The following is a 72,089-nucleotide window of genomic DNA, read 5'->3' on the forward strand; positions in this document are numbered from 1 at the left end:
TTCAACGCCAATGCAAGATATAGCTTGGCGATGATTGGCGAAGCTTGGCGATGATTGGCGAACCTTGGCGAACCTTTGCGAACCTTGGCAAACCTTGGCGAACCTTGGCGAACCTTGGCGAACCTTGGCGAACCTTGGCGAACCTTGGCGAACCTTGGCGAACCTTGGCGAACCTTGGCGAACCTTGGCGAACCTTGGCGAACCTTGGCGAACCATGGCGAACCTTGGCGAACCTTGGCGAACCTTGGCGAACCTTGGCGAAGCTTTGCGAACGATTGAAGCCTGATTCTGAGCCTGAGCCTGAGCCTGAGCCTGAAGCTTGGCGAAGCTTGGCGAGCAGTGCTGTGCTGTGCTGTGCTGGCCAGTGGTGTTTCCCAGCTCGCCAAAGCAGTATTTTTGATTTTTCTTCAACGCCAATGCAACTTATAAGGAGTTATCTTGTGATTTTATTGTAGAATAGCATATTCCACACTTATTTAGAATGATAATTACCTTTATAAATGATAGAAAAGCATGCTGTGACTGTGCTGTGCATTTTTCTAAAACTTTTTCTTCTTGAATTGCTCTATGAATTTATTGATTCAATAGACTTGAAATGGTGTATTGGACATTGATTTACACATCCTGTAATAAAAAAATGGTTTTAACAAGTGATATAAATATTATAGCAACTTCAAGTGCTGTGCTGTGCCTGGAAGAATTTCTTCTTGTTTCTATTTCATAAACATCATGGATGTTTTTATGAATTCTTTGATTCAATTAACTTTAAATGATGTATTGGACAGTGATTTACACATCCTGTAAGAATAAATCGCTTTGAATAAGCGAAAATATATCAAATTCAAATTCATTGAAGTGGTGTTTCCCAGCTCGCCAAAGCAGTATTTTTGATTTTTCTTCAACGCCAATGCAAGATATAGCTTGGCGATGATTGGCGAAGCTTGTTGATGATTGGCGAACCTTGGCGAACCTTTGCGAACCTTGGCAAACCTTGGCGAAGCTTGGCGAACCTTGGCGAAGCTTGGCGAACCTTGGCGAACCTTGGCGAACCTTGGGGAACCTTGGCGAACCTTGGCGAACCTTGGCAAACCTTGGCAAACCTTGGCGAACCTTGGCGAACCTTGGCGAACCTTGGCGAACCTTGGCGAACCTTGGCGAACCTTGGCGAACCTTGGCGAACCTTGGCGAACCTTGGCGAACCTTGGCGAACCTCGGCGAACCTTGGCGAACCTTGGCGAACCTTGGCGAACCTTGGCGAACCTTGGCGAACCTTGGCGAACCTTGGCGAACCTTGGCGAACCTTGGCGAACCTTGGCGAACCTTGGCGAACCTTGGCTTAACCTTGGCGAACCTTGGCGAACCTTGGCGAACCTTGGCGAACCTTGGCGAACCTTGGCGAACCTTGGCGAACCTTGGCGAACCTTGGCGAACCTTGGCGAACCTTGGCGAACCTTGGCGAACCTTGGCGAACCTTGGCGAACCTTGGCGAACCTTGGCGAACCTTGGCGAACCTTGGCGAACCTTGGCGAAGCTTTGCGAACGATTGAAGCCTGATTCTGAGCCTGAGCCTGAAGCTTGGCGAAGCTTGGCGAGCAGTGCTGTGCTGTGCTGTGCTGGCCAGTGGTGTTTCCCAGCTCGCCAAAGCAGTATTTTTTGATTTTTCTTTAACGCCAATGCAACTTATAAGGAGTTATCTTGTGATTTTATTGTAGAATAGCATATTCCACACTTATCCAGAATGATAATTACCTTTATAAATGATATAAAGCATGCTGTGACTGTGCTGTGCATTTTTCTAAAACTTTTTCTTCTTGAATTTCTCTATGAATTTATTGATTCAATAGACTTGAAATGGTGTATTGGACATTGATTTACACATCCTGTAATTAAAAAAATGGTTTTAACAAGTGATATAAATATTATAGCAACTTCAAGTGCTGTGCTGTGCCTGGAAGAATTTCTTCTTGTTTCTATTTCATAAACATCATGGATGTTTTTATGAATTCTTTGATTCAATTAACTTTAAATGATGTATTGGACAGTGATTTACACATCCTGTAAGAATAAATCGCTTTGAATAAGCGAAAATATATCAAATTCAAATTCATTGAAGTGGTGTTTCCCAGCTCGCCAAAGCAGTATTTTTGATTTTTCTTCAACGCCAATGCAAGATATAGCTTGGCGATGATTTGCGAAGCTTGGCGATGATTGGCGAACCTTGGCGAACCTTGGCAAACCTTGGCGAACCTTGGCGAACCTTGGCGAACCTTGGCGAACCTTGGCGAACCTTGGCGAACCATGGCGAACCTTGGCGAACCTTGGCGAACCTTGGCGAACCTTGGCGAAGCTTGGCGAAGCTTGGCGAACCTTGGCGAACCTTGGCGAACCTTGGCGAACCTTGGCGAACCTTGGCGAACCTTGGCGAACCTTGGCGAACCTTGGCGAACCTTGGCGAACCTTGGCGAACCTTGGCGAACCTTGGCGAACCTTGGCGAACCTTGGCGAACCTTGGCGAACCTTGGCGAACCTTGGCGAACCTTGGCGAACCTTGGCGAACCTTGGCGAACCTTGGCGAACCTTGGCGAAGCTTTGCGAACGATTGAAGCCTTATTCTGAGCCTGAGCCTGAGCCTGAGCCTGAGCCTGAAGCTTGGTGAAGCTTGGCGAGCAGTGCTGTGCTTTGCTCTGCTGGCCAGTGGTGTTTCCCAGCTCGCCAAAGCAGTATTTTTGATTTTTCTTAAACGCCAATGCAACTTATAAGGAGTTATCTTGTGATTTTATTGTAGAATAGCATATTCCACACTTATTCAGAATGATAATTACCTTTATAAATGATAGAAAAGCATGCTGTGACTGTGCTGTGCATTTTTCTAAAACTTTTTCTTCTTGAATTGCTCTATGAATTTATTGATTCAATAGACTTGAAATGGTGTATTGGACATTGATTTACACATCCTGTAATAAAAAAAATGGTTTTAACAAGTGATATAAATATTATAGCAACTTCAAGTGCTGTGCTGTGCCTGGAAGAATTTCTTCTTGTTTCTATTTCATAAACATCATGGATGTTTTTATGAATTCTTTGATTCAATTAACTTTAAATGATGTATTGGACAGTGATTTACACATCCTGTAAGAATAAATCGCTTTGAATAAGCGAAAATATATCAAATTCAAATTCATTGAAGTGGTGTTTCCCAGCTCGCCAAAGCAGTATTTTTGATTTTTCTTCAACGCCAATGCAACTTATAAGGAGTTATCTTGTGATTTTATTGTAGAATAGCATATTCCACACTTATTCAGAATGATAATTACCTTTATAAATGATAGAAAAGCATGCTGTGACTGTGCTGTGAATTTTTCTAAAACTTTTTCTTCTTGAATTGCTCTATGAATTAATTGATTCAATAGACTTGAAATGGTGTATTGGACATTGATTTACACATCCTGTAATAAAAAAATGGTTTTAACAAGTGATATAAATATTATAGCAACTTCAAGTGCTGTGCTGTGCCTGGAAGAATTTCTTCTTGTTTCTATTTCATCAACATCATGAATGTTTTTATGAATTCTTTGATTCAATTAACTTTAAATGATGTATTGGACAGTGATTTACACATCCTCTAAGAATAAATCGCTTTGAATAAGCGAAAATATATCAAATTCAAATTCATTGAAGAAGTGTTTCCCAGCTCGCCAAAGCAGTATTTTTTATTTTTCTTCAACGCCAATGCAAGATATAGCTTGGCGATGATTGGCGAAGCTTGGCGAACCTTTGCGAACCTTGGCAAACCTTGGCGAACCTTGGCGAACCTTGGCGAACCTTGGCGAACCTTGGCGAACCTTGGCGAACCTTGGCGAACCTTGGCGAACCTTGGCGAACCTTGGCGAACCTTGGCGAACCTTGGCGAACCTTGGCGAACCTTGGCGAACCTTGGCGAACCTTGGCGAACCTTGGCGAACCTTGGCGAACCTTGGCGAACCTTGGCGAACCTTGGCGAACCTTGGCGAACCTTGGCGAACCTTGGCGAACCTTGGCGAACCTTGGCGAACCTTGGCGAACCTTGGCGAACCTTGGCGAACCTTGGCGAACCTTGGCGAACCTTGGCGAACCTTGGCGAACCTTGGCGAACCTTGGCGAACCTTGGCGAACCTTGGCGAACCTTTGCGAACCTTGGCGAACCTTGGCGAAGCTTTGCGAACGATTGAAGCCTGATTCTGAGCCTGAGCCTGAGCCTGAGCCTGATCCTGAAGCTTGGTGAAGCTTGGCGAGCAGTCCTGTGCTGTGCTGTGCTGGCCAGTGGTGTTTCCCAGCTCGCCAAAGCAGTATTTTTGATTTTTCTTCAACGCCAATGCAACTTATAAGGAGTTATCTTGTGATTTTATTGTAGAATAGCATATTCCACACTTATTCAGAATGATAATTACCTTTATAAATGATAGAAAAGCATGCTGTGACTGTGCTGTGCATTTTTCTAAAACTTTTTCTTCTTGAATTGCTCTATGAATTTATTGATTCAATAGACTTGAAATGGTGTATTGGACATTGATTTACACATCCTGTAATAAAAAAAATGGTTTTAACAAGTGATATAAATATTATAGCAACTTCAAGTGCTGTGCTGTGCCTGGAAGAATTTCTTCTTGTTTCTATTTCATAAACATCATGGATGTTTTTATGAATTCTTTGATTCAATTAACTTTAAATGATGTATTGGACAGTGATTTACACATCCTGTAAGAATAAATCGCTTTGAATAAGCGAAAATATATCAAATTCAAATTCATTGAAGTGGTGCTTCCCAGCTCGCCAAAGCAGTATTTTTGATTTTTCTTCAACGCCAATGCAAGATATAGCTTAGCGATGATTGGCGAAGCTTGGCGATGATTGGCGAACCTTGGCGAACCTTTGCGAACCTTGGCAAACCTTGGCGAACCTTGGCGAACCTTGGCGAACCTTGGCGAACCTTGGCGAACCTTGGCGAACCTTGGCGAACCATGGCGAACCTTGGCGAACCTTGGCGAACCTTGGCGAACCTTGGCGAACCTTGGCGAACCTTGGCGAACCTTGGCGAACCTTGGCGAACCTTGGCGAACCTTGGCGAACCTTGGCGAACCTTGGCGAACCTTGGCGAACCTTGGCGAACCTCGGCGAACCTTGGCGAACCTTGGCGAACCTTGGCGAACCTTGGCGAACCTTGGCGAAGCTTTGCGAACGATTGAAGCCTGATTCTGAGCCTGAGCCTGAGCCTGAGCCTGAGCCTGAAGCTTGGTGAAGCTTGGCGAGCAGTGCTGTGCTGTGCTGTGCTGGCCAGTGGTGTTTCCCAGCTCGCCAAAGCAGTATTTTTGATTTTTCTTCAACGCCAATGCAACTTATAAGGAGTTATCTTGTGATTTTATTGTAGAATAGCATATTCCACACTTATTCAGAATGATAATTACCTTTATAAATGATAGAAAAGCATGCTGTGACTGTGCTGTGCATTTTTCTAAAACTTTTTCTTCTTGAATTGCTCTATGAATTTATTGATTCAATAGACTTGAAATGGTGTATTGGACATTGATTTACACATCCTGTAATAAAAAAAATGGTTTTAACAAGTGATATAAATATTATAGCAACTTCAAGTGCTGTGCTGTGCCTGGAAGAATTTCTTCTTGTTTCTATTTCATAAACATCATGGATGTTTTTATGAATTCTTTGATTCAATTAACTTTAAATGATGTATTGGACAGTGATTTACACATCCTGTAAGAATAAATCGCTTTGAATAAGCGAAAATATATCAAATTCAAATTCATTGAAGTGGTGCTTCCCAGCTCGCCAAAGCAGTATTTTTGATTTTTCTTCAACGCCAATGCAAGATATAGCTTAGCGATGATTGGCGAAGCTTGGCGATGATTGGCGAACCTTGGCGAACCTTTGCGAACCTTGGCAAACCTTGGCGAACCTTGGCGAACCTTGGCGAACCTTGGCGAACCTTGGCGAACCTTGGCGAACCTTGGCGAACCATGGCGAACCTTGGCGAACCTTGGCGAACCTTGGCGAACCTTGGCGAACCTTGGCGAACCTTGGCGAACCTTGGCGAACCTTGGCGAACCTTGGCGAACCTTGGCGAACCTTGGCGAACCTTGGCGAACCTTGGCGAACCTTGGCGAACCTTGGCGAACCTCGGCGAACCTTGGCGAACCTTGGCGAACCTTGGCGAACCTTGGCGAACCTTGGCGAAGCTTTGCGAACGATTGAAGCCTGATTCTGAGCCTGAGCCTGAGCCTGAGCCTGAGCCTGAAGCTTGGTGAAGCTTGGCGAGCAGTGCTGTGCTGTGCTGTGCTGGCCAGTGGTGTTTCCCAGCTCGCCAAAGCAGTATTTTTGATTTTTCTTCAACGCCAATGCAACTTATAAGGAGTTATCTTGTGATTTTATTGTAGAATAGCATATTCCACACTTATTCAGAATGATAATTACCTTTATAAATGATAGAAAAGCATGCTGTGACTGTGCTGTGCATTTTTCTAAAACTTTTTCTTCTTGAATTGCTCTATGAATTTATTGATTCAATAGACTTGAAATGGTGTATTGGACATTGATTTACACATCCTGTAATAAAAAAAATGGTTTTAACAAGTGATATAAATATTATAGCAACTTCAAGTGCTCTACTGTGCCTGGAAGAATTTCTTCTTGTTTCTATTTCATAAACATCATGGATGTTTTTATGAATTCTTTGATTCAATTAACTTTAAATGATGTATTGGACAGTGATTTACACATCCTGTAAGAATAAATCGCTTTGAATAAGCGAAAATATATCAAATTCAAATTCATTGAAGTGGTGTTTCCCAGCTCGACAAAGCAGTATTTTTGATTTTTCTTCAACGCCAATGCAAGATATAGCTTGGCGATGATTGGCGAAGCTTGGTGATGATTGGTGAACCTTGGCGAACCTTGGCGAACCTTGGCGAACCTTGGCGAACCTTGGCGAACCTTGGCGAACCTTGGCGAACCTTGGCGAACCTTGGCGAACCTTGGCGAATCTTGGCGAACCTTGGCGAACCTTGGCGATCCTTGGCGAACCTTGGCGAACCTTGGCGAACCTTGGCGAACCTTGGCGAACCTTGGCGAACCTTGGCGAACCTTGGCGAACCTTGGCGAACCTTGGCGAACCTTGGCGAACCTTGGCGAACCTTGGCGAACCTTGGCGAACCTTGGCGAACCTTGGCGAACCTTGGCGAACCTTGGCGAACCTTGGCGAACCTTGGCGAACCTTGGCGAACCTTGGCGAACCTTGGCGAACCTTGGCGAACCTTGGCGAACCTTGGCGAACCTTGGCGAACCTTGGCGAACCTTGGCGAACCTTGGCGAAGCTTTGCGAACGATTGAAGCCTGATTCTGAGCCTTAGCCTGAGCCTGAGCCTGATCCTGAAGCTTGGTGAAGCTTGGCGAGCAGTCCTGTGCTGTGCTGTGCTGGCCAGTGGTGTTTCCCAGCTCGCCAAAGCAGTATTTTTGATTTTTCTTCAACGCCAATGCAACTTATAAGGAGTTATCTTGTGATTTTATTGTAGAATAGCATATTCCACACTTATTCAGAATGATAATTACCTTTATAAATGATAGAAAAGCATGCTGTGACTGTGCTGTGCATTTTTCTAAAACTTTTTCTTCTTGAATTGCTCTATGAATTTATTGATTCAATAGACTTGAAATGGTGTATTGGACATTGATTTACACATCCTGTAATAAAAAAAATGGTTTTAACAAGTGATATAAATATTATAGCAACTTCAAGTGCTGTGCTGTGCCTGGAAGAATTTCTTCTTGTTTCTATTTCATAAACATCATGGATGTTTTTATGAATTCTTTGATTCAATTAACTTTAAATGATGTATTGGACAGTGATTTACACATCCTGTAAGAATAAATCGCTTTGAATAAGCGAAAATATATCAAATTCAAATTCATTGAAGTGGTGTTTCCCAGCTCGCCAAAGCAGTATTTTTGATTTTTCTTCAACGCCAATGCAAGATATAGCTTAGCGATGATTGGCGAAGCTTGGCGATGATTGGCGAACCTTGGCGAACCTTTGCGAACCTTGGCAAACCTTGGCGAACCTTGGCGAACCTTGGCGAACCTTGGCGAACCTTGGCGAACCTTGGCGAACCTTGGCGAACCATGGCGAACCTTGGCGAACCTTGGCGAACCTTGGCGAACCTTGGCGAACCTTGGCGAACCTTGGCGAAGCTTGGCGAACCTTGGCGAACCTTGGCGAACCTTGGCGAACCTTGGCGAACCTTGGCGAACCTTGGCGAACCTTGGCGAACCTTGGCGAACCTTGGCGAACCTTGGCGAACCTTGGCGAACCTTGGCGAACCTTGGCGAACCTTGGCGAACCTTGGCGAACCTTGGCGAACCTTGGCGAACCTTGGCGAACCTTGGCGAAGCTTTGCGAACGATTGAAGCCTGATTCTGAGCCTGAGCCTGAGCCTGAGCCTGAGCCTGAAGCTTGGTGAAGCTTGGCGAGCAGTGCTGTGCTGTGCTGTGCTGGCCAGTGGTGTTTCCCAGCTCGCCAAAGCAGTATTTTTGATTTTTCTTCAACGCCAATGCAACTTATAAGGAGTTATCTTGTGATTTTATTGTAGAATAGCATATTCCACACTTATTCAGAATGATAATTACCTTTATAAATGATAGAAAAGCATGCTGTGACTGTGCTGTGCATTTTTCTAAAACTTTTTCTTCTTGAATTGCTCTATGAATTTATTGATTCAATAGACTTGAAATGGTGTATTGGACATTGATTTACACATCCTGTAATAAAAAAAATGGTTTTAACAAGTGATATAAATATTATAGCAACTTCAAGTGCTGTACTGTGCCTGGAAGAATTTCTTCTTGTTTCTATTTCATAAACATCATGGATGTTTTTATGAATTCTTTGATTCAATTAACTTTAAATGATGTATTGGACAGTGATTTACACATCCTGTAAGAATAAATCGCTTTGAATAAGCGAAAATATATCAAATTCAAATTCATTGAAGTGGTGTTTCCCAGCTCGACAAAGCAGTATTTTTGATTTTTCTTCAACGCCAATGCAAGATATAGCTTGGCGATGATTGGCGAAGCTTGGTGATGATTGGCGAACCTTGGCGAACCTTTGCGAACCTTGGCAAACCTTGGCGAACCTTGGCGAAGCTTGGCGAACCTTGGCGAACCTTGGCCAACCTTGGCGAACCTTGGCGAACCTTGGCGAACCTTGGCGAACCTTGGCGAACCTTGGCGAACCTTGGCGATCCTTGGCGAACCTTGGCGAACCTTGGCGAACCTTGGCGAACCTTGGCGAACCTTGGCGAACCTTGGCGAACCTTGGCGAACCTTGGCGAACCTTGGCGAACCTTGGCGAACCTTGGCGAATCTTGGCGAACCTTGGCGAACCTTGGCGATCCTTGGCGAACCTTGGCGAACCTTGGCGAACCTTGGCGAACCTTGGCGAACCTTGGCGAACCTTGGCGAACCTTGGCGAACCTTGGCGAACCTTGGCGAACCTTGGCGAATCTTGGCGAACCTTGGCGAACCTTGGCGATCCTTGGCGAACCTTGGCGAACCTTGGCGAACCTTGGCGAACCTTGGCGAACCTTGGCGAACCTTGGCGAACCTTGGCGAACCTTGGCGAACCTTGGCGAACCTTGGCGAACCTTGGCGAACCTTGGCGAACCTTGGCGAACCTTGGCGAACCTTGGCGAACCTTGGCGAACCTTGGCGAACCTTGGCGAACCTTGGCGAACCTTGGCGAACCTTGGCGAACCTTGGCGAACGATTGAAGCCTGATTCTGAGCCTGAGCCTGAGCCTGAGCCTGAAGCTTGGCGAAGCTTGGCGAGCAGTGCTGTGCTGGCCAGTGGTGTTTCCCAGCTCGCCAAAGCAGTATTTTTGATTTTTCTTCAACGCCAATGCAAGATATAGCTTGGCGATGATTGGCGAACCTTGGGGAACCTTGGCGAACCTTGGGGAACCTTGGCGAACCTTGGCGAACCTTGGCGAACCTTGGCGAACCTTGGCGAACCTTGGCGAACCTTGGCGAACCTTGGGGAACCTTGGCGAACCTTGGCGAACCTTGGCGAACCTTGGCGAACCTTGGCGAACCTTGGCGAACCTTGGCGAACCTTGGCGAACCTTGGCGAACCTTGGCGAACTTTGGCGAACCTTGGCGAACCTTGGCGAACCTTGGCGAACCTTGGCGAACCTTGGCGAACCTTGGCGAACCTTGGCGAACCTTGGCGAACCTTGGCGAATCTTGGCGAACCTTGGCGAACCTTGGCGAACCTTGGCGAACCTTGGCGAACCTTGGCGAACCTTGGCGAACCTTGGCGAACCTTGGCGAACCTTGGCGAACCTTGGCGAACCTTGGCGAACCTTGGCGAACCTTGGCGAACCTTGGCGAACCTTGGCGAACCTTGGCGAACCTTGGCGAACCTTGGCGAACCTTGGCGAACCTTGGCGAACCTTGGCGAACCTTGGCGAACCTTGGCGAACCTTGGCGAACCTTGGCGAACCTTGGCGAACCTTGGCGAACCTTGGCGAACCTTGGCGAACCTTGGCGAACCTTGGCGAACCTTGGCGAACCTTGGCGAACCTTGGCGAACCTTGGCGAACCTTGGCGAACCTTGGCGAACCTTGGCGAACCTTGGCGAACCTTGGCGAACCTTGGCGAACCTTGGCGAACCTTGGCGAACCTTGGCGAACCTTGGCGAACCTTGGCGAACCTTGGCGAACCTTGGCGAACCTTGGCGAACCTTGGCGAACCTTGGCGAACCTTGGCGAACCTTGGCGAACCTTGGCGAACCTTGGCGAACCTTGGCGAACCTTGGCGAACCTTGGCGAACCTTGGCGAACCTTGGCGAACCTTGGCGAACCTTGGCGAACCTTGGCGAACCTTGGCGAACCTTGGCGAACCTTGGCGAACCTTGGCGAACCTTGGCGAACCTTGGCGAACCTTGGCGAACCTTGGCGAACCTTGGCGAACCTTGGCGAACCTTGGCGAACCTTGGCGAACCTTGGCGAACCTTGGCGAACCTTGGCGAACCTTGGCGAACCTTGGCGAACCTTGGCGAACCTTGGCGAACCTTGGCGAACCTTGGCGAACCTTGGCGAACCTTGGCGAACCTTGGCGAACCTTGGCGAACCTTGGCGAACCTTGGCGAACCTTGGCGAACCTTGGCGAACCTTGGCGAACCTTGGCGAACCTTGGCGAACCTTGGCGAACCTTGGCGAACCTTGGCGAACCTTGGCGAACCTTGGCGAACCTTGGCGAACCTTGGCGAACCTTGGCGAACCTTGGCGAACCTTGGCGAACCTTGGCGAACCTTGGCGAACCTTGGCGAACCTTGGCGAACCTTGGCGAACCTTGGCGAACCTTGGCGAACCTTGGCGAACCTTGGCGAACCTTGGCGAACCTTGGCGAACCTTGGCGAACCTTGGCGAACCTTGGCGAACCTTGGCGAACCTTGGCGAACCTTGGCGAACCTTGGCGAACCTTGGCGAACCTTGGCGAACCTTGGCGAACCTTGGCGAACCTTGGCGAACCTTGGCGAACCTTGGCGAACCTTGGCGAACCTTGGCGAACCTTGGCGAACCTTGGCGAACCTTGGCGAACCTTGGCGAACCTTGGCGAACCTTGGCGAACCTTGGCGAACCTTGGCGAACCTTGGCGAACGATTGAAGCCTGATTCTGAGCCTGAGCCTGAGCCTGAGCCTGAAGCTTGGCGAAGCTTGGCGAGCAGTGCTGTGCTGTGCTGTGCTGGCCAGTGGTGTTTCCCAGCTCGCCAAAGCAGTATTTTTGATTTTTCTTCAACGCCAATGCAACTTATAAGGAGTTACCTTGTGATTTTATTGTAGAATAGCATATTCCACACTTATTCAGAATGATAATTACCTTTATAAATGTTAGAAAAGCATGCTGTGACTGTGCTGTGCATTTTTCTAAAACTTTTTCTTCTTGAATTGCTCTATGAATTTATTGATTCAATAGACTTGAAATGGTGTATTGGACATTGATTTACACATCCTGTAATAAAAAAAATGGTTTTAACAAGTGATATAAATATTATAGCAACTTCAAGTGCTGTGCTGTGCCTGGAAGAATTTCTTCTTGTTTCTATTTCATCAACATCATGGATGTTTTTATGAATTCTTTGATTCAATTAACTTTAAATGATGTATTGGACAGTGATTTACACATCCTGTAAGAATAAATCGCTTTGAATAAGCGAAAATATATCAAATTCAAATTCATTGAAGTGGTGTTTCCCAGCTCGCCAAAGCAGTATTTTTGATTTTTCTTCAACGCCAATGCAAGATATAGCTTGGCGATGATTGGCGAAGCTTGGCGATGATTGGCGAACCTCGGCGAACCTTTGCGAACCTTGGCAAACCTTGGCGAACCTTGGCGAACCTTGGCGAACCTTGGCGAACCTTGGCGAACCTTGGCGAACCTTGGCGAACGATTGAAGCCTGATTCTGAGCCTGAGCCTGAGCCTGAGCCTGAAGCTTGGCGAAGCTTGGCGAGCAGTGCTATGCTGTGCTGTGCTGGCCAGTGGTGTTTCCCAGCTCGCCAAAGCAGTATTTTTGATTTTTCTTCAACGCCAATGCAACTTATAAGGAGTTACCTTGTGATTTTATTGTAGAATAGCATATTCCACACTTATTCAGAATGATAATTACCTTTATAAATGTTAGAAAAGCATGCTGTGACTGTGCTGTGCATTTTTCTAAAACTTTTTCTTCTTGAATTGCTCTATGAATTTATTGATTCAATAGACTTGAAATGGTGTATTGGACATTGATTTACACATCCTGTAATAAAAAAAATGGTTTTAACAAGTGATATAAATATTATAGCAACTTCAAGTGCTGTGCTGTGCCTGGAAGAATTTCTTCTTGGTTCTATTTCATCAACATCATGGATGTTTTAATGAATTCTTTGATTCAATTAACTTTAAATGATGTATTGGACAGTGATTTACACATCCTGTAAGAATAAATCGCTTTGAATAAGCGAAAATATATCAAATTCAAATTCATTGAAGTGGTGTTTCCCAGCTCGCCAAAGCAGTATTTTTGATTTTTCTTCAACGCCAATGCAAGATATAGCTTGGCGATGATTGGCGAAGCTTGGCGATGATTGGCGAACCTCGGCGAACCTTTGCGAACCTTGGCAAACCTTGGCGAACCTTGGCGAACCTTGGCGAACCTTGGCGAACCTTGGCGAACCTTGGCGAACCTTGGCGAACCTTGGCGAACCTTGGCGAACCTTGGCGAACCTTGGCGAACCTTGGCGAACCTTGGCGAACGATTGAAGCCTGATTCTGAGCCTGAGCCTGAGCCTGAGCCTGAAGCTTGGCGAAGCTTGGCGAGCAGTGCTATGCTGTGCTGTGCTGGCCAGTGGTGTTTCCCAGCTCGCCAAAGCAGTATTTTTGATTTTTCTTCAACGCCAATGCAACTTATAAGGAGTAATCTTGTGATTTTATTGTAGAATAGCATATTCCACACTTATTCAGAATGATAATTACCTTTATAAATGATAGAAAAGCATGCTGTGACTGTGCTGTGCATTTTTCTAAAACTTTTTCTTCTTGAATTGCTCTATGAATTTTGAATTTATTGATTCAATAGACTTGAAATGGTGTATTGGACATTGATTTACACATCCTGTAATAAAAAAAATGGTTTTAACAATTGATATAAATATTATAGCAACTTCAAGTGCTGTGCTGTGCCTGGAAGACTTTCTTCTTGTTTCTATTTCATAAACATCATGGATGTTTTTATGAATTCTTTGATTCAATTAACTTTAAATGATGTATTGGACAGTGATTTACACATCCTGTAAGAATAAATCGCTTTGAATAAGCGAAAATATATCAAATTCAAATTCATTGAATTGGTGTTTCCCAGCTCGCCAAAGCAGTATTTTTGATTTTTCTTCAACGCCAATGCAAGATATAGCTTGGCGATGATTGGCGAAGCTTGGCGATGATTGGCGAACCTTGGCGAACCTTTGCGAACCTTGGCGAACCTTGGCGAACCTTGGCGAACCTTGGCGAACCTTGGCGAACCTTGGCGAACCTTGGCGAACCTTGGCGAACCTTGGCGAACCTTGGCGATCCTTGGCGAACCTTGGCGAACCTTGGCGAACCTTGGCGAACCTTGGCGAACCTTGGCGAACCTTGGCGAACCTTGGCGAACCTTGGCGAACCTTGGCGAACCTTGGCGAACCTTGGCGAACCTTGGCGAACCTTGGCGAACCTTGGCGAACCTTGGCGAACCTTGGCGAACCTTGGCGAAGCTTTGCGAACGATTGAAGCCTGATTCTGAGCCTGAGCCTGATCCTGAGCCTGAAGCTTGGCGAAGCTTGGCGAGCAGTGCTGTGCTGTGCTGTGCTGGCCAGTGGTGTTTCCCAGCTCGCCAAAGCAGTATTTTTGATTTTTCTTCAACGCCAATGCAACTTATGAGGAGTTATCTTGTGATTTTATTGTAGAATAGCATATTCCACACTTATTCAGAATGAAAATTACCTTTATAAATGATAGAAAAGCATGCTGTGACTGTGCTGTTCATTTTTCTAAAACTTTTTCTTCTTGAATTGCTCTATGAATTTATTGATTCAATAGACTTGAAATGGTGTATTGGACATTGATTTACACATCCTGTAATAAAAAAAATGGTTTTAACAAGTGATATAAATATTATAGCAACTTCAAGTGCTGTGCAGTGCCTGGAAGAATTTCTTCTTGTTTCTATTTCATAAACATCATGGATGTTTTTATGAATTCTTTGATTCAATTAACTTTAAATGATGTATTGGACAGTGATTTACACATCCTGTAAGAATAAATCGCTTTGAATAAGCGAAAATATATCAAATTCAAATTCATTGAAGTGGTGTTTCCCAGCTCGCCAAAGCAGTATTTTTGATTTTTCTTCAACGCCAATGCAAGATATAGCTTGGCGATGATTGGCGAAGCTTGGCGAAGCTTGGCGATGATTGGCGAACCTTTGCGAACCTTGGCAAAGCTTGGCGAAGCTTGGCGAACCTTGGCGAACCTTGGCGAACCTTGGCGAACCTTGGCGAACCTTGGCGAACCTTGGCGAACCTTGGCGAACCTTGGCGAACCTTGGCGAACCTTGGCGAACCTTGGCGAACCTTGGCGAACCTTGGCGAACCTTGGCGAACCTTGGCGAACCTTGGCGAACCTTGGCGAACCTTGGCGAACCTTGGCGAACCTTGGCGAACCTTGGCGAACCTTGGCGAACCTTGGCGAACCTTGGCGAACCTTGGCGAACCTTGGCGAACCTTGGCGAACCTTGGCGAACCTTGGCGAACCTTGGCGAACCTTGGCGAACCTTGGCGAACCTTGGCGAACCTTGGCGAACCTTGGCGAACCTTGGCGAACCTTGGCGAACCTTGGCGAACCTTGGCGAACCTTGGCGAACCTTGGCGAACCTTGGCGAACCTTGGCGAACCTTGGCGAACCTTGGCGAACCTTGGCGAACCTTGGCGAACCTTGGCGAACCTTGGCGAACCTTGGCGAACCTTGGCGAACCTTGGCGAACCTTGGCGAACCTTGGCGAACCTTGGCGAACCTTGGCGAACCTTGGCGAACCTTGGCGAACCTTGGCGAACCTTGGCGAACCTTGGCGAACCTTGGCGAACCTTGGCGAACCTTGGCGAACCTTGGCGAACCTTGGCGAACCTTGGCGAACCTTGGCGAACCTTGGCGAACCTTGGCGAACCTTGGCGAACCTTGGCGAACCTTGGCGAACCTTGGCGAACCTTGGCGAACCTTGGCGAACCTTGGCGAACCTTGGCGAACCTTGGCGAACCTTGGCGAACCTTGGCGAACCTTGGCGAACCTTGGCGAACCTTGGCGAACCTTGGCGAACCTTGGCGAACCTTGGCGAACCTTGGCGAACCTTGGCGAACCTTGGCGAACCTTGGCGAACCTTGGCGAACCTTGGCGAACCTTGGCGAACCTTGGCGAACCTTGGCGAACCTTGGCGAACCTTGGCGAACCTTGGCGAACCTTGGCGAACCTTGGCGAACCTTGGCGAACCTTGGCGAACCTTGGCGAACCTTGGCGAACCTTGGCGAACCTTGGCGAACCTTGGCGAACCTTGGCGAACCTTGGCGAACCTTGGCGAACCTTGACGAACCTTGGCGAACCTTGGCGAACCTTGGCGAACCTTGGCGAACCTTGGCGAACCTTGACGAACCTTGGCGAACCTTGGCGAACCTTGGCGAACCTTGGCGAACCTTGGCGAACCTTGGCGAACCTTGGCGAACCTTGGCGAACCTTGGCGAACCTTGGCGAACCTTGGCGAACCTTGGCGAACCTTGGCGAACCTTGGCGAACCTTGGCGAACCTTGGCGAACCTTGGCGAACCTTGGCGAACCTTGGCGAACGATTGAAGCCTGATTCTGAGCCTGAGCCTGAGCCTGAGCCTGAAGCTTGGCGAAGCTTGGCGAGCAGTGCTGTGCTGTGCTGTGCTGGCCAGTGGTGTTTCCCAGCTCGCCAAAGCAGTATTTTTGATTTTTCTTCAACGCCAATGCAACTTATAAGGAGTTACCTTGTGATTTTATTGTAGAATAGCATATTCCACACTTATTCAGAATGATAATTACCTTTATAAATGTTAGAAAAGCATGCTGTGACTGTGCTGTGCATTTTTCTAAAACTTTTTCTTCTTGAATTGCTCTATGAATTTATTGATTCAATAGACTTGAAATGGTGTATTGGACATTGATTTACACATCCTGTAATAAAAAAAATGGTTTTAACAAGTGATATAAATATTATAGCAACTTCAAGTGCTGTGCTGTGCCTGGAAGAATTTCTTCTTGTTTCTATTTCATCAACATCATGGATGTTTTTATGAATTCTTTGATTCAATTAACTTTAAATGATGTATTGGACAGTGATTTACACATCCTGTAAGAATAAATCGCTTTGAATAAGCGAAAATATATCAAATTCAAATTCATTGAAGTGGTGTTTCCCAGCTCGCCAAAGCAGTATTTTTGATTTTTCTTCAACGCCAATGCAAGATATAGCTTGGCGATGATTGGCGAAGCTTGGCGATGATTGGCGAACCTCGGCGAACCTTTGCGAACCTTGGCAAACCTTGGCGAACCTTGGCGAACCTTGGCGAACCTTGGCGAACCTTGGCGAACCTTGGCGAACCTTGGCGAACCTTGGCGAACCTTGGCGAACCTTGGCGAACCTTGGCGAACCTTGGCGAACCTTGGCGAACCTTGGCGAACCTTGGCGAACGATTGAAGCCTGATTCTGAGCCTGAGCCTGAGCCTGAGCCTGAAGCTTGGCGAAGCTTGGCGAGCAGTGCTATGCTGTGCTGTGCTGGCCAGTGGTGTTTCCCAGCTCGCCAAAGCAGTATTTTTGATTTTTCTTCAACGCCAATGCAACTTATAAGGAGTAATCTTGTGATTTTATTGTAGAATAGCATATTCCACACTTATTCAGAATGATAATTACCTTTATAAATGATAGAAAAGCATGCTGTGACTGTGCTGTGCATTTTTCTAAAACTTTTTCTTCTTGAATTGCTCTATGAATTTTGAATTTATTGATTCAATAGACTTGAAATGGTGTATTGGACATTGATTTACACATCCTGTAATAAAAAAAATGGTTTTAACAATTGATATAAATATTATAGCAACTTCAAGTGCTGTGCTGTGCCTGGAAGACTTTCTTCTTGTTTCTATTTCATAAACATCATGGATGTTTTTATGAATTCTTTGATTCAATTAACTTTAAATGATGTATTGGACAGTGATTTACACATCCTGTAAGAATAAATCGCTTTGAATAAGCGAAAATATATCAAATTCAAATTCATTGAATTGGTGTTTCCCAGCTCGCCAAAGCAGTATTTTTGATTTTTCTTCAACGCCAATGCAAGATATAGCTTGGCGATGATTGGCGAAGCTTGGCGATGATTGGCGAACCTTGGCGAACCTTGGCGAACCTTGGCGAACCTTGGCGAACCTTGGCGAACCTTGGCGAACCTTGGCGAACCTTGGCGATCCTTGGCGAACCTTGGCGAACCTTGGCGAACCTTGGCGAACCTTGGCGAACCTTGGCGAACCTTGGCGAACCTTGGCGAACCTTGGCGAACCTTGGCGAACCTTGGCGAACCTTGGCGAACCTTGGCGAACCTTGGCGAACCTTGGCGAACCTTGGCGAAGCTTTGCGAACGATTGAAGCCTGATTCTGAGCCTGAGCCTGATCCTGAGCCTGAAGCTTGGCGAAGCTTGGCGAGCAGTGCTGTGCTGTGCTGTGCTGGCCAGTGGTGTTTCCCAGCTCGCCAAAGCAGTATTTTTGATTTTTCTTCAACGCCAATGCAACTTATGAGGAGTTATCTTGTGATTTTATTGTAGAATAGCATATTCCACACTTATTCAGAATGAAAATTACCTTTATAAATGATAGAAAAGCATGCTGTGACTGTGCTGTGCATTTTTCTAAAACTTTTTCTTCTTGAATTGCTCTATGAATTTATTGATTCAATAGACTTGAAATGGTGTATTGGACATTGATTTACACATCCTGTAATAAAAAAAATGGTTTTAACAAGTGATATAAATATTATAGCAACTTCAAGTGCTGTGCAGTGCCTGGAAGAATTTCTTCTTGTTTCTATTTCATAAACATCATGGATGTTTTTATGAATTCTTTGATTCAATTAACTTTAAATGATGTATTGGACAGTGATTTACACATCCTGTAAGAATAAATCGCTTTGAATAAGCGAAAATATATCAAATTCAAATTCATTGAAGTGGTGTTTCCCAGCTCGCCAAAGCAGTATTTTTGATTTTTCTTCAACGCCAATGCAAGATATAGCTTGGCGATGATTGGCGAAGCTTGGCGAAGCTTGGCGATGATTGGCGAACCTTTGCGAACCTTGGCAAAGCTTGGCGAAGCTTGGCGAACCTTGGCGAACCTTGGCGAACCTTGGCGAAGCTTGGCGAACCTTGGCGAAGCTTGGCGAACCTTGGCGAACCTTGGCGAACCTTGGCGAACCTTGGCGAACCTTGGCGAACCTTGGCGAACCTTGGCGAACCTTGGCGAACCTTGGCGAACCTTGGCGAACCTTGGCGAACCTTGGCGAACCTTGGCGAACCTTGGCGAACCTTGGCGAACCTTGGCGAACCTTGGCGAACCTTGGCGAACCTTGGCGAACCTTGGCGAACCTTGGCGAACCTTGGCGAACCTTGGCGAACCTTGGCGAACCTTGGCGAACCTTGGCGAACCTTGGCGAACCTTGGCGAACCTTGGCGAACCTTGGCGAACCTTGGCGAACCTTGGCGAACCTTGGCGAACCTTGGCGAACCTTGGCGAACCTTGGCGAACCTTGGCGAACCTTGGCGAACCTTGGCGAACCTTGGCGAACCTTGGCGAACCTTGGCGAACCTTGGCGAACCTTGGCGAACCTTGGCGAACCTTGGCGAACCTTGGCGAACCTTGGCGAACCTTGGCGAACCTTGGCGAACCTTGGCGAACCTTGGCGAACCTTGGCGAACCTTGGCGAACCTTGGCGAACCTTGGCGAACCTTGGCGAACCTTGGCGAACCTTGGCGAACCTTGGCGAACCTTGGCGAACCTTGGCGAACCTTGGCGAACCTTGGCGAACCTTGGCGAACCTTGGCGAACCTTGGCGAACCTTGGCGAACCTTGGCGAACCTTGGCGAACCTTGGCGAACCTTGGCGAACCTTGGCGAACCTTGGCGAACCTTGGCGAACCTTGGCGAACCTTGGCGAACCTTGGCGAACCTTGGCGAACCTTGGCGAACCTTGGCGAACCTTGGCGAACCTTGGCGAACCTTGGCGAACCTTGGCGAACCTTGGCGAACCTTGGCGAACCTTGGCGAACCTTGGCGAACCTTGGCGAACCTTGGCGAACCTTGGCGAACCTTGGCGAACCTTGGCGAACCTTGGCGAACCTTGGCGAACCTTGGCGAACCTTGGCGAACCTTGGCGAACCTTGGCGAACCTTGGCGAACCTTGGCGAACCTTGGCGAACCTTGGCGAACCTTGGCGAACCTTGGCGAACCTTGGCGAACCTTGGCGAACCTTGGCGAACCTTGGCGAACCTTGGCGAACCTTGGCGAACCTTGGCGAACCTTGGCGAACCTTGGCGAACCTTGGCGAACCTTGGCGAACCTTGGCGAACCTTGGCGAACCTTGGCGAACCTTGGCGAACCTTGGCGAACCTTGGCGAACCTTGGCGAACCTTGGCGAACCTTGGCGAACCTTGGCGAACCTTGGCGAACCTTGGCGAACCTTGGCGAACCTTGGCGAACCTTGGCGAACCTTGGCGAACCTTGGCGAACCTTGGCGAACCTTGGCGAACCTTGGCGAACCTTGGCGAACCTTGGCGAACCTTGGCGAACCTTGGCGAACCTTGGCGAACCTTGGCGAACCTTGGCGAACCTTGGCGAACCTTGGCGAACCTTGGCGAACCTTGGCGAACCTTGGCGAACCTTGGCGAACCTTGGCGAACCTTGGCGAACCTTGGCGAACCTTGGCGAACCTTGGCGAACCTTGGCGAACCTTGGCGAACCTTGGCGAACCTTGGCGAACCTTGGCGAACCTTGGCGAACCTTGGCGAACGATTGAAGCCTGATTCTGAGCCTGAGCCTGAGCCTGAGCCTGAAGCTTGGCGAAGCTTGGCGAGCAGTGCTGTGCTGTGCTGTGCTGGCCAGTGGTGTTTCCCAGCTCGCCAAAGCAGTATTTTTGATTTTTCTTCAACGCCAATGCAAGATATAGCTTGGCGATGATTGGCGAAGCTTGGCGAACCTTGGCGAACCTTGGCGAACCTTGGCGAACCTTGGCGAACCTTGGCGAACCTTGGCGAACCTTGGCGAACCTTGGCGAACCTTGGCGAACCTTGGCGAACCTTGGCGAACCTTGGCGAACCTTGGCGAACCTTGGCGAACCTTGGCGAACCTTGGCGAACCTTGGCGAACCTTGGCGAACCTTGGCGAACCTTGGCGAACCTTGGCGAACCTTGGCGAACCTTGGCGAACCTTGGCGAACCTTGGCGAACCTTGGCGAACCTTGGCGAACCTTGGCGAACCTTGGCGAACCTTGGCGAACCTTGGCGAACCTTGGCGAACCTTGGCGAACCTTGGCGAACCTTGGCGAACCTTGGCGAACCTTGGCGAACCTTGGCGAACCTTGGCGAACCTTGGCGAACCTTGGCGAACCTTGGCGAACCTTGGCGAACCTTGGCGAACCTTGGCGAACCTTGGCGAACCTTGGCGAACCTTGGCGAACCTTGGCGAACCTTGGCGAACCTTGGCGAACCTTGGCGAACCTTGGCGAACCTTGGCGAACCTTGGCGAACCTTGGCGAACCTTGGCGAACCTTGGCGAACCTTGGCGAACCTTGGCGAACCTTGGCGAACCTTGGCGAACCTTGGCGAACCTTGGCGAACCTTGGCGAACCTTGGCGAACCTTGGCGAACCTTGGCGAACCTTGGCGAACCTTGGCGAACGATTGAAGCCTGATTCTGAGCCTGAGCCTGAGCCTGAGCCTGAAGCTTGGCGAAGCTTGGCGAGCAGTGCTGTGCTGTGCTGTGCTGGCCAGTGGTGTTTCCCAGCTCGCCAAAGCAGTATTTTTGATTTTTCTTCAACGCCAATGCAACTTATAAGGAGTTACCTTGTGATTTTATTGTAGAATAGCATATTCCACACTTATTCAGAATGATAATTACCTTTATAAATGTTAGAAAAGCATGCTGTGACTGTGCTGTGCATTTTTCTAAAACTTTTTCTTCTTGAATTGCTCTATGAATTTATTGATTCAATAGACTTGAAATGGTGTATTGGACATTGATTTACACATCCTGTAATAAAAAAAATGGTTTTAACAAGTGATATAAATATTATAGCAACTTCAAGTGCTGTGCTGTGCCTGGAAGAATTTCTTCTTGTTTCTATTTCATCAACATCATGGATGTTTTTATGAATTCTTTGATTCAATTAACTTTAAATGATGTATTGGACAGTGATTTACACATCCTGTAAGAATAAATCGCTTTGAATAAGCGAAAATATATCAAATTCAAATTCATTGAAGTGGTGTTTCCCAGCTCGCCAAAGCAGTATTTTTGATTTTTCTTCAACGCCAATGCAAGATATAGCTTGGCGATGATTGGCGAAGCTTGGCGATGATTGGCGAACCTCGGCGAACCTTTGCGAACCTTGGCAAACCTTGGCGAACCTTGGCGAACCTTGGCGAACCTTAGCGAACCTTGGCGAACCTTGGCGAACCTTGGCGAACGATTGAAGCCTGATTCTGAGCCTGAGCCTGAGCCTGAGCCTGAAGCTTGGCGAAGCTTGGCGAGCAGTGCTATGCTGTGCTGTGCTGGCCAGTGGTGTTTCCCAGCTCGCCAAAGCAGTATTTTTGATTTTTCTTCAACGCCAATGCAACTTATAAGGAGTTACCTTGTGATTTTATTGTAGAATAGCATATTCCACACTTATTCAGAATGATAATTACCTTTATAAATGTTAGAAAAGCATGCTGTGACTGTGCTGTGCATTTTTCTAAAACTTTTTCTTCTTGAATTGCTCTATGAATTTATTGATTCAATAGACTTGAAATGGTGTATTGGACATTGATTTACACATCCTGTAATAAAAAAAATGGTTTTAACAAGTGATATAAATATTATAGCAACTTCAAGTGCTGTGCTGTGCCTGGAAGAATTTCTTCTTGGTTCTATTTCATCAACATCATGGATGTTTTAATGAATTCTTTGATTCAATTAACTTTAAATGATGTATTGGACAGTGATTTACACATCCTGTAAGAATAAATCGCTTTGAATAAGCGAAAATATATCAAATTCAAATTCATTGAAGTGGTGTTTCCCAGCTCGCCAAAGCAGTATTTTTGATTTTTCTTCAACGCCAATGCAAGATATAGCTTGGCGATGATTGGCGAAGCTTGGCGATGATTGGCGAACCTCGGCGAACCTTTGCGAACCTTGGCAAACCTTGGCGAACCTTGGCGAACCTTGGCGAACCTTGGCGAACCTTGGCGAACCTTGGCGAACCTTGGCGAACGATTGAAGCCTGATTCTGAGCCTGAGCCTGAGCCTGAGCCTGAAGCTTGGCGAAGCTTGGCGAGCAGTGCTATGCTGTGCTGTGCTGGCCAGTGGTGTTTCCCAGCTCGCCAAAGCAGTATTTTTGATTTTTCTTCAACGCCAATGCAACTTATAAGGAGTTACCTTGTGATTTTATTGTAGAATAGCATATTCCACACTTATTCAGAATGATAATTACCTTTATAAATGTTAGAAAAGCATGCTGTGACTGTGCTGTGCATTTTTCTAAAACTTTTTCTTCTTGAATTGCTCTATGAATTTATTGATTCAATAGACTTGAAATGGTGTATTGGACATTGATTTACACATCCTGTAATAAAAAAAATGGTTTTAACAAGTGATATAAATATTATAGCAACTTCAAGTGCTGTGCTGTGCCTGGAAGAATTTCTTCTTGGTTCTATTTCATCAACATCATGGATGTTTTAATGAATTCTTTGATTCAATTAACTTTAAATGATGTATTGGACAGTGATTTACACATCCTGTAAGAATAAATCGCTTTGAATAAGCGAAAATATATCAAATTCAAATTCATTGAAGTGGTGTTTCCCAGCTCGCCAAAGCAGTATTTTTGATTTTTCTTCAACGCCAATGCAAGATATAGCTTGGCGATGATTGGCGAAGCTTGGCGATGATTGGCGAACCTCGGCGAACCTTTGCGAACCTTGGCGAACCTTGGCGAACCTTGGCGAACCTTGGCGAACCTTGGCGAACCTTGGCGAACCTTGGCGAACCTTGGCGAACCTTGGCGAACCTTGGCGAACCTTGGCGAACCTTGGCGAACCTTGGCGAACCTTGGCGAACCTTGGCGAACCTTGGCGAACGATTGAAGCCTGATTCTGAGCCTGAGCCTGAGCCTGAGCCTGAAGCTTGGCGAAGCTTGGCGAGCAGTGCTATGCTGTGCTGTGCTGGCCAGTGGTGTTTCCCAGCTCGCCAAAGCAGTATTTTTGATTTTTCTTCAACGCCAATGCAACTTATAAGGAGTAATCTTGTGATTTTATTGTAGAATAGCATATTCCACACTTATTCAGAATGATAATTACCTTTATAAATGATAGAAAAGCATGCTGTGACTGTGCTGTGCATTTTTCTAAAACTTTTTCTTCTTGAATTGCTCTATGAATTTTGAATTTATTGATTCAATAGACTTGAAATGGTGTATTGGACATTGATTTACACATCCTGTAATAAAAAAAATGGTTTTAACAATTGATATAAATATTATAGCAACTTCAAGTGCTGTGCTGTGCCTGGAAGACTTTCTTCTTGTTTCTATTTCATAAACATCATGGATGTTTTTATGAATTCTTTGATTCAATTAACTTTAAATGATGTATTGGACAGTGATTTACACATCCTGTAAGAATAAATCGCTTTGAATAAGCGAAAATATATCAAATTCAAATTCATTGAATTGGTGTTTCCCAGCTCGCCAAAGCAGTATTTTTGATTTTTCTTCAACGCCAATGCAAGATATAGCTTGGCGATGATTGGCGAAGCTTGGCGATGATTGGCGAACCTTGGCGAACCTTTGCGAACCTTGGCGAACCTTGGCGAACCTTGGCGAACCTTGGCGAACCTTGGCGAACCTTGGCGAACCTTGGCGAACCTTGGCGAACCTTGGCGAACCTTGGCGATCCTTGGCGAACCTTGGCGAACCTTGGCGAACCTTGGCGAACCTTGGCGAACCTTGGCGAACCTTGGCGAACCTTGGCGAACCTTGGCGAACCTTGGCGAACCTTGGCGAACCTTGGCGAACCTTGGCGAACCTTGGCGAACCTTGGCGAACCTTGGCGAACCTTGGCGAACCTTGGCGAAGCTTTGCGAACGATTGAAGCCTGATTCTGAGCCTGAGCCTGATCCTGAGCCTGAAGCTTGGCGAAGCTTGGCGAGCAGTGCTGTGCTGTGCTGTGCTGGCCAGTGGTGTTTCCCAGCTCGCCAAAGCAGTATTTTTGATTTTTCTTCAACGCCAATGCAACTTATGAGGAGTTATCTTGTGATTTTATTGTAGAATAGCATATTCCACACTTATTCAGAATGAAAATTACCTTTATAAATGATAGAAAAGCATGCTGTGACTGTGCTGTGCATTTTTCTAAAACTTTTTCTTCTTGAATTGCTCTATGAATTTATTGATTCAATAGACTTGAAATGGTGTATTGGACATTGATTTACACATCCTGTAATAAAAAAAATGGTTTTAACAAGTGATATAAATATTATAGCAACTTCAAGTGCTGTGCAGTGCCTGGAAGAATTTCTTCTTGTTTCTATTTCATAAACATCATGGATGTTTTTATGAATTCTTTGATTCAATTAACTTTAAATGATGTATTGGACAGTGATTTACACATCCTGTAAGAATAAATCGCTTTGAATAAGCGAAAATATATCAAATTCAAATTCATTGAAGTGGTGTTTCCCAGCTCGCCAAAGCAGTATTTTTGATTTTTCTTCAACGCCAATGCAAGATATAGCTTGGCGATGATTGGCGAAGCTTGGCGAAGCTTGGCGATGATTGGCGAACCTTTGCGAACCTTGGCAAAGCTTGGCGAAGCTTGGCGAACCTTGGCGAACCTTGGCGAAGCTTGGCGAACCTTGGCGAACCTTGGCGAACCTTGGCGAACCTTGGCGAACCTTGGCGAACCTTGGCGAACCTTGGCGAACCTTGGCGAACCTTGGCGAACCTTGGCGAACCTTGGCGAACCTTGGCGAACCTTGGCGAACCTTGGCGAACCTTGGCGAACCTTGGCGAACCTTGGCGAACCTTGGCGAACCTTGGCGAACCTTGGCGAACCTTGGCGAACCTTGGCGAAGCTTTGCGAACGATTGAAGCCTGATTCTGAGCCTGAGCCTGAGCCTGAAGCTTGGCGAAGTTTGGCGAGCAGTGCTGTGCTGTGCTGTGCTGGCCAGTGGTGTTTCTCAGCTCGCCAAAGCAGTATTTTTGATTTTTCTTCAACGCCAATGCAACTTATAAGGAGTTATCTTGTGATTTTATTGTAGAATAGCATATTCCACACTTATTCAGAATGATAATTACCTTTATAAATGATAGAAAAGCATACTGTGACTGTGCTGTGCATTTTTCTAAAACTTTTTCTTCTTGAATTGCTCTATGAATTTATTGATTCAATAGACTTGAAATGGTGTATTGGACATTGATTTACACATCCTGTAATAAACAAAATGGTTTTAACAAGTGATATAAATATTATAGCAACTTCAAGTGCTGTGCTGTGCCTGGAAGAATTTCTTCTTGTTTCTATTTCATAAACATCATGGATGTTTTAATGAATTCTTTGATTCAATTAACTTTAAATGATTTATTGGACAGTGATTTACACATCCTGTAAGAATAAATCGCTTTGAATAAGCGAAAATATATCAAATTCAAATTCATTGAATTGGTGTTTCCCAGCTCGCCAAAGCAGTATTTTTGATTTTTCTTCAACGCCAATGCAAGATATAGCTTGGCGATGATTGGCGAAGCTTGGCGATGATTGGCGAACCTTAACGAACCTTTGCGAACCTTGGCGAACCTTGGCGAACCTTGGCGAACCTTGGCGATCCTTGGCGAACCTTGGCGAACCTTGGCGAACCTTGGCGAACCTTGGCGAACCTTGGCGAACCTTGGCGAACCTTGACGAACCTTGGCGAACCTTGGCGAACCTTGGCGAACCTTGGCGAACCTTGGCGAACCTTGGCGAACCTTGGCGAACCTTGGCGAACCTTGGCGAACCTTGGCGAAGCTTTGCGAACGATTGAAGCCTGATTCTGAGCCTGAGCCTGATCCTGAGCCTGAAGCTTGGCGAAGCTTGGCGAGCAGTGCTGTGCTGTGCTGTGCTGGCCAGTGGTGTTTCCCAGCTCGCCAAAGCAGTATTTTTGATTTTTCTTCAACGCCAATGCAACTTATAAGGAGTTATCTTGTGATTTTATTGTAGAATAGCATATTCCAAACTTATTCAGAATGAAAATTACCTTTATAAATGATAGAAAAGCATGCTGTGACTGTGCTGTGCATTTTTCTAAAACTTTTTCTTCTTGAATTGCTCTATGAATTTATTGATTCAATAGACTTGAAATGGTGTATTGGACATTGATTTACACATCCTGTAATAAAAAAAATGGTTTTAACAAGTGATATAAATATTATAGCAACTTCAAGTGCTGTGCTGTGCCTGGAAGAATTTCTTCTTGTTTCTATTTCATCAACATCATGGATGTTTTTATGAATTCTTTGATTCAATTAACTTTAAATGATGTATTGGACAGTGATTTACACATCCTGTAAGAATAAATCGCTTTGAATAAGCGAAAATATATCAAATTCAAATTCATTGAAGTGGTGTTTCCCAGCTCGCCAAAGCAGTATTTTTGATTTTTCTTCAACGCCAATGCAAGATATAGCTTGGCGATGATTGGCGAAGCTTGGCGATGATTGGCGAACCTCGGCGAACCTTTGCGAACCTTGGCAAACCTTGGCGAACCTTGGCGAACCTTGGCGAACCTTGGCGAACCTTGGCGAACCATGGCGAACCTTGGCGAACGATTGAAGCCTGATTCTGAGCCTGAGCCTGAGCCTGAGCCTGAAGCTTGGCGAAGCTTGGCGAGCAGTGCTATGCTGTGCTGTGCTGGCCAGTGGTGTTTCCCAGCTCGCCAAAGCAGTATTTTTGATTTTTCTTCAACGCCAATGCAACTTATAAGGAGTTACCTTGTGATTTTATTGTAGAATAGCATATTCCACACTTATTCAGAATGATAATTACCTTTATAAATGTTAGAAAAGCATGCTGTGACTGTGCTGTGCATTTTTCTAAAACTTTTTCTTCTTGAATTGCTCTATGAATTTATTGATTCAATAGACTTGAAATGGTGTATTGGACATTGATTTACACATCCTGTAATAAAAAAAATGGTTTTAACAAGTGATATAAATATTATAGCAACTTCAAGTGCTGTGCTGTGCCTGGAAGAATTTCTTCTTGGTTCTATTTCATCAACATCATGGATGTTTTAATGAATTCTTTGATTCAATTAACTTTAAATGATGTATTGGACAGTGATTTACACATCCTGTAAGAATAAATCGCTTTGAATAAGCGAAAATATATCAAATTCAAATTCATTGAAGTGGTGTTTCCCAGCTCGCCAAAGCAGTATTTTTGATTTTTCTTCAACGCCAATGCAAGATATAGCTTGGCGATGATTGGCGAAGCTTGGCGATGATTGGCGAACCTCGGCGAACCTTTGCGAACCTTGGCAAACCTTGGCGAACCTTGGCGAACCTTGGCGAACCTTGGCGAACCTTGGCGAACCTTGGCGAACCTTGGCGAACGATTGAAGCCTGATTCTGAGCCTGAGCCTGAGCCTGAGCCTGAAGCTTGGCGAAGCTTGGCGAGCAGTGCTATGCTGTGCTGTGCTGGCCAGTGGTGTTTCCCAGCTCGCCAAAGCAGTATTTTTGATTTTTCTTCAACGCCAATGCAACTTATAAGGAGTTACCTTGTGATTTTATTGTAGAATAGCATATTCCACACTTATTCAGAATGATAATTACCTTTATAAATGTTAGAAAAGCATGCTGTGACTGTGCTGTGCATTTTTCTAAAACTTTTTCTTCTTGAATTGCTCTATGAATTTATTGATTCAATAGACTTGAAATGGTGTATTGGACATTGATTTACACATCCTGTAATAAAAAAAATGGTTTTAACAAGTGATATAAATATTATAGCAACTTCAAGTGCTGTGCTGTGCCTGGAAGAATTTCTTCTTGGTTCTATTTCATCAACATCATGGATGTTTTAATGAATTCTTTGATTCAATTAACTTTAAATGATGTATTGGACAGTGATTTACACATCCTGTAAGAATAAATCGCTTTGAATAAGCGAAAATATATCAAATTCAAATTCATTGAAGTGGTGTTTCCCAGCTCGCCAAAGCAGTATTTTTGATTTTTCTTCAACGCCAATGCAAGATATAGCTTGGCGATGATTGGCGAAGCTTGGCGATGATTGGCGAACCTCGGCGAACCTTTGCGAACCTTGGCAAACCTTGGCGAACCTTGGCGAACCTTGGCGAACCTTGGCGAACCTTGGCGAACCTTGGCGAACCTTGGCGAACCTTGGCGAACCTTGGCGAACCTTGGCGAACCTTGGCGAACCTTGGCGAACCTTGGCGAACCTTGGCGAACCTTGGCGAACGATTGAAGCCTGATTCTGAGCCTGAGCCTGAGCCTGAGCCTGAAGCTTGGCGAAGCTTGGCGAGCAGTGCTATGCTGTGCTGTGCTGGCCAGTGGTGTTTCCCAGCTCGCCAAAGCAGTATTTTTGATTTTTCTTCAACGCCAATGCAACTTATAAGGAGTAATCTTGTGATTTTATTGTAGAATAGCATATTCCACACTTATTCAGAATGATAATTACCTTTATAAATGATAGAAAAGCATGCTGTGACTGTGCTGTGCATTTTTCTAAAACTTTTTCTTCTTGAATTGCTCTATGAATTTTGAATTTATTGATTCAATAGACTTGAAATGGTGTATTGGACATTGATTTACACATCCTGTAATAAAAAAAATGGTTTTAACAATTGATATAAATATTATAGCAACTTCAAGTGCTGTGCTGTGCCTGGAAGACTTTCTTCTTGTTTCTATTTCATAAACATCATGGATGTTTTTATGAATTCTTTGATTCAATTAACTTTAAATGATGTATTGGACAGTGATTTACACATCCTGTAAGAATAAATCGCTTTGAATAAGCGAAAATATATCAAATTCAAATTCATTGAATTGGTGTTTCCCAGCTCGCCAAAGCAGTATTTTTGATTTTTCTTCAACGCCAATGCAAGATATAGCTTGGCGATGATTGGCGAAGCTTGGCGATGATTGGCGAACCTTGGCGAACCTTTGCGAACCTTGGCGAACCTTGGCGAACCTTGGCGAACCTTGGCGAACCTTGGCGAACCTTGGCGAACCTTGGCGAACCTTGGCGAACCTTGGCGAACCTTGGCGATCCTTGGCGAACCTTGGCGAACCTTGGCGAACCTTGGCGAACCTTGGCGAACCTTGGCGAACCTTGGCGAACCTTGGCGAACCTTGGCGAACCTTGGCGAACCTTGGCGAACCTTGGCGAACCTTGGCGAACCTTGGCGAACCTTGGCGAACCTTGGCGAACCTTGGCGAACCTTGGCGAAGCTTTGCGAACGATTGAAGCCTGATTCTGAGCCTGAGCCTGATCCTGAGCCTGAAGCTTGGCGAAGCTTGGCGAGCAGTGCTGTGCTGTGCTGTGCTGGCCAGTGGTGTTTCCCAGCTCGCCAAAGCAGTATTTTTGATTTTTCTTCAACGCCAATGCAACTTATGAGGAGTTATCTTGTGATTTTATTGTAGAATAGCATATTCCACACTTATTCAGAATGAAAATTACCTTTATAAATGATAGAAAAGCATGCTGTGACTGTGCTGTGCATTTTTCTAAAACTTTTTCTTCTTGAATTGCTCTATGAATTTATTGATTCAATAGACTTGAAATGGTGTATTGGACATTGATTTACACATCCTGTAATAAAAAAAATGGTTTTAACAAGTGATATAAATATTATAGCAACTTCAAGTGCTGTGCAGTGCCTGGAAGAATTTCTTCTTGTTTCTATTTCATAAACATCATGGATGTTTTTATGAATTCTTTGATTCAATTAACTTTAAATGATGTATTGGACAGTGATTTACACATCCTGTAAGAATAAATCGCTTTGAATAAGCGAAAATATATCAAATTCAAATTCATTGAAGTGGTGTTTCCCAGCTCGCCAAAGCAGTATTTTTGATTTTTCTTCAACGCCAATGCAAGATATAGCTTGGCGATGATTGGCGAAGCTTGGCGAAGCTTGGCGATGATTGGCGAACCTTTGCGAACCTTGGCAAAGCTTGGCGAAGCTTGGCGAACCTTGGCGAACCTTGGCGAAGCTTGGCGAACCTTGGCGAACCTTGGCGAACCTTGGCGAACCTTGGCGAACCTTGGCGAACCTTGGCGAACCTTGGCGAACCTTGGCGAACCTTGGCGAACCTTGGCGAACCTTGGCGAACCTTGGCGAACCTTGGCGAACCTTGGCGAACCTTGGCGAACCTTGGCGAACCTTGGCGAACCTTGGCGAACCTTGGCGAACCTTGGCGAAGCTTTGCGAACGATTGAAGCCTGATTCTGAGCCTGAGCCTGAGCCTGAAGCTTGGCGAAGTTTGGCGAGCAGTGCTGTGCTGTGCTGTGCTGGCCAGTGGTGTTTCTCAGCTCGCCAAAGCAGTATTTTTGATTTTTCTTCAACGCCAATGCAACTTATAAGGAGTTATCTTGTGATTTTATTGTAGAATAGCATATTCCACACTTATTCAGAATGATAATTACCTTTATAAATGATAGAAAAGCATACTGTGACTGTGCTGTGCATTTTTCTAAAACTTTTTCTTCTTGAATTGCTCTATGAATTTATTGATTCAATAGACTTGAAATGGTGTATTGGACATTGATTTACACATCCTGTAATAAACAAAATGGTTTTAACAAGTGATATAAATATTATAGCAACTTCAAGTGCTGTGCTGTGCCTGGAAGAATTTCTTCTTGTTTCTATTTCATAAACATCATGGATGTTTTAATGAATTCTTTGATTCAATTAACTTTAAATGATTTATTGGACAGTGATTTACACATCCTGTAAGAATAAATCGCTTTGAATAAGCGAAAATATATCAAATTCAAATTCATTGAATTGGTGTTTCCCAGCTCGCCAAAGCAGTATTTTTGATTTTTCTTCAACGCCAATGCAAGATATAGCTTGGCGATGATTGGCGAAGCTTGGCGATGATTGGCGAACCTTAACGAACCTTTGCGAACCTTGGCGAACCTTGGCGAACCTTGGCGAACCTTGGCGATCCTTGGCGAACCTTGGCGAACCTTGGCGAACCTTGGCGAACCTTGGCGAACCTTGGCGAACCTTGGCGAACCTTGACGAACCTTGGCGAACCTTGGCGAACCTTGGCGAACCTTGGCGAACCTTGGCGAACCTTGGCGAACCTTGGCGAACCTTGGCGAACCTTGGCGAACCTTGGCGAAGCTTTGCGAACGATTGAAGCCTGATTCTGAGCCTGAGCCTGATCCTGAGCCTGAAGCTTGGCGAAGCTTGGCGAGCAGTGCTGTGCTGTGCTGTGCTGGCCAGTGGTGTTTCCCAGCTCGCCAAAGCAGTATTTTTGATTTTTCTTCAACGCCAATGCAACTTATAAGGAGTTATCTTGTGATTTTATTGTAGAATAGCATATTCCAAACTTATTCAGAATGAAAATTACCTTTATAAATGATAGAAAAGCATGCTGTGACTGTGCTGTGCATTTTTCTAAAACTTTTTCTTCTTGAATTGCTCTATGAATTTATTGATTCAATAGACTTGAAATGGTGTATTGGACATTGATTTACACATCCTGTAATAAAAAAAATGGTTTTAACAAGTGATATAAATATTATAGCAACTTCAAGTGCTGTGCAGTGCCTGGAAGAATTTCTTCTTGTTTCTATTTCATAAACATCATGGATGTTTTTATGAATTCTTTGATTCAATTAACTTTAAATGATGTATTGGACAGTGATTTACACATCCTGTAAGAATAAATCGCTTTGAATAAGCGAAAATATATCAAATTCAAATTCATTGAAGTGGTGTTTCCCAGCTCGCCAAAGCAGTATTTTTGATTTTTCTTCAACGCCAATGCAAGATATAGCTTGGCGATGATTGGCGAAGCTTGGCGATGATTGGCGAACCTTTGCGAACCTTGGCAAAGCTTGGCGAACCTTGGCGAACCTTGGCGAAGCTTGGCGAAGCTTGGCGAACCTTGGCGAACCTTGGCGAACCTTGGCGAACCTTGGCGAACCTTGGCGAACCTTGGCGAACCTTGGCGAACCTTGGCGAACCTTGGCGAACCTTGGTGAACCTTGGCGAACCTTGGCGAACCTTGGCGAACCTTGGCGAACCTTGGCGAACCTTGGCGAACCTTGGCGAACCTTGGCGAACCTTGGCGAACCTTGGCGAACCTTGGCGAACCTTGGCGAACCTTGGCGAACCTTGGCGAACCTTGGCGAACCTTGGCGAACCTTGGCGAAGCTTTGCGAACGATTGAAGCCTGATTCTGAGCCTGAGCCTGAGCCTGAAGCTTTGCGAAGTTTGGCGAGCAGTTCTGTGCTGTGCTGTGCTGGCCAGTGGTGTTTCTCAGCTCGCCAAAGCAGTATTTTTGATTTTTCTTCAACGCCAATGCAACTTATAAGGAGTTATCTTGTGATTTTATTGTAGAATAGCATATTCCACACTTATTCAGAATTATAATTACCTTTATAAATGATAGAAAAGCATACTGTGACTGTGCTGTGCATTTTTCTAAAACTTTTTCTTCTTGAATTGCTCTATGAATTTATTGATTCAATAGACTTGAAATGGTGTATTGGACATTGATTTACACATCCTGTAATAAAAAAATGGTTTTAACAAGTGATATAAATATTATAGCAACTTCAAGTGCTGTGCTGTGCCTGGAAGAATTTCTTCTTGTTTCTATTTCATAAACATCATGGATGTTTTAATGAATTCTTTGATTCAATTAACTTTAAATGATTTATTGGACAGTGATTTACACATCCTGTAAGAATAAATCGCTTTGAATAAGCGAAAATATATCAAATTCAAATTCATTGAAGTGGTGTTTCCCAGCTCGCCAAAGCAGTATTTTTGATTTTTCTTCAACGCCAATGCAAGATATAGCTTGGCGATGATTGGCGAAGCTTGGTGATGATTGGCGAACCTTGGCGAACCTTGGCGAACCTTGGCGAACCTTGGCGAACCTTGGCGAACCTTGGCGAACCTTGGCGAACCTTGGCGAACCTTGGCGAACCTTGGCGAACCTTGGCGAACCTTGGCGAACCTTGGCGAACCTTGGCGAACCTTGGCGAACCTTGGCGAACCTTGGCGAACCTTGGCGAACCTTGGCGAACCTTGGCGAACCTTGGCGAACCTTGGCGAACCTTGGCGAACCTTGGCGAACCTTGGCGAACCTTGGCGAACCTTGGCGAACCTTGGCGAACCTTGGCGAACCTTGGCGAACCTTGGCGAACCTTGGCGAACCTTGGCGAACCTTGGCGAACCTTGGCGAACCTTGGCGAACCTTGGCGAACCTTGGCGAACCTTGGCGAACCTTGGCGAACCTTGGCGAACCTTGGCGAACCTTGGCGAACCTTGGCGAACCTTGGCGAACCTTGGCGAACCTTGGCGAACCTTGGCGAACCTTGGCGAACCTTGGCGAACCTTGGCGAACCTTGGCGAACCTTGGCGAACCTTGGCGAACCTTGGCGAACCTTGGCGAACCTTGGCGAACCTTGGCGAACCTTGGCGAACCTTGGCGAACCTTGGCGAACCTTGGCGAACCTTGGCGAACCTTGGCGAACCTTGGCGAACCTTGGCGAACCTTGGCGAACCTTGGCGAACCTTGGCGAACCTTGGCGAACCTTGGCGAACCTTGGCGAACCTTGGCGAACCTTGGCGAACCTTGGCGAACCTTGGCGAACCTTGGCGAACCTTGGCGAACCTTGGCGAACCTTGGCGAACCTTGGCGAACCTTGGCGAACCTTGGCGAACCTTGGCGAACCTTGGCGAACCTTGGCGAACCTTGGCGAACCTTGGCGAACCTTGGCGAACCTTGGCGAACCTTGGCGAACCTTGGCGAACCTTGGCGAACCTTGGCGAACCTTGGCGAACCTTGGCGAACCTTGGCGAACCTTGGCGAACCTTGGCGAACCTTGGCGAACCTTGGCGAACCTTGGCGAACCTTGGCGAACCTTGGCGAACCTTGGCGAACCTTGGCGAACCTTGGCGAACCTTGGCGAACCTTGGCGAACCTTGGCGAACCTTGGCGAACCTTGGCGAACCTTGGCGAACCTTGGCGAACCTTGGCGAACCTTGGCGAACCTTGGCGAACCTTGGCGAACCTTGGCGAACCTTGGCGAACCTTGGCGAACCTTGGCGAACCTTGGCGAACCTTGGCGAACCTTGGCGAACCTTGGCGAACCTTGGCGAACCTTGGCGAACCTTGGCGAACCTTGGCGAACCTTGGCGAACCTTGGCGAACCTTGGCGAACCTTGGCGAACCTTGGCGAACCTTGGCGAACCTTGGCGAACCTTGGCGAACCTTGGCGAACCTTGGCGAACCTTGGCGAACCTTGGCGAACCTTGGCGAACCTTGGCGAACCTTGGCGAACCTTGGCGAACCTTGGCGAACCTTGGCGAACCTTGGCGAACCTTGGCGAACCTTGGCGAACCTTGGCGAACCTTGGCGAACCTTGGCGAACCTTGGCGAACCTTGGCGAACCTTGGCGAACCTTGGCGAACCTTGGCGAACCTTGGCGAACCTTGGCGAACCTTGGCGAACCTTGGCGAACCTTGGCGAACCTTGGCGAACCTTGGCGAACCTTGGCGAACCTTGGCGAACCTTGGCGAACCTTGGCGAACCTTGGCGAACCTTGGCGAACCTTGGCGAACCTTGGCGAACCTTGGCGAACCTTGGCGAACGATTGAAGCCTGATTCTGAGCCTGAGCCTGAGCCTGAGCCTGAAGCTTGGCGAGCAGTGCTGTGCTGTGCTGTGCTGGCCAGTGGTGTTTCCCAGCTCGCCAAAGCAGTATTTTTGATTTTTCTTCAACGCCAATGCAACTTATAAGGAGTTACCTTGTGATTTTATTGTAGAATAGCATATTCCACACTTATTCAGAATGATAATTACCTTTATAAATGTTAGAAAAGCATGCTGTGACTCTGCTGTGCATTTTTCTAAAACTTTTTCTTCTTGAATTGCTCTATGAATTTATTGATTCAATAGACTTGAAATGGTGTATTGGACATTGATTTACACATCCTGTAATAAAAAAAATGGTTTTAACAAGTGATATAAATATTATAGCAACTTCAAGTGCTGTGCTGTACCTGGAAGAATTTCTTCTTGTTTCTATTTCATCAACATCATGGATGTTTTTATGAATTCTTTGATTCAATTAACTTTAAATGATGTATTGGACAGTGATTTACACATCCTGTAAGAATAAATCGCTTTGAATAAGCGAAAATATATCAAATTCAAATTCATTGAAGTGGTGTTTCCCAGCTCGCCAAAGCAGTATTTTTGATTTTTCTTCAACGCCAATGCAAGATATAGCTTGGCGATGATTGGCGAAGCTTGGCGATGATTGGCGAACCTCGGCGAACCTTTGCGAACCTTGGCAAACCTTGGCGAACCTTGGCGAACCTTGGCGAACCTTGGCGAACCTTGGCGAACCTTGGCGAACCTTGGCGAACCTTGGCGAACCTTGGCGAACCTTGGCGAACCTTGGCGAACCATGGCGAACCTTGGCGAACCTTGGCGAACCTTGGCGAAGCTTTGCGAACGATTGAAGCCTGATTCTGAGCCTGAGCCTGAGCCTGAAGCTTGGCGAAGCTTGGCGAGCAGTGCTATGCTGTGCTGTGCTGGCCAGTGGTGTTTCCCAGCTCGCCAAAGCAGTATTTTTGATTTTTCTTCAACGCCAATGCAACTTATAAGGAGTTACCTTGTGATTTTATTGTAGAATAGCATATTCCACACTTATTCAGAATGATAATTACCTTTATAAATGTTAGAAAAGCATGCTGTGACTGTGCTGTGCATTTTTCTAAAACTTTTTCTTCTTGAATTGCTCTATGAATTTATTGATTCAATAGACTTGAAATGGTGTATTGGACATTGATTTACACATCCTGTATTAAAAAAAATGGTTTTAACAAGTGATATAAATATTATAGCAACTTCAAGTGCTGTGCTGTGCCTGGAAGAATTTCTTCTTGGTTCTATTTCATCAACATCATGGATGTTTAAATGAATTCTTTGATTCAATTAACTTTAAATGATGTATTGGACAGTGATTTACACATCCTGTAAGAATAAATCGCTTTGAATAAGCGAAAATATATCAAATTCAAATTCATTGAAGTGGTGTTTCCCAGCTCGCCAAAGCAGTATTTTTGATTTTTCTTCAACGCCAATGCAAGATATAGCTTGGCGATGATTGGCGAAGCTTGGCGATGATTGGCGAACCTCGGCGAACCTTTGCGAACCTTGGCAAACCTTGGCGAACCTTGGCGAACCTTGGCGAACCTTGGCGAACCTTGGCGAACCTTGGCGAACCTTGGCGAACCTTGGCGAACCTTGGCGAACCTTGGCGAACCTTGGCGAACCTTGGCGAACCTTGGCGAACCTTGGCGAACCTTGGCGAACGATTGAAGCCTGATTCTGAGCCTGAGCCTGAGCCTGAGCCTGAAGCTTGGCGAAGCTTGGCGAGCAGTGCTATGCTGTGCTGTGCTGGCCAGTGGTGTTTCCCAGCTCGCCAAAGCAGTATTTTTGATTTTTCTTCAACGCCAATGCAACTTATAAGGAGTAATCTTGTGATTTTATTGTAGAATAGCATATTCCACACTTATTCAGAATGATAATTACCTTTATAAATGATAGAAAAGCATGCTGTGACTGTGCTGTGCATTTTTCTAAAACTTTTTCTTCTTGAATTGCTCTATGAATTTTGAATTTATTGATTCAATAGACTTGAAATGGTGTATTGGACATTGATTTACACATCCTGTAATAAAAAAAATGGTTTTAACAATTGATATAAATATTGTAGCAACTTCAAGTGCTGTGCTGTGCCTGGAAGACTTTCTTCTTGTTTCTATTTCATAAACATCATGGATGTTTTTATGAATTCTTTGATTCAATTAACTTTAAATGATGTATTGGACAGTGATTTACACATCCTGTAAGAATAAATCGCTTTGAATAAGCGAAAATATATCAAATTCAAATTCATTGAATTGGTGTTTCCCAGCTCGCCAAAGCAGTATTTTTGATTTTTCTTCAACGCCAATGCAAGATATAGCTTGGCGATGATTGGCGAACCTTGGCGAACCTTGGCGAACCTTGGCGAACCTTGGCGAACCTTGGCGAACCTTGGCGAACCTTGGCGAACCTTGGCGAACCTTGGCGAACCTTGGCGAACCTTGGCGAACCTTGGCGAACCTTGGCGAACCTTGGCGAACCTTGGCGAACCTTGGCGAACCTTGGCGAACCTTGGCGAACCTTGGCGAACCTTGGCGAACCTTGGCGAACCTTGGCGAACCTTGGCGAACCTTGGCGAACCTTGGCGAACCTTGGCGAACCTTGGCGAACCTTGGCGAACCTTGGCGAACCTTGGCGAACCTTGGCAAACCTTGGCGAACCTTGGCGAACCTTGGCGAACCTTGGCGAACCTTGGCGAACCTTGGCGAACCTTGGCGAACCTTGGCGAACCTTGGCGAACCTTGGCGAACCTTGGCGAACCTTGGCGAACCTTGGCGAACCTTGGCGAACCTTGGCGAACCTTGGCGAACGATTGAAGCCTGATTCTGAGCCTGAAGCTTGGCGAAGCTTGGCGAGCAGTGCTATGCTGTGCTGTGCTGGCCAGTGGTGTTTCCCAGCTCGCCAAAGCAGTATTTTTGATTTTTCTTCAACGCCAATGCAACTTATAAGGAGTTACCTTGTGATTTTATTGTAGAATAGCATATTTTACACTTATTCAGAATGATAATTACCTTTATAAATGTTAGAAAAGCATGCTGTGACTGTGCTGTGCATTTTTCTAAAACTTTTTCTTCTTGAATTGCTCTATGAATTTATTGATTCAATAGACTTGAAATGGTGTATTGGACATTGATTTACACATCCTGTAATAAAAAAAATGGTTTTAACAAGTGATATAAATATTATAGCAACTTCAAGTGCTGTGCTGTGCCTGGAAGAATTTCTTCTTGGTTCTATTTCATCAACATCATGGATGTTTTAATGAATTCTTTGATTCAATTAACTTTAAATGATGTATTGGACAGTGATTTACACATCCTGTAAGAATAAATCGCTTTGAATAAGCGAAAATATATCAAATTCAAATTCATTGAAGTGGTGTTTCCCAGCTCGCCAAAGCAGTATTTTTGATTTTTCTTCAACGCCAATGCAAGATATAGCTTGGCGATGATTGGCGAAGCTTGGCGATGATTGGCGAACCTCGGCGAACCTTTGCGAACCTTGGCAAACCTTGGCGAACCTTGGCGAACCTTGGCGAACCTTGGCGAACCTTGGCGAACCTTGGCGAACCTTGGCGAACCTTGGCGAACCTTGGCGAACCTTGGCGAACCTTGGCGAACCTTGGCGAACCTTGGCGAACCTTGGCGAACCTTGGCGAACGATTGAAGCCTGATTCTGAGCCTGAGCCTGAGCCTGAGCCTGAAGCTTGGCGAAGCTTGGCGAGCAGTGCTATGCTGTGCTGTGCTGGCCAGTGGTGTTTCCCAGCTCGCCAAAGCAGTATTTTTGATTTTTCTTCAACGCCAATGCAACTTATAAGGAGTTACCTTGTGATTTTATTGTAGAATAGCATATTTTACACTTATTCAGAATGATAATTACCTTTATAAATGTTAGAAAAGCATGCTGTGACTGTGCTGTGCATTTTTCTAAAACTTTTTCTTCTTGAATTGCTCTATGAATTTATTGATTCAATAGACTTGAAATGGTGTATTGGACATTGATTTACACATCCTGTAATAAAAAAAATGGTTTTAACAATTGATATAAATATTATAGCAACTTCAAGTGCTGTGCTGTGCCTGGAAGACTTTCTTCTTGTTTCTATTTCATAAACATCATGGATGTTTTTATGAATTCTTTGATTCAATTAACTTTAAATGATGTATTGGACAGTGATTTACACATCCTGTAAGAATAAATCGCTTTGAATAAGCGAAAATATATCAAATTCAAATTCATTGAAGTGGTGTTTCCCAGCTCGCCAAAGCAGTATTTTTGATTTTTCTTCAACGCCAATGCAAGATATAGCTTGGCGATGATTGGCGAAGCTTGGCGATGATTGGCGAACCTTGGCGAACCTTTGCGAACCTTGGCGAACCTTGGCGAACCTTGGCGAACCTTGGCGAACCTTGGCGAACCTTGGCGAACCTTGGCGAACCTTGGCGATCCTTGGCGAACCTTGGCGAACCTTGGCGAACCTTGGCGAACCTTGGCGAACCTTGGCGAACCTTGGCGAACCTTGGCGAACCTTGGCGAACCTTGGCGAACCTTGGCGAACCTTGGCGAACCTTGGCGAAGCTTTGCGAACGATTGAAGCCTGATTCTGAGCCTGAGCCTGATCCTGAGCCTGAAGCTTGGCGAAGCTTGGCGAGCAGTGCTGTGCTGTGCTGTGCTGGCCAGTGGTGTTTCCCAGCTCGCCAAAGCAGTATTTTTGATTTTTCTTCAACGCCAATGCAACTTATAAGGAGTTATCTTGTGATTTTATTGTAGAATAGCATATTCCACACTTATTCAGAATGAAAATTACCTTTATAAATGATAGAAAAGCATGCTGTGACTGTGCTGTGCATTTTTCTAAAACTTTTTCTTCTTGAATTGCTCTATGAATTTATTGATTCAATAGACTTGAAATGGTGTATTGGACATTGATTTACACATCCTGTAATAAAAAAAATGGTTTTAACAAGTGATATAAATATTATAGCAACTTCAAGTGCTGTGCAGTGCCTGGAAGAATTTCTTCTTGTTTCAATTTCATAAACATCATGGATGTTTTTATGAATTCTTTGATTCAATTAACTTTAAATGATGTATTGGACAGTGATTTACACATCCTGTAAGAATAAATCGCTTTGAATAAGCGAAAATATATCAAATTCAAATTCATTGAAGTGGTGTTTCCCAGCTCGCCAAAGCAGTATTTTTGATTTTTCTTCAACGCCAATGCAAGATATAGCTTGGCGATGATTGGCGAAGCTTGGCGATGATTGGCGAACCTTTGCGAACCTTTGCAAAGCTTGGCGAAGCTTGGCGAAGCTTGGCGAACCTTGGCGAAGCTTGGCGAACCTTGGCGAACCTTGGCGAACCTTGGCGAACCTTGGCGAACCTTGGCGAACCTTGGCGAACCTTGGCGAACCTTGGTGAACCTTGGCGAACCTTGGCGAACCTTGGCGAACCTTGGCGAACCTTGGCGAACCTTGGCGAACCTTGGCGAACCTTGGCGAACCTTGGCGAACCTTGGCAAACCTTGGCGAACCTTGGCGAACCTTGGCGAACCTTGGCGAACCTTGGCGAACCTTGGCGAACCTTGGCGAACCTTGGCGAACCTTGGCGAAGCTTTGCGAACGATTGAAGCCTGATTCTGAGCCTGAGCCTGAGCCTGAAGCTTGGCGAAGTTTGGCGAGCAGTGCTGTGCTGTGCTGTGCTGGCCAGTGGTGTTTCTCAGCTCGCCAAAGCAGTATTTTTGATTTTTCTTCAACGCCAATGCAACTTATAAGGAGTTATCTTGTGATTTTATTGTAGAATAGCATATTCCACACTTATTCAGAATGATAATTACCTTTATAAATGATAGAAAAGCATACTGTGACTGTGCTGTGCATTTTTCTAAAACTTTTTCTTCTTGAATTGCTCTATGAATTTATTGATTCAATAGACTTGAAATGGTGTATTGGACATTGATTTACACATCCTGTAATAAAAAAAATGGTTTTAACAAGTGATATAAATATTATAGCAACTTCAAGTGCTGTGCTGTGCCTGGAAGAATTTCTTCTTGGTTCTATTTCATCAACATCATGGATGTTTTAATGAATTCTTTGATTCAATTAACTTTAAATGATGTATTGGACAGTGATTTACACATCCTGTAAGAATAAATCGCTTTGAATAAGCGAAAATATATCAAATTCAAATTCATTGAAGTGGTGTTTCCCAGCTCGCCAAAGCAGTATTTTTGATTTTTCTTCAACGCCAATGCAAGATATAGCTTGGCGATGATTGGCGAAGCTTGGCGATGATTGGCGAACCTCGGCGAACCTTTGCGAACCTTGGCAAACCTTGGCGAACCTTGGCGAACCTTGGCGAACCTTGGCGAACCTTGGCGAACCTTGGCGAACCTTGGCGAACCTTGGCGAACCTTGGCGAACCTTGGCGAACCTTGGCGAACCTTGGCGAACCTTGGCGAACCTTGGCGAACCTTGGCGAACGATTGAAGCCTGATTCTGAGCCTGAGCCTGAGCCTGAGCCTGAAGCTTGGCGAAGCTTGGCGAGCAGTGCTATGCTGTGCTGTGCTGGCCAGTGGTGTTTCCCAGCTCGCCAAAGCAGTATTTTTGATTTTTCTTCAACGCCAATGCAACTTATAAGGAGTAATCTTGTGATTTTATTGTAGAATAGCATATTCCACACTTATTCAGAATGATAATTACCTTTATAAATGATAGAAAAGCATGCTGTGACTGTGCTGTGCATTTTTCTAAAACTTTTTCTTCTTGAATTGCTGTATGAATTTTGAATTTATTGATTCAATAGACTTGAAATGGTGTATTGGACATTGATTTACACATCCTGTAATAAAAAAAATGGTTTTAACAATTGATATAAATATTATAGCAACTTCAAGTGCTGTGCTGTGCCTGGAAGACTTTCTTCTTGTTTCTTTTTCATAAACATCATGGATGTTTTTATGAATTCTTTGATTCAATTAACTTTAAATGATGTATTGGACAGTGATTTACACATCCTGTAAGAATAAATCGCTTTGAATAAGCGAAAATATATCAAATTCAAATTCATTGAAGTGGTGTTTCCCAGCTCGCCAAAGCAGTATTTTTGATTTTTCTTCAACGCCAATGCAAGATATAGCTTGGCGATGATTGGCGAAGCTTGGCGAGCAGTATTTTTGATTTTTCTTCAACGCCAATGCAAGATATAGCTTGGCGATGATTGGCGAAGCTTGGCGAAGCTTGGCGATGATTGGCGAACCTTTGCGAACCTTTGCAAAGCTTGGCGAAGCTTGGCGAAGCTTAGCGAACCTTGGCGAAGCTTGGCGAACCTTGGCGAACCTTGGCGAACCTTGGCGAACCTTGGCGAACCTTGGCGAACCTTGGCGAACCTTGGCGAACCTTGGTGAACCTTGGCGAACCTTGGCGAACCTTGGCGAACCTTGGCGAACCTTGGCGAACCTTGGCGAACCTTGGCGAACCTTGGCGAACCTTGGCGAACCTTGGCAAACCTTGGCGAACCTTGGCGAACCTTGGCGAACCTTGGCGAACCTTGGCGAACCTTGGCGAACCTTGGCGAACCTTGGCGAACCTTGGCGAAGCTTTGCGAACGATTGAAGCCTGATTCTGAGCCTGAGCCTGAGCCTGAAGCTTGGCGAAGTTTGGCGAGCAGTGCTGTGCTGTGCTGTGCTGGCCAGTGGTGTTTCTCAGCTCGCCAAAGCAGTATTTTTGATTTTTCTTCAACGCCAATGCAACTTATAAGGAGTTATCTTGTGATTTTATTGTAGAATAGCATATTCCACACTTATTCAGAATGATAATTACCTTTATAAATGATAGAAAAGCATACTGTGACTGTGCTGTGCATTTTTCTAAAACTTTTTCTTCTTGAATTGCTCTATGAATTTATTGATTCAATAGACTTGAAATGGTGTATTGGACATTGATTTACACATCCTGTAATAAAAAAAATGGTTTTAACAAGTGATATAAATATTATAGCAACTTCAAGTGCTGTGCTGTGCCTGGAAGAATTTCTTCTTGGTTCTATTTCATCAACATCATGGATGTTTTAATGAATTCTTTGATTCAATTAACTTTAAATGATGTATTGGACAGTGATTTACACATCCTGTAAGAATAAATCGCTTTGAATAAGCGAAAATATATCAAATTCAAATTCATTGAAGTGGTGTTTCCCAGCTCGCCAAAGCAGTATTTTTGATTTTTCTTCAACGCCAATGCAAGATATAGCTTGGCGATGATTGGCGAAGCTTGGCGATGATTGGCGAACCTCGGCGAACCTTTGCGAACCTTGGCAAACCTTGGCGAACCTTGGCGAACCTTGGCGAACCTTGGCGAACCTTGGCGAACCTTGGCGAACCTTGGCGAACCTTGGCGAACCTTGGCGAACCTTGGCGAACCTTGGCGAACCTTGGCGAACCTTGGCGAACCTTGGCGAACCTTGGCGAACGATTGAAGCCTGATTCTGAGCCTGAGCCTGAGCCTGAGCCTGAAGCTTGGCGAAGCTTGGCGAGCAGTGCTATGCTGTGCTGTGCTGGCCAGTGGTGTTTCCCAGCTCGCCAAAGCAGTATTTTTGATTTTTCTTCAACGCCAATGCAACTTATAAGGAGTAATCTTGTGATTTTATTGTAGAATAGCATATTCCACACTTATTCAGAATGATAATTACCTTTATAAATGATAGAAAAGCATGCTGTGACTGTGCTGTGCATTTTTCTAAAACTTTTTCTTCTTGAATTGCTGTATGAATTTTGAATTTATTGATTCAATAGACTTGAAATGGTGTATTGGACATTGATTTACACATCCTGTAATAAAAAAAATGGTTTTAACAATTGATATAAATATTATAGCAACTTCAAGTGCTGTGCTGTGCCTGGAAGACTTTCTTCTTGTTTCTTTTTCATAAACATCATGGATGTTTTTATGAATTCTTTGATTCAATTAACTTTAAATGATGTATTGGACAGTGATTTACACATCCTGTAAGAATAAATCGCTTTGAATAAGCGAAAATATATCAAATTCAAATTCATTGAATTGGTGTTTCCCAGCTCGCCAAAGCAGTATTTTTGATTTTTCTTCAACGCCAATGCAAGATATAGCTTGGCGATGATTGGCGAAGCTTGGCGATGATTGGCGAACCTTGGCGAACCTTGGCGAACCTTGGCGAACCTTGGCGAACCTTGGCGAACCTTGGCGAACCTTGGCGAACCTTGGCGAACCTTGGCGAACCTTGGCGAACCTTGGCGAACCTTGGCGAACCTTGGCGAACCTTGGCGAACCTTGGCGAACCTTGGCGAACCTTGGCGAACCTTGGCGAACCTTGGCGAACCTTGGCGAACCTTGGCGAACCTTGGCGAACCTTGGCGAACCTTGGCGAACCTTGGCGAACCTTGGCGAACCTTGGCGAACCTTGGCGAACCTTGGCGAACCTTGGCGAACCTTGGCGAACCTTGGCGAACCTTGGCGAACCTTGGCGAACCTTGGCGAACCTTGGCGAACCTTGGCGAACCTTGGCGAACCTTGGCGAACCTTGGCGAACCTTGGCGAACCTTGGCGAACCTTGGCGAACCTTGGCGAACCTTGGCGAACCTTGGCGAACCTTGGCGAACCTTGGCGAACCTTGGCGAACCTTGGCGAACCTTGGCGAACCTTGGCGAACCTTGGCGAACCTTGGCGAACCTTGGCGAACCTTGGCGAACCTTGGCGAACCTTGGCGAACCTTGGCGAACCTTGGCGAACCTTGGCGAACCTTGGCGAACCTTGGCGAACCTTGGCGAACCTTGGCGAACCTTGGCGAACCTTGGCGAACCTTGGCGAACCTTGGCGAACCTTGGCGAACCTTGGCGAACCTTGGCGAACCTTGGCGAACCTTGGCGAACCTTGGCGAACCTTGGCGAACCTTGGCGAACCTTGGCGAACCTTGGCGAACCTTGGCGAACCTTGGCGAACCTTGGCGAACCTTGGCGAACCTTGGCGAACCTTGGCGAACCTTGGCGAACCTTGGCGAACCTTGGCGAACCTTGGCGAACCTTGGCGAACCTTGGCGAACCTTGGCGAACCTTGGCGAACCTTGGCGAACCTTGGCGAACCTTGGCGAACCTTGGCGAACCTTGGCGAACCTTGGCGAACCTTGGCGAACCTTGGCGAACCTTGGCGAACCTTGGCGAACCTTGGCGAACCTTGGCGAACCTTGGCGAACCTTGGCGAACCTTGGCGAACCTTGGCGAACCTTGGCGAACCTTGGCGAACCTTGGCGAACCTTGGCGAACCTTGGCGAACCTTGGCGAACCTTGGCGAACCTTGGCGAACCTTGGCGAACCTTGGCGAACCTTGGCGAACCTTGGCGAACCTTGGCGAACGATTGAAGCCTGATTCTGAGCCTGAGCCTGAGCCTGAGCCTGAAGCTTGGCGAGCAGTGCTGTGCTGTGCTGTGCTGGCCAGTGGTGTTTCCCAGCTCGCCAAAGCAGTATTTTTGATTTTTCTTCAACGCCAATGCAACTTATAAGGAGTTACCTTGTGATTTTATTGTAGAATAGCATATTCCACACTTATTCAGAATGATAATTACCTTTATAAATGTTAGAAAAGCATGCTGTGACTGTGCTGTGCATTTTTCTAAAACTTTTTCTTCTTGAATTGCTCTATGAATTTATTGATTCAATAGACTTGAAATGGTGTATTGGACATTGATTTACACATCCTGTAATAAAAAAAATGGTTTTAACAAGTGATATAAATATTATAGCAACTTCAAGTGCTGTGCTGTGCCTGGAAGACTTTCTTCTTGTTTCTATTTCATAAACATCATGGATGTTTTTATGAATTCTTTGATTCAATTAACTTTAAATGATGTATTGGACAGTGATTTACACATCCTGTAAGAATAAATCGCTTTGAATAAGCGAAAATATATCAAATTCAAATTCATTGAAGTGGTGTTTCCCAGCTCGCCAAAGCAGTATTTTTGATTTTTCTTCAACGCCAATGCAAGATATAGCTTGGCGATGATTGGCGAAGCTTGGCGATGATTGGCGAACCTTGGCGAACCTTGGCGAACCTTGGCGAACCTTGGCGAACCTTGGCGAAGCTTGGCGAAGCTTGGCGAACCTTGGCGAACCTTGGCGAACCTTGGCGAACCTTGGCGAACCTTGGCGAACCTTGGCGAACCTTGGCAAACCTTGGCGAACCTTGGCGAACCTTGGCGAACCTTGGCGAACCTTGGCGAACCTTGGCGAAGCTTTGCGAACGATTGAAGCCTGATTCTGAGCCTGAGCCTGAGCCTGAGCCTGAGCCTGAAGCTTGGCGAAGCTTGGCGAGCAGTGCTGTGCTGTGCTGTGCTGGCCAGTGGTGTTTCCCAGCTCGCCAAAGCAGTATTTTTGATTTTTCTTCAACGCCAATGCAAATTATAAGGAGTTATCTTGTGATTTTATTGTAGAATAGCATATTCCACACTTATTCAGAATGATAATTACCTTTATAAATGATAGAAAAGCATGCTGTGACTGTGCTGTGCATTTTTCTAAAACTTTTTCTTCTTGAATTGCTCTATGAATTTATTGATTCAATAGACTTGAAATGGTGTATTGGACATTGATTTACACATCCTGTAATAAAAAATGGTTTTAACAAGTGATATAAATATTATAGCAACTTCAAGTGCTGTGCTGTGCCTGGAAGAATTTCTTCTTGTTTCTATTTCATAAACATCGTGGATGTTTTTATGAATTCTTTGATTCAATTAACTTTAAATGATGTATTGGACAGTGATTTACACATCCTGTAAGAATAAATCGCTTTGAATAAGCGAAAATATATCAAATAAGAACTAGAACAAGAATAAGAACAAGAACAAAAATAAGAACAAGAACAAATTCAATGAATTTGAAATGAAAATATAAATTGTTTTACAAGTTTAAACAAATTTCTTGTTACATGATATGTTAATTCGATGTCCAATACACTATTTAAAGTCTTTAAAATCAACGAATTTATTAAGACACTCATGAAGGAAAAGAAATAGAAATATGAGTTGATAGAAAATCTTCCAGGAAGTGAAAACACAACTTCAATGAATTTATAATGACAATATAAATTGTTTTACAAGTTTAAACAAATTTATTGTTACATGATATGTTAATTCGATGTCCAATACACTATTTAAAGTCTTTAAAATCAATGAATTTATTAAGACACTTATGAAGGAAAAGAAATAGAAATAAGAGTTGATAGAAAATCTTCCAGGAAGTGAAAACACAACTTCAATGAATTTATAATGACAATATAAATTGTTTTACAAGTTTAAACAAATTTCTTGTTACATGATATGTTAATTCGATGTCCAATACACTATTTAAAGTCTTTAAAATCAATGAATTTATTAAGACACTCATGAAGGAAAAGAAATAGAAATAAGAGTTGATAGAAAATCTTCCAGGAAGTGAAAACACAAATTCAATGAATTTGAAATGACGATATAAATTGTTTTACAAGTTTAAACAAATTTCTTGTTGCATGATATGTTAATTCGATGTCCAATACACTATTTAAAGTCTTTAAAATCAATGAATTTATTAAGACACTCATGAAGGAAAAGAAATAGAAATAAGAGTTGATAGAAAATCTTCCAGGAAGTGAAAACACAATTTCAATGAATTTGAAATGACGATATAAATTGTTTTACAAGTTTAAACAAATTTCTTGTTACATGATGTGTTAATTCGATGTCCAATACACTATTTAAAGTCTTTAAAATCAACGAATTTATTAAGACACTCATGAAGGAAAAGAAATAGAAATATGAGTTGATAGAAAATCTTCCAGGAAGTGAAAACACAACTTCAATGAATTTATAATGACAATATAAATTGTTTTACAAGTTTAAACAAATTTATTGTTACATGATATGTTAATTCGATGTCCAATACACTATTTAAAGTCTTTAAAATCAATGAATTTATTAAGACACTTATGAAGGAAAAGAAATAGAAATAAGAGTTGATAGAAAATCTTCCAGGAAGTGAAAACACAAATTCAATGAATTTGAAATGACGATATAAATTGTTTTACAAGTTTAAACAAATTTCTTGTTACATGATATGTTAATTCGATGTCCAATACACTATTTAAAGTCTTTAAAATCAACGAATTTATTAAGACACTCATGAAGGAAAAGAAATAGAAATATGAGTTGATAGAAAATCTTCCAGGAAGTGAAAACACAACTTCAATGAATTTATAATGACAATATAAATTGTTTTACAAGTTTAAACAAATTTATTGTTACATGATATGTTAATTCGATGTCCAATACACTATTTAAAGTCTTTAAAATCAATGAATTTATTAAGACACTTATGAAGGAAAAGAAATAGAAATAAGAGTTGATAGAAAATCTTCCAGGAAGTGAAAACACAACTTCAATGAATTTATAATGACAATATAAATTGTTTTACAAGTTTAAACAAATTTCTTGTTACATGATATGTTAATTCGATGTCCAATACACTATTTAAAGTCTTTAAAATCAATGAATTTATTAAGACACTCATGAAGGAAAAGAAATAGAAATAAGAGTTGATAGAAAATCTTCCAGGAAGTGAAAACACAAATTCAATGAATTTGAAATGACGATATAAATTGTTTTACAAGTTTAAACAAATTTCTTGTTGCATGATATGTTAATTCGATGTCCAATACACTATTTAAAGTCTTTAAAATCAATGAATTTATTAAGACACTCATGAAGGAAAAGAAATAGAAATAAGAGTTGATAGAAAATCTTCCAGGAAGTGAAAACACAATTTCAATGAATTTGAAATGACGATATAAATTGTTTTACAAGTTTAAACAAATTTCTTGTTACATGATGTGTTAATTCGATGTCCAATACACTATTTAAAGTCTTTAAAATCAACGAATTTATTAAGACACTCATGAAGGAAAAGAAATAGAAATATGAGTTGATAGAAAATCTTCCAGGAAGTGAAAACACAACTTCAATGAATTTATAATGACAATATAAATTGTTTTACAAGTTTAAACAAATTTATTGTTACATGATATGTTAATTCGATGTCCAATACACTATTTAAAGTCTTTAAAATCAATGAATTTATTAAGACACTTATGAAGGAAAAGAAATAGAAATAAGAGTTGATAGAAAATCTTCCAGGAAGTGAAAACACAAATTCAATGAATTTGAAATGACGATATAAATTGTTTTACAAGTTTAAACAAATTTCTTGTTACATGATATGTTAATTCGATGTCCAATACACTATTTAAAGTCTTTAAAATCAACGAATTTATTAAGACACTCATGAAGGAAAAGAAATAGAAATATGAGTTGATAGAAAATCTTCCAGGAAGTGAAAACACAACTTCAATGAATTTATAATGACAATATAAATTGTTTTACAAGTTTAAACAAATTTATTGTTACATGATATGTTAATTCGATGTCCAATACACTATTTAAAGTCTTTAAAATCAATGAATTTATTAAGACACTTATGAAGGAAAAGAAATAGAAATAAGAGTTGATAGAAAATCTTCCAGGAAGTGAAAACACAACTTCAATGAATTTATAATGACAATATAAATTGTTTTACAAGTTTAAACAAATTTCTTGTTACATGATATGTTAATTCGATGTCCAATACACTATTTAAAGTCTTTAAAATCAATGAATTTATTAAGACACTCATGAAGGAAAAGAAATAGAAATAAGAGTTGATAGAAAATCTTCCAGGAAGTGAAAACACAAATTCAATGAATTTGAAATGACGATATAAATTGTTTTACAAGTTTAAACAAATTTCTTGTTGCATGATATGTTAATTCGATGTCCAATACACTATTTAAAGTCTTTAAAATCAATGAATTTATTAAGACACTCATGAAGGAAAAGAAATAGAAATAAGAGTTGATAGAAAATCTTCCAGGAAGTGAAAACACAATTTCAATGAATTTGAAATGACGATATAAATTGTTTTACAAGTTTTAACAAATTTCTTGTTACATGATGTGTTAATTCGATGTCCAATACACTATTTAAAGTCTTTAAAATCAACGAATTTATTAAGACACTCATGAAGGAAAAGAAATAGAAATATGAGTTGATAGAAAATCTTCCAGGAAGTGAAAACACAACTTCAATGAATTTATAATGACAATATAAATTGTTTTACAAGTTTAAACAAATTTATTGTTACATGATATGTTAATTCGATGTCCAATACACTATTTAAAGTCTTTAAAATCAATGAATTTATTAAGACACTTATGAAGGAAAAGAAATAGAAATAAGAGTTGATAGAAAATCTTCCAGGAAGTGAAAACACAAATTCAATGAATTTGAAATGACGATATAAATTGTTTTACAAGTTTAAACAAATTTCTTGTTACATGATATGTTAATTCGATGTCCAATACACTATTTAAAGTCTTTAAAATAAAGGAATCTATTAAGACACTCATGAAGGAAAAGAAATAGAAATAAGAGTTGATAGAAAATCTTCCAGGAAGTGAAAACACAATTTCAATGAATTTGAAATGACGATATAAATTGTTTTACAAGTTTAAACAAATTTATTGTTACATGATATGTTAATTCGATGTCAAATACACTATTTAAAGTCTTTTAAATAAAGGAATCTATTAAGACACTCATGAAGGAAAAGAAATAGAAATAAGAGTTGATAGAAAATCTTCCAGGAAGTGAAAACACAACTTCAATGAATTTATAATGACAATATAAATTGTTTTACAAGTTTAAACAAATTTATTGTTACATGATATGTTAATTCGATGTCCAATACACTATTTAAAGTCTTTAAAATAAAGGAATCTATTAAGACACTCATGAAGGAAAAGAAATAGAAATAAGAGTTGATAGAAAATCTTCCAGGAAGTGAAAACACAAATTCAATGAATTTGAAATGACGATATAAATTGTTTTACAAGTTTAAACAAATTTCTTGTTACATGATATGTTAATTCGATGTCCAATACACTATTTAAAGTCTTTAAAATCAACGAATTTATTAAGACACTCATGAAGGAAAAGAAATAGAAATATGAGTTGATAGAAAATCTTCCAGGAAGTGAAAACACAACTTCAATGAATTTATAATGACAATATAAATTGTTTTACAAGTTTAAACAAATTTATTGTTACATGATATGTTAATTCGATGTCCAATACACTATTTAAAGTCTTTAAAATCAATGAATTTATTAAGACACTTATGAAGGAAAAGAAATAGAAATAAGAGTTGATAGAAAATCTTCCAGGAAGTGAAAACACAAATTCAATGAATTTGAAATGACGATATAAATTGTTTTACAAGTTTAAACAAATTTCTTGTTACATGATATGTTAATTCGATGTCCAATACACTATTTAAAGTCTTTAAAATAAAGGAATCTATTAAGACACTCATGAAGGAAAAGAAATAGAAATAAGAGTTGATAGAAAATCTTCCAGGAAGTGAAAACACAATTTCAATGAATTTGAAATGACGATATAAATTGTTTTACAAGTTTAAACAAATTTATTGTTACATGATATGTTAATTCGATGTCCAATACACTATTTAAAGTCTTTTAAATAAAGGAATCTATTAAGACACTCATGAAGGAAAAGAAATAGAAATAAGAGTTGATAGAAAATCTTCCAGGAAGTGAAAACACAACTTCAATGAATTTATAATGACAATATAAATTGTTTTACAAGTTTAAACAAATTTATTGTTACATGATATGTTAATTCGATGTCCAATACACTATTTAAAGTCTTTAAAATAAAGGAATCTATTAAGACACTCATGAAGGAAAAGAAATAGAAATAAGAGTTGATAGAAAATCTTCCAGGAAGTGAAAACACAAATTCAATGAATTTGAAATGACGATATAAATTGTTTTACAAGTTTAAACAAATTTCTTGTTACGTGATATGTTAATTCGATGTCCAATACACTATTTAAAGTCTTTAAAATAAAGGAATCTATTAAGACACTCATGAAGGAAAAGAAATAGAAATAAGAGTTGATAGAAAATCTTCCAGGAAGTGAAAACACAATTTCAATGAATTTGAAATGACGATATAAATTGTTTTACAAGTTTAAACAAATTTCTTGTTACATGATATGTTAATTCGATGTCCAATACACTATTTAAAGTCTTTAAAATAAAGGAATCTATTAAGACACTCATGAAGGAAAAGAAATAGAAATAAGAGTTGATAGAAAATCTTCCAGGAAGTGAAAACACAACTTTAATGAATTTATAATGACAATATAAATTGTTTTACAAGTTTAAACAAATTTATTGTTACATGATATGTTAATTCGATGTCCAATACACTATTTAAAGTCTTTAAAATAAAGGAATCTATTAAGACACTCATGAAGGAAAAGAAATAGAAATAAGAGTTGATAGAAAATCTTCCAGGAAGTGAAAACACAAATTCAATGAATTTGAAATGACGATATAAATTGTTTTACAAGTTTAAACAAATTTCTTGTTACGTGATATGTTAATTCGATGTCCAATACACTATTTAAAGTCTTTAAAATAAAGGAATCTATTAAGACACTCATGAAGGAAAAGAAATAGAAATAAGAGTTGATAGAAAATCTTCCAGGAAGTGAAAACACAAATTCAATGAATTTGAAATGACGATATAAATTGTTTTACAAGTTTAAACAAATTTCTTGTTACATGATATGTTAATTCGATGTCCAATACACTATTTAAAGTCTTTAAAATCAATGAATTTATTAAGACACTCATGAAGGAAAAGAAATAGAAATAAGAGTTGATAGAAAATCTTCCAGGAAGTGAAAACACAATTTCAATGAATTTGAAATGACGATATAAATTGTTTTACAAGTTTAAACAAATTTCTTGTTACATGATATGTTAATTCGATGTCCAATACACTATTTAAAGTCTTTAAAATAAAGGAATCTATTAAGACACTCATGAAGGAAAAGAAATAGAGATAAGAGTTGATAGAAAATCTTCCAGGAAGTGAAAACACAAATTCAATGAATTTGAAATGACGATATAAATTGTTTTACAAGTTTAAACAAATTTCTTGTTACATGATATGTTAATTCGATGTCCAATACACTATTTAAAGTCTTTAAAATCAACGAATTTATTAAGACACTCATGAAGGAAAAGAAATAGAAATATGAGTTGATAGAAAATCTTCCAGGAAGTGAAAACACAACTTCAATGAATTTATAATGACAATATAAATTGTTTTACAAGTTTAAACAAATTTATTGTTACATGATATGTTAATTCGATGTCCAATACACTATTTAAAGTCTTTAAAATAAAGGAATCTATTAAGACACTCATGAAGGAAAAGAAATAGAAATAAGAGTTGATAGAAAATCTTCCAGGAAGTGAAAACACAAATTCAATGAATTTGAAATGACGATATAAATTGTTTTACAAGTTTAAACAAATTTCTTGTTACATGATATGTTAATTCGATGTCCAATACACTATTTAAAGTCTTTAAAATCAATGAATTTATTAAGACACTCATGAAGGAAAAGAAATAGAAATAAGAGTTGATAGAAAATCTTCCAGGAAGTGAAAACACAATTTCAATGAATTTGAAATGACGATATAAATTGTTTTACAAGTTTAAACAAATTTCTTGTTACATGATATGTTAATTCGATGTCCAATACACTATTTAAAGTCTTTAAAATAAAGGAATCTATTAAGACACTCATGAAGGAAAAGAAATAGAGATAAGAGTTGATAGAAAATCTTCCAGGAAGTGAAAACACAAATTCAATGAATTTGAAATGACGATATAAATTGTTTTACAAGTTTAAACAAATTTCTTGTTACATGATATGTTAATTCGATGTCCAATACACTATTTAAAGTCTTTAAAATCAACGAATTTATTAAGACACTCATGAAGGAAAAGAAATAGAAATATGAGTTGATAGAAAATCTTCCAGGAAGTGAAAACACAACTTCAATGAATTTATAATGACAATATAAATTGTTTTACAAGTTTAAACAAATTTATTGTTACATGATATGTTAATTCGATGTCCAATACACTATTTAAAGTCTTTAAAATCAATGAATTTATTAAGACACTTATGAAGGAAAAGAAATAGAAATAAGAGTTGATAGAAAATCTTCCAGGAAGTGAAAACACAAATTCAATGAATTTGAAATGACGATATAAATTGTTTTACAAGTTTAAACAAATTTCTTGTTACATGATATGTTAATTCGATGTCCAATACACTATTTAAAGTCTTTAAAATAAAGGAATCTATTAAGACACTCATGAAGGAAAAGAAATAGAAATAAGAGTTGATAGAAAATCTTCCAGGAAGTGAAAACACAATTTCAATGAATTTGAAATGACGATATAAATTGTTTTACAAGTTTAAACAAATTTATTGTTACATGATATGTTAATTCGATGTCCAATACACTATTTAAAGTCTTTTAAATAAAGGAATCTATTAAGACACTCATGAAGGAAAAGAAATAGAAATAAGAGTTGATAGAAAATCTTCCAGGAAGTGAAAACACAACTTCAATGAATTTATAATGACAATATAAATTGTTTTACAAGTTTAAACAAATTTATTGTTACATGATATGTTAATTCGATGTCCAATACACTATTTAAAGTCTTTAAAATAAAGGAATCTATTAAGACACTCATGAAGGAAAAGAAATAGAAATAAGAGTTGATAGAAAATCTTCCAGGAAGTGAAAACACAAATTCAATGAATTTGAAATGACGATATAAATTGTTTTACAAGTTTAAACAAATTTCTTGTTACGTGATATGTTAATTCGATGTCCAATACACTATTTAAAGTCTTTAAAATAAAGGAATCTATTAAGACACTCATGAAGGAAAAGAAATAGAAATAAGAGTTGATAGAAAATCTTCCAGGAAGTGAAAACACAATTTCAATGAATTTGAAATGACGATATAAATTGTTTTACAAGTTTAAACAAATTTCTTGTTACATGATATGTTAATTCGATGTCCAATACACTATTTAAAGTCTTTAAAATAAAGGAATCTATTAAGACACTCATGAAGGAAAAGAAATAGAAATAAGAGTTGATAGAAAATCTTCCAGGAAGTGAAAACACAACTTTAATGAATTTATAATGACAATATAAATTGTTTTACAAGTTTAAACAAATTTATTGTTACATGATATGTTAATTCGATGTCCAATACACTATTTAAAGTCTTTAAAATAAAGGAATCTATTAAGACACTCATGAAGGAAAAGAAATAGAAATAAGAGTTGATAGAAAATCTTCCAGGAAGTGAAAACACAAATTCAATGAATTTGAAATGACGATATAAATTGTTTTACAAGTTTAAACAAATTTCTTGTTACGTGATATGTTAATTCGATGTCCAATACACTATTTAAAGTCTTTAAAATAAAGGAATCTATTAAGACACTCATGAAGGAAAAGAAATAGAAATAAGAGTTGATAGAAAATCTTCCAGGAAGTGAAAACACAAATTCAATGAATTTGAAATGACGATATAAATTGTTTTACAAGTTTAAACAAATTTCTTGTTACATGATATGTTAATTCGATGTCCAATACACTATTTAAAGTCTTTAAAATCAATGAATTTATTAAGACACTCATGAAGGAAAAGAAATAGAAATAAGAGTTGATAGAAAATCTTCCAGGAAGTGAAAACACAATTTCAATGAATTTGAAATGACGATATAAATTGTTTTACAAGTTTAAACAAATTTCTTGTTACATGATATGTTAATTCGATGTCCAATACACTATTTAAAGTCTTTAAAATAAAGGAATCTATTAAGACACTCATGAAGGAAAAGAAATAGAGATAAGAGTTGATAGAAAATCTTCCAGGAAGTGAAAACACAAATTCAATGAATTTGAAATGACGATATAAATTGTTTTACAAGTTTAAACAAATTTCTTGTTACATGATATGTTAATTCGATGTCCAATACACTATTTAAAGTCTTTAAAATCAACGAATTTATTAAGACACTCATGAAGGAAAAGAAATAGAAATATGAGTTGATAGAAAATCTTCCAGGAAGTGAAAACACAACTTCAATGAATTTATAATGACAATATAAATTGTTTTACAAGTTTAAACAAATTTATTGTTACATGATATGTTAATTCGATGTCCAATACACTATTTAAAGTCTTTAAAATCAATGAATTTATTAAGACACTTATGAAGGAAAAGAAATAGAAATAAGAGTTGATAGAAAATCTTCCAGGAAGTGAAAACACAAATTCAATGAATTTGAAATGACGATATAAATTGTTTTACAAGTTTAAACAAATTTCTTGTTACATGATATGTTAATTCGATGTCCAATACACTATTTAAAGTCTTTAAAATAAAGGAATCTATTAAGACACTCATTAAGGAAAAGAAATAGAAATAAGAGTTGATAGAAAATCTTCCAGGAAGTGAAAACACAACTTCAATGAATTTATAATGACAATATAAATTGTTTTACAAGTTTAAACAAATTTATTGTTACATGATATGTTAATTCGATGTCCAATACACTATTTAAAGTCTTTAAAATAAAGGAATCTATTAAGACACTCATGAAGGAAAAGAAATAGAAATAAGAGTTGATAGAAAATCTTCCAGGAAGTGAAAACACAAATTCAATGAATTTGAAATGACGATATAAATTGTTTTACAAGTTTAAACAAATTTCTTGTTACATGATATGTTAATTCGATGTCCAATACACTATTTAAAGTCTTTAAAATCAATGAATTTATTAAGACACTCATGAAGGAAAAGAAATAGAAATAAGAGTTGATAGAAAATCTTCCAGGAAGTGAAAACACAATTTCAATGAATTTGAAATGACGATATAAATTGTTTTACAAGTTTAAACAAATTTCTTGTTACATGATATGTTAATTCGATGTCCAATACACTATTTAAAGTCTTTAAAATAAAGGAATCTATTAAGACACTCATGAAGGAAAAGAAATAGAGATAAGAGTTGATAGAAAATCTTCCAGGAAGTGAAAACACAAATTCAATGAATTTGAAATGACGATATAAATTGTTTTACAAGTTTAAACAAATTTCTTGTTACATGATATGTTAATTCGATGTCCAATACACTATTTAAAGTCTTTAAAATCAACGAATTTATTAAGACACTCATGAAGGAAAAGAAATAGAAATATGAGTTGATAGAAAATCTTCCAGGAAGTGAAAACACAACTTCAATGAATTTATAATGACAATATAAATTGTTTTACAAGTTTAAACAAATTTATTGTTACATGATATGTTAATTCGATGTCCAATACACTATTTAAAGTCTTTAAAATCAATGAATTTATTAAGACACTTATGAAGGAAAAGAAATAGAAATAAGAGTTGATAGAAAATCTTCCAGGAAGTGAAAACACAAATTCAATGAATTTGAAATGACGATATAAATTGTTTTACAAGTTTAAACAAATTTCTTGTTACATGATATGTTAATTCGATGTCCAATACACTATTTAAAGTCTTTAAAATAAAGGAATCTATTAAGACACTCATGAAGGAAAAGAAATAGAAATAAGAGTTGATAGAAAATCTTCCAGGAAGTGAAAACACAAATTCAATGAATTTGAAATGACGATATAAATTGTTTTACAAGTTTAAACAAATTTCTTGTTACATGATATGTTAATTCGATGTCCAATACACTATTTAAAGTCTTTAAAATAAAGGAATCTATTAAGACACTCATGAAGGAAAAGAAATAGAAATAAGAGTTGATAGAAAATCTTCCAGGAAGTGAAAACACAAATTCAATGAATTTGAAATGACGATATAAATTGTTTTACAAGTTTAAACAAATTTCTTGTTACGTGATATGTTAATTCGATGTCCAATACACTATTTAAAGTCTTTAAAATAAAGGAATCTATTAAGACACTCATGAAGGAAAAGAAATAGAAATAAGAGTTGATAGAAAATCTTCCAGGAAGTGAAAACACAATTTCAATGAATTTGAAATGACGATATAAATTGTTTTACAAGTTTAAACAAATTTCTTGTTACATGATATGTTAATTCGATGTCCAATACACTATTTAAAGTCTTTAAAATAAAGGAATCTATTAAGACACTCATTAAGGAAAAGAAATAGAAATAAGAGTTGATAGAAAATCTTCCAGGAAGTGAAAACACAACTTCAATGAATTTATAATGACAATATAAATTGTTTTACAAGTTTAAACAAATTTATTGTTACATGATATGTTAATTCGATGTCCAATACACTATTTAAAGTCTTTAAAATAAAGGAATCTATTAAGACACTCATGAAGGAAAAGAAATAGAAATAAGAGTTGATAGAAAATCTTCCAGGAAGTGAAAACACAAATTCAATGAATTTGAAATGACGATATAAATTGTTTTACAAGTTTAAACAAATTTCTTGTTACATGATATGTTAATTCGATGTCCAATACACTATTTAAAGTCTTTAAAATCAATGAATTTATTAAGACACTCATGAAGGAAAAGAAATAGAAATAAGAGTTGATAGAAAATCTTCCAGGAAGTGAAAACACAATTTCAATGAATTTGAAATGACGATATAAATTGTTTTACAAGTTTAAACAAATTTCTTGTTACATGATATGTTAATTCGATGTCCAATACACTATTTAAAGTCTTTAAAATAAAGGAATCTATTAAGACACTCATGAAGGAAAAGAAATAGAGATAAGAGTTGATAGAAAATCTTCCAGGAAGTGAAAACACAAATTCAATGAATTTGAAATGACGATATAAATTGTTTTACAAGTTTAAACAAATTTCTTGTTACATGATATGTTAATTCGATGTCCAATACACTATTTAAAGTCTTTAAAATCAACGAATTTATTAAGACACTCATGAAGGAAAAGAAATAGAAATATGAGTTGATAGAAAATCTTCCAGGAAGTGAAAACACAACTTCAATGAATTTATAATGACAATATAAATTGTTTTACAAGTTTAAACAAATTTATTGTTACATGATATGTTAATTCGATGTCCAATACACTATTTAAAGTCTTTAAAATCAATGAATTTATTAAGACACTTATGAAGGAAAAGAAATAGAAATAAGAGTTGATAGAAAATCTTCCAGGAAGTGAAAACACAAATTCAATGAATTTGAAATGACGATATAAATTGTTTTACAAGTTTAAACAAATTTCTTGTTACATGATATGTTAATTCGATGTCCAATACACTATTTAAAGTCTTTAAAATCAATGAATTTATTAAGACACTCATGAAGGAAAAGAAATAGAAATAAGAGTTGATAGAAAATCTTCCAGGAAGTGAAAACACAATTTCAATGAATTTGAAATGACGATATAAATTGTTTTACAAGTTTAAACAAATTTCTTGTTACATGATATGTTAATTCGATGTCCAATACACTATTTAAAGTCTTTAAAATCAATGAATTTATTAAGACACTTATGAAGGAAAAGAAATAGAAATAAGAGTTGATAGAAAATCTTCCAGGAAGTGAAAACACAAATTCAATGAATTTGAAATGACGATATAAATTGTTTTACAAGTTTAAACAAATTTATTGTTACATGATATGTTAATTCGATGTCCAATACACTATTTAAAGTCTTTTAAATAAAGGAATCTATTAAGACACTCATGAAGGAAAAGAAATAGAAATAAGAGTTGATAGAAAATCTTCCAGGAAGTGAAAACACAACTTCAATGAATTTATAATGACAATATAAATTGTTTTACAAGTTTAAACAAATTTATTGTTACATGATATGTTAATTCGATGTCCAATACACTATTTAAAGTCTTTAAAATAAAGGAATCTATTAAGACACTCATGAAGGAAAAGAAATAGAAATAAGAGTTGATAGAAAATCTTCCAGGAAGTGAAAACACAACTTCAATGAATTTATAATGACAATATAAATTGTTTTACAAGTTTAAACAAATTTCTTGTTACATGATATGTTAATTCGATGTCCAATACACTATTTAAAGTCTTTAAAATAAAGGAATCTATTAAGACACTCATGAAGGAAAAGAAATAGAGATAAGAGTTGATAGAAAATCTTCCAGGAAGTGAAAACACAAATTCAATGAATTTGAAATGACGATATAAATTGTTTTACAAGTTTAAACAAATTTCTTGTTACATGATATGTTAATTCGATGTCCAATACACTATTTAAAGTCTTTAAAATCAACGAATTTATTAAGACACTCATGAAGGAAAAGAAATAGAAATATGAGTTGATAGAAAATCTTCCAGGAAGTGAAAACACAACTTCAATGAATTTATAATGACAATATAAATTGTTTTACAAGTTTAAACAAATTTATTGTTACATGATATGTTAATTCGATGTCCAATACACTATTTAAAGTCTTTAAAATCAATGAATTTATTAAGACACTTATGAAGGAAAAGAAATAGAAATAAGAGTTGATAGAAAATCTTCCAGGAAGTGAAAACACAAATTCAATGAATTTGAAATGACGATATAAATTGTTTTACAAGTTTAAACAAATTTCTTGTTACATGATATGTTAATTCGATGTCCAATACACTATTTAAAGTCTTTAAAATCAATGAATTTATTAAGACACTCATGAAGGAAAAGAAATAGAAATAAGAGTTGATAGAAAATCTTCCAGGAAGTGAAAACACAATTTCAATGAATTTGAAATGACGATATAAATTGTTTTACAAGTTTAAACAAATTTCTTGTTACATGATATGTTAATTCGATGTCCAATACACTATTTAAAGTCTTTAAAATCAATGAATTTATTAAGACACTTATGAAGGAAAAGAAATAGAAATAAGAGTTGATAGAAAATCTTCCAGGAAGTGAAAACACAAATTCAATGAATTTGAAATGACGATATAAATTGTTTTACAAGTTTAAACAAATTTATTGTTACATGATATGTTAATTCGATGTCCAATACACTATTTAAAGTCTTTTAAATAAAGGAATCTATTAAGACACTCATGAAGGAAAAGAAATAGAAATAAGAGTTGATAGAAAATCTTCCAGGAAGTGAAAACACAACTTCAATGAATTTATAATGACAATATAAATTGTTTTACAAGTTTAAACAAATTTATTGTTACATGATATGTTAATTCGATGTCCAATACACTATTTAAAGTCTTTAAAATAAAGGAATCTATTAAGACACTCATGAAGGAAAAGAAATAGAAATAAGAGTTGATAGAAAATCTTCCAGGAAGTGAAAACACAACTTCAATGAATTTATAATGACAATATAAATTGTTTTACAAGTTTAAACAAATTTCTTGTTACATGATATGTTAATTCGATGTCCAATACACTATTTAAAGTCTTTAAAATAAAGGAATCTATTAAGACACTCATGAAGGAAAAGAAATAGAAATAAGAGTTGATAGAAAATCTTCCAGGAAGTGAAAACACAAATTCAATGAATTTGAAATGACGATATAAATTGTTTTACAAGTTTAAACAAATTTCTTGTTACATGATATGTTAATTCGATGTCCAATACACTATTTAAAGTCTTTAAAATCAATGAATTTATTAAGACACTTATGAAGGAAAAGAAATAGAAATAAGAGTTGATAGAAAATCTTCCAGGAAGTGAAAACACAAATTCAATGAATTTGAAATGACGATATAAATTGTTTTACAAGTTTAAACAAATTTCTTGTTACATGATATGTTAATTCGATGTCCAATACACTATTTAAAGTCTTTAAAATCAATGAATTTATTAAGACACTCATGAAGGAAAAGAAATAGAAATAAGAGTTGATAGAAAATCTTCCAGGAAGTGAAAACACAATTTCAATGAATTTGAAATGACGATATAAATTGTTTTACAAGTTTAAACAAATTTCTTGTTACATGATATGTTAATTCGATGTCCAATACACTATTTAAAGTCTTTAAAATCAATGAATTTATTAAGACACTTATGAAGGAAAAGAAATAGAAATAAGAGTTGATAGAAAATCTTCCAGGAAGTGAAAACACAAATTCAATGAATTTGAAATGACGATATAAATTGTTTTACAAGTTTAAACAAATTTATTGTTACATGATATGTTAATTCGATGTCCAATACACTATTTAAAGTCTTTTAAATAAAGGAATCTATTAAGACACTCATGAAGGAAAAGAAATAGAAATAAGAGTTGATAGAAAATCTTCCAGGAAGTGAAAACACAACTTCAATGAATTTATAATGACAATATAAATTGTTTTACAAGTTTAAACAAATTTATTGTTACATGATATGTTAATTCGATGTCCAATACACTATTTAAAGTCTTTAAAATAAAGGAATCTATTAAGACACTCATGAAGGAAAAGAAATAGAAATAAGAGTTGATAGAAAATCTTCCAGGAAGTGAAAACACAACTTCAATGAATTTATAATGACAATATAAATTGTTTTACAAGTTTAAACAAATTTCTTGTTACATGATATGTTAATTCGATGTCCAATACACTATTTAAAGTCTTTAAAATAAAGGAATCTATTAAGACACTCATGAAGGAAAAGAAATAGAAATAAGAGTTGATAGAAAATCTTCCAGGAAGTGAAAACACAAATTCAATGAATTTGAAATGACGATATAAATTGTTTTACAAGTTTAAACAAATTTCTTGTTACATGATATGTTAATTCGATGTCCAATACACTATTTAAAGTCTTTAAAATCAATGAATTTATTAAGACACTCATGAAGGAAAAGAAATAGAAATAAGAGTTGATAGAAAATCTTCCAGGAAGTGAAAACACAATTTCAATGAATTTGAAATGACGATATAAATTGTTTTACAAGTTTAAACAAATTTCTTGTTACATGATATGTTAATTCGATGTCCAATACACTATTTAAAGTCTTTAAAATAAAGGAATCTATTAAGACACTCATGAAGGAAAAGAAATAGAGATAAGAGTTGATAGAAAATCTTCCAGGAAGTGAAAACACAAATTCAATGAATTTGAAATGACGATATAAATTGTTTTACAAGTTTAAACAAATTTCTTGTTACATGATATGTTAATTCGATGTCCAATACACTATTTAAAGTCTTTAAAATCAACGAATTTATTAAGACACTCATGAAGGAAAAGAAATAGAAATATGAGTTGATAGAAAATCTTCCAGGAAGTGAAAACACAACTTCAATGAATTTATAATGACAATATAAATTGTTTTACAAGTTTAAACAAATTTATTGTTACATGATATGTTAATTCGATGTCCAATACACTATTTAAAGTCTTTAAAATCAATGAATTTATTAAGACACTTATGAAGGAAAAGAAATAGAAATAAGAGTTGATAGAAAATCTTCCAGGAAGTGAAAACACAAATTCAATGAATTTGAAATGACGATATAAATTGTTTTACAAGTTTAAACAAATTTCTTGTTACATGATATGTTAATTCGATGTCCAATACACTATTTAAAGTCTTTAAAATAAAGGAATCTATTAAGACACTCATGAAGGAAAAGAAATAGAAATAAGAGTTGATAGAAAATCTTCCAGGAAGTGAAAACACAAATTCAATGAATTTGAAATGACGATATAAATTGTTTTACAAGTTTAAACAAATTTCTTGTTACATGATATGTTAATTCGATGTCCAATACACTATTTAAAGTCTTTAAAATAAAGGAATCTATTAAGACACTCATGAAGGAAAAGAAATAGAAATAAGAGTTGATAGAAAATCTTCCAGGAAGTGAAAACACAAATTCAATGAATTTGAAATGACGATATAAATTGTTTTACAAGTTTAAACAAATTTCTTGTTACATGATATGTTAATTCGATGTCCAATACACTATTTAAAGTCTTTAAAATCAATGAATTTATTAAGACACTCATGAAGGAAAAGAAATAGAAATAAGAGTTGATAGAAAATCTTCCAGGAAGTGAAAACACAATTTCAATGAATTTGAAATGACGATATAAATTGTTTTACAAGTTTAAACAAATTTCTTGTTACATGATATGTTAATTCGATGTCCAATACACTATTTAAAGTCTTTAAAATCAATGAATTTATTAAGACACTTATGAAGGAAAAGAAATAGAAATAAGAGTTGATAGAAAATCTTCCAGGAAGTGAAAACACAAATTCAATGAATTTGAAATGACGATATAAATTGTTTTACAAGTTTAAACAAATTTATTGTTACATGATATGTTAATTCGATGTCCAATACACTATTTAAAGTCTTTTAAATAAAGGAATCTATTAAGACACTCATGAAGGAAAAGAAATAGAAATAAGAGTTGATAGAAAATCTTCCAGGAAGTGAAAACACAACTTCAATGAATTTATAATGACAATATAAATTGTTTTACAAGTTTAAACAAATTTATTGTTACATGATATGTTAATTCGATGTCCAATACACTATTTAAAGTCTTTAAAATAAAGGAATCTATTAAGACACTCATGAAGGAAAAGAAATAGAAATAAGAGTTGATAGAAAATCTTCCAGGAAGTGAAAACACAACTTCAATGAATTTATAATGACAATATAAATTGTTTTACAAGTTTAAACAAATTTATTGTTACATGATATGTTAATTCGATGTCCAATACACTATTTAAAGTCTTTAAAATAAAGGAATCTATTAAGACACTCATGAAGGAAAAGAAATAGAAATAAGAGTTGATAGAAAATCTTCCAGGAAGTGAAAACACAACTTCAATGAATTTATAATGACAATATAAATTGTTTTACAAGTTTAAACAAATTTCTTGTTACATGATATGTTAATTCGATGTCCAATACACTATTTAAAGTCTTTAAAATAAAGGAATCTATTAAGACACTCATGAAGGAAAAGAAATAGAAATAAGAGTTGATAGAAAATCTTCCAGGAAGTGAAAACACAACTTCAATGAATTTATAATGACAATATAAATTGTTTTACAAGTTTAAACAAATTTATTGTTACATGATATGTTAATTCGATGTCCAATACACTATTTAAAGTCTTTAAAATCAATGAATTTATTAAGACACTTATGAAGGAAAAGAAATAGAAATAAGAGTTGATAGAAAATCTTCCAGGAAGTGAAAACACAAATTCAATGAATTTGAAATGACGATATAAATTGTTTTACAAGTTTAAACAAATTTCTTGTTACATGATATGTTAATTCGATGTCCAATACACTATTTAAAGTCTTTAAAATAAAGGAATCTATTAAGACACTCATGAAGGAAAAGAAATAGAAATAAGAGTTGATAGAAAATCTTCCAGGAAGTGAAAACACAAATTCAATGAATTTGAAATGACGATATAAATTGTTTTACAAGTTTAAACAAATTTCTTGTTACATGATATGTTAATTCGATGTCCAATACACTATTTAAAGTCTTTAAAATAAAGGAATCTATTAAGACACTCATGAAGGAAAAGAAATAGAAATAAGAGTTGATAGAAAATCTTCCAGGAAGTGAAAACACAAATTCAATGAATTTGAAATGACGATATAAATTGTTTTACAAGTTTAAACAAATTTCTTGTTACATGATATGTTAATTCGATGTCCAATACACTATTTAAAGTCTTTAAAATCAATGAATTTATTAAGACACTCATGAAGGAAAAGAAATAGAAATAAGAGTTGATAGAAAATCTTCCAGGAAGTGAAAACACAATTTCAATGAATTTGAAATGACGATATAAATTGTTTTACAAGTTTAAACAAATTTCTTGTTACATGATATGTTAATTCGATGTCCAATACACTATTTAAAGTCTTTAAAATCAATGAATTTATTAAGACACTTATGAAGGAAAAGAAATAGAAATAAGAGTTGATAGAAAATCTTCCAGGAAGTGAAAACACAAATTCAATGAATTTGAAATGACGATATAAATTGTTTTACAAGTTTAAACAAATTTATTGTTACATGATATGTTAATTCGATGTCCAATACACTATTTAAAGTCTTTAAAATCAATGAATTTATTAAGACACTCATGAAGGAAAAGAAATAGAAATAAGAGTTGATAGAAAATCTTCCAGGAAGTGAAAACACAATTTCAATGAATTTGAAATGACGATATAAATTGTTTTACAAGTTTAAACAAATTTCTTGTTACATGATATGTTAATTCGATGTCCAATACACTATTTAAAGTCTTTAAAATCAATGAATTTATTAAGACACTTATGAAGGAAAAGAAATAGAAATAAGAGTTGATAGAAAATCTTCCAGGAAGTGAAAACACAAATTCAATGAATTTGAAATGACGATATAAATTGTTTTACAAGTTTAAACAAATTTATTGTTACATGATATGTTAATTCGATGTCCAATACACTATTTAAAGTCTTTTAAATAAAGGAATCTATTAAGACACTCATGAAGGAAAAGAAATAGAAATAAGAGTTGATAGAAAATCTTCCAGGAAGTGAAAACACAACTTCAATGAATTTATAATGACAATATAAATTGTTTTACAAGTTTAAACAAATTTATTGTTACATGATATGTTAATTCGATGTCCAATACACTATTTAAAGTCTTTAAAATAAAGGAATCTATTAAGACACTCATGAAGGAAAAGAAATAGAAATAAGAGTTGATAGAAAATCTTCCAGGAAGTGAAAACACAACTTCAATGAATTTATAATGACAATATAAATTGTTTTACAAGTTTAAACAAATTTCTTGTTACATGATATGTTAATTCGATGTCCAATACACTATTTAAAGTCTTTAAAATAAAGGAATCTATTAAGACACTCATGAAGGAAAAGAAATAGAAATAAGAGTTGATAGAAAATCTTCCAGGAAGTGAAAACACAAATTCAATGAATTTGAAATGACGATATAAATTGTTTTACAAGTTTAAACAAATTTCTTGTTACATGATATGTTAATTCGATGTCCAATACACTATTTAAAGTCTTTAAAATCAATGAATTTATTAAGACACTCATGAAGGAAAAGAAATAGAAATAAGAGTTGATAGAAAATCTTCCAGGAAGTGAAAACACAATTTCAATGAATTTGAAATGACGATATAAATTGTTTTACAAGTTTAAACAAATTTCTTGTTACATGATATGTTAATTCGATGTCCAATACACTATTTAAAGTCTTTAAAATAAAGGAATCTATTAAGACACTCATGAAGGAAAAGAAATAGAGATAAGAGTTGATAGAAAATCTTCCAGGAAGTGAAAACACAAATTCAATGAATTTGAAATGACGATATAAATTGTTTTACAAGTTTAAACAAATTTCTTGTTACATGATATGTTAATTCGATGTCCAATACACTATTTAAAGTCTTTAAAATCAACGAATTTATTAAGACACTCATGAAGGAAAAGAAATAGAAATATGAGTTGATAGAAAATCTTCCAGGAAGTGAAAACACAACTTCAATGAATTTATAATGACAATATAAATTGTTTTACAAGTTTAAACAAATTTATTGTTACATGATATGTTAATTCGATGTCCAATACACTATTTAAAGTCTTTAAAATCAATGAATTTATTAAGACACTTATGAAGGAAAAGAAATAGAAATAGAGTTGATAGAAAATCTTCCAGGAAGTGAAAACACAAATTCAATGAATTTGAAATGACGATATAAATTGTTTTACAAGTTTAAACAAATTTATTGTTACATGATATGTTAATTCGATGTCCAATACACTATTTAAAGTCTTTTAAATAAAGGAATCTATTAAGACACTCATGAAGGAAAAGAAATAGAAATAAGAGTTGATAGAAAATCTTCCAGGAAGTGAAAACACAACTTCAATGAATTTATAATGACAATATAAATTGTTTTACAAGTTTAAACAAATTTATTGTTACATGATATGTTAATTCGATGTCCAATACACTATTTAAAGTCTTTAAAATAAAGGAATCTATTAAGACACTCATGAAGGAAAAGAAATAGAAATAAGAGTTGATAGAAAATCTTCCAGGAAGTGAAAACACAACTTCAATGAATTTATAATGACAATATAAATTGTTTTACAAGTTTAAACAAATTTCTTGTTACATGATATGTTAATTCGATGTCCAATACACTATTTAAAGTCTTTAAAATAAAGGAATCTATTAAGACACTCATGAAGGAAAAGAAATAGAAATAAGAGTTGATAGAAAATCTTCCAGGAAGTGAAAACACAACTTCAATGAATTTATAATGACAATATAAATTGTTTTACAAGTTTAAACAAATTTATTGTTACATGATATGTTAATTCGATGTCCAATACACTATTTAAAGTCTTTAAAATCAATGAATTTATTAAGACACTTATGAAGGAAAAGAAATAGAAATAAGAGTTGATAGAAAATCTTCCAGGAAGTGAAAACACAAATTCAATGAATTTGAAATGACGATATAAATTGTTTTACAAGTTTAAACAAATTTCTTGTTACATGATATGTTAATTCGATGTCCAATACACTATTTAAAGTCTTTAAAATAAAGGAATCTATTAAGACACTCATGAAGGAAAAGAAATAGAAATAAGAGTTGATAGAAAATCTTCCAGGAAGTGAAAACACAAATTCAATGAATTTGAAATGACGATATAAATTGTTTTACAAGTTTAAACAAATTTCTTGTTACATGATATGTTAATTCGATGTCCAATACACTATTTAAAGTCTTTAAAATAAAGGAATCTATTAAGACACTCATGAAGGAAAAGAAATAGAAATAAGAGTTGATAGAAAATCTTCCAGGAAGTGAAAACACAAATTCAATGAATTTGAAATGACGATATAAATTGTTTTACAAGTTTAAACAAATTTCTTGTTACATGATATGTTAATTCGATGTCCAATACACTATTTAAAGTCTTTAAAATCAATGAATTTATTAAGACACTCATGAAGGAAAAGAAATAGAAATAAGAGTTGATAGAAAATCTTCCAGGAAGTGAAAACACAATTTCAATGAATTTGAAATGACGATATAAATTGTTTTACAAGTTTAAACAAATTTCTTGTTACATGATATGTTAATTCGATGTCCAATACACTATTTAAAGTCTTTAAAATCAATGAATTTATTAAGACACTTATGAAGGAAAAGAAATAGAAATAAGAGTTGATAGAAAATCTTCCAGGAAGTGAAAACACAAATTCAATGAATTTGAAATGACGATATAAATTGTTTTACAAGTTTAAACAAATTTATTGTTACATGATATGTTAATTCGATGTCCAATACACTATTTAAAGTCTTTAAAATCAATGAATTTATTAAGACACTCATGAAGGAAAAGAAATAGAAATAAGAGTTGATAGAAAATCTTCCAGGAAGTGAAAACACAATTTCAATGAATTTGAAATGACGATATAAATTGTTTTACAAGTTTAAACAAATTTCTTGTTACATGATATGTTAATTCGATGTCCAATACACTATTTAAAGTCTTTAAAATCAATGAATTTATTAAGACACTTATGAAGGAAAAGAAATAGAAATAAGAGTTGATAGAAAATCTTCCAGGAAGTGAAAACACAAATTCAATGAATTTGAAATGACGATATAAATTGTTTTACAAGTTTAAACAAATTTATTGTTACATGATATGTTAATTCGATGTCCAATACACTATTTAAAGTCTTTTAAATAAAGGAATCTATTAAGACACTCATGAAGGAAAAGAAATAGAAATAAGAGTTGATAGAAAATCTTCCAGGAAGTGAAAACACAACTTCAATGAATTTATAATGACAATATAAATTGTTTTACAAGTTTAAACAAATTTATTGTTACATGATATGTTAATTCGATGTCCAATACACTATTTAAAGTCTTTAAAATAAAGGAATCTATTAAGACACTCATGAAGGAAAAGAAATAGAAATAAGAGTTGATAGAAAATCTTCCAGGAAGTGAAAACACAACTTCAATGAATTTATAATGACAATATAAATTGTTTTACAAGTTTAAACAAATTTCTTGTTACATGATATGTTAATTCGATGTCCAATACACTATTTAAAGTCTTTAAAATAAAGGAATCTATTAAGACACTCATGAAGGAAAAGAAATAGAAATAAGAGTTGATAGAAAATCTTCCAGGAAGTGAAAACACAAATTCAATGAATTTGAAATGACGATATAAATTGTTTTACAAGTTTAAACAAATTTCTTGTTACATGATATGTTAATTCGATGTCCAATACACTATTTAAAGTCTTTAAAATCAATGAATTTATTAAGACACTCATGAAGGAAAAGAAATAGAAATAAGAGTTGATAGAAAATCTTCCAGGAAGTGAAAACACAACTTCAATGAATTTATAATGACAATATAAATTGTTTTACAAGTTTAAACAAATTTATTGTTACATGATATGTTAATTCGATGTCCAATACACTATTTAAAGTCTTTAAAATCAATGAATTTATTAAGACACTTATGAAGGAAAAGAAATAGAAATAAGAGTTGATAGAAAATCTTCCAGGAAGTGAAAACACAAATTCAATGAATTTGAAATGACGATATAAATTGTTTTACAAGTTTAAACAAATTTCTTGTTACATGATATGTTAATTCGATGTCCAATACACTATTTAAAGTCTTTAAAATAAAGGAATCTATTAAGACACTCATGAAGGAAAAGAAATAGAAATAAGAGTTGATAGAAAATCTTCCAGGAAGTGAAAACACAAATTCAATGAATTTGAAATGACGATATAAATTGTTTTACAAGTTTAAACAAATTTCTTGTTACATGATATGTTAATTCGATGTCCAATACACTATTTAAAGTCTTTAAAATAAAGGAATCTATTAAGACACTCATGAAGGAAAAGAAATAGAAATAAGAGTTGATAGAAAATCTTCCAGGAAGTGAAAACACAAATTCAATGAATTTGAAATGACGATATAAATTGTTTTACAAGTTTAAACAAATTTCTTGTTACATGATATGTTAATTCGATGTCCAATACACTATTTAAAGTCTTTAAAATCAATGAATTTATTAAGACACTCATGAAGGAAAAGAAATAGAAATAAGAGTTGATAGAAAATCTTCCAGGAAGTGAAAACACAATTTCAATGAATTTGA

Source organism: Daphnia pulicaria, chromosome 7 (assembly GCF_021234035.1).
Source record: "Daphnia pulicaria isolate SC F1-1A chromosome 7, SC_F0-13Bv2, whole genome shotgun sequence".
Classification (NCBI taxonomy): domain Eukaryota; kingdom Metazoa; phylum Arthropoda; class Branchiopoda; order Diplostraca; family Daphniidae; genus Daphnia; species Daphnia pulicaria.